The sequence below is a fragment of the Hibiscus syriacus genome, unplaced genomic scaffold, assembly GCF_006381635.1.
Source record: "Hibiscus syriacus cultivar Baekdansim isolate YM2019G1 unplaced genomic scaffold, ASM638163v2 tig00002237_pilon, whole genome shotgun sequence".
NCBI classification, from domain to species: domain Eukaryota; kingdom Viridiplantae; phylum Streptophyta; class Magnoliopsida; order Malvales; family Malvaceae; genus Hibiscus; species Hibiscus syriacus.
In genome coordinates, this window is record NW_024061918.1 from 17,604,679 (window position 1) to 17,676,767 (window position 72,089).

Genomic DNA, 72,089 nt, shown 5'->3' on the forward strand with positions numbered 1-72,089 from the left:
TCCTAGCTATGGGAGCGTATGTTTAATCATAGTCTATGCCCTCTTCTTGATTATACCCTTGAGCAACAAGTCTATCCTTGTTTCTCACTATATTACCACTTTCATCAAGCTTATTCCTAAATACCCATCTAGTACCTACAGTAGATTTATTACTAGGCCTTTCAACTAATGTCCGTACTTTACTCCTCTCAAATTGATTTAACTCTTCTTGCATAGCCATAATCCAATGTTCATATTTTAATGCTTCTTTAATATTCTTAGGCTCTATACATGAGATAAATGCCACAAAATTACAAATATTTCTAAGAGAGGATCGAGTTGTTACCCCTTTGGATGGATCACCTATAATCTCACCATCCTTGACATAGTTGTATTCCCTTGGGTAAGAAACTTTCCTTTCTTCAATGGTTGGATTCTCGAGAGGATCATGAGTTTCCTCATTTTTCGTTTCTTCCTTTGATGATGGTTCTTCAACGTCATGTCTAATGTTATTTGTATTTATAACACCTACATCATCATTCACACAAGAATCCTTCCTCTGAAGGAGGTTATCATCGAAAACAACATGTATAGACTCTTCTACAACTAAAGTTCTTTTATTAAATACTCGAAAAGCTTTAGAATTTAAGGAATAACCCAGAAAAATTCCTTCATCACTTTCAGCATCAAATTTGCCAAGATTATCTTTACCGTTGTTTAAAACAAAACACTTACATTCAAAAGGATGAAAATAACTAATGTTAGGCTTTTTATTTTTGAAAAGTTCATATGGAGTTTTCTTTAAAATAGGCCTAATGATTACTCGATTAATAACATAACAAGCGGTATTTGTGGCTTTCGCCCAAAAATATTTTAGCAAATTGTTTTCACAAAGCATGGTTCTAGCCATTTCTTCTAAAGTTCGATTTTTCCTCTCAACAACTCCATTTTGTTGAGGGGTTCTAGGTGCTAAAAAATTATGGCTAATACCATTAGAATCACAAAACTTAGTAAATCCAAGATTTTCAAATTCAGTTCCATGATCACTTTTAACACTAGTTATAGAGTAACCTTTTTCGTTTTGGATTACTTTTGAAAACGTGATGAATTTTTCTAATGCTTCATCTTTAGTACTTAAGAATATAACCCAAGTATATCTAGAATAGTCATCTACCAAGACAAAAACATATTCTTTTCCACCCAAGCTAGTAGTTCTAGATGGCCCAAAAAGATCTAAATGGATCAATTGCAATACTCTACTAGTTGATATATCATTAATGGATTTAAAAGAAATTCGCTTTTGTTTTCCTTTAGCACAAGCATCACAGATTTTATCATTATCAAATTTTAGTTTAGCCAGCCCTCGAACCAATTCTCCTTGAACTAACCGTTGTAAAACACTCATACTAGCATGTCCTAGTCTCCTATGCCATAACCAACTATCATGCTCATCCTTAGCAACTAGGCATAAATTACTCATTTCTATAGAGTCTAAATGCACCATGTATATGTTTCCTATTCTATGACCAACAAGCATAATCCTATTAGATGCAATATCAATGACTTTACAACCATTAGTTTCAAATATGACATTGAACCCTTTATCACATAATTGACTAATACTCAGGAGATTATGCTTTAATCCATTCACATATAACACATTTTTAATTTGTATGGAAGAGGTATTACCTATTATACTTATACCTTCAATGTGACCTTTTGAATTATCACCAAAAGTCACTTCTCCTCTATTTTTGGCGTTAAGCTCTATGAACCGGCTTTTGTCTCCGGTCATGTGTCTTGAGCATCCACTATCAAGGTACCATGAATTTGAATTTGTTTCCCATGCCTTGTAGCAGTGCTCCTTTCCCTACAAACATAGATTAATTTTTGATTTTTGGTACCCAAATTCTTTTGGGTCCATATTCATTAGTTTCCAAAATCCTAGTCCCCTTAGGTATCCATTTGTGTAGGATATCTTTATCTTTAGTAGTAAAGAGTTCTTTAGGAACCCACATACTTCTAATGATTTTTCCATTAGAGGTTCTTCGGGGACCTCTATGATTGTAGTTTTTAAAACTTTTTCTAACAACGTTGGATTTTGAATTTTCTCCTTTTTCAAAACATTTTGTTCCAACTTTATCAAAAGAAGCTTTAAGATCATCAATTTTCTTTTGATGATCATCATTGACCTTTGAAAGTAAATTTTGCAAATCTGAATTTTTCTTTTCAAACTCTTCTAGTTTGATTTTCAAATCTTTGATTTTACTTTCAAGATCATTGTTGGTTTTGGATATGAGCTTATTTTGATTTTTCAATTTTGAAATATCATTTTTATATTTTAAAAACAATTTCTCATAATCCGAAGCCAACCCATTATATTCCTCTAATAGCTCATCATAAGATAAATCATCAAAATCAGATGAGTTAGAGGTTACTTTAGAATCTTCCCCGAATGCCATCAAGCACAAGTTTGCTATTTCTTGTTCCTCTTCATCGGAACCTTCTTCATCACTCCATGTAGCCACATGAGCCTTGTGCTTATTCTTTGATTGACCCTTTCTCTTCAATTGTGGGCAATCATATTTGACATGCACCAGCTTTTTGCATTCATAGCAAATAATCGGGTCCTTCTCTTTTGGTTCATTTTTTAGGCCTTCATTTCGTTTGAATTTTCTTCCTCGGTAAGGTCTTGTCATTTTTCTGAACCGTTTGGCAAACAATGCCATTTCCTCATCATCTTCATCTTCATCCTCATCCGAATCACTCTCTTTGTGGATTTGAAAGAAACTCCAATGTTTTTCTTCTTCTCCTTCTCCTTTGGTGTCTCTTCAATCTTATCGAGGTCCACCTCATCTTCAAGCAACATTTCATGAGTGAGGAGAGAACCAATTAGCTCTTCAAGTGCTAAGGACTTTAGATTCTTAGCCTCGATGATTGCCGTCTTCTTGGATTGCCATGATTTTGGAAGTGAGTAAACTAACTTCCTCACAAGCTTCTTGTTAGGAATGATCTCTCCATATGATTTGAGACCATTGACAATAGTTGAGAATCTATCCGTCATAGCTTTGATATCTTCATTTGGTTTCATCCTGAAATTTTCATAGCTATGTGTTAGAAGACTAATTTTAGATTCTTTTACCTCGTCGGTGCCTTCATGAGTGACTTGTAGTTTATCCCATATTTCTTTGGCGGTTGTACAAGATGAAACTCTTTCATATTCATCTGGTCCAAGAGCACAAAATATGATATCGATAGCTTTGGAGTTGAGCTGGAACATTCTTGTCTCTCTTTCACTCCACAATCTTGGATGAGTGAGAGGTTTGATATATCCGTCTTCTACAACATTCCATGCTCCCATGTCACTAGCTTGAATGAAATACATCATCATATTCTTCCAATAGGCATAATTAGCTCCATTGAAGAAAGGAGGCTTGTTGACAGGCATCGAATCGAGACCGGAGTCGACGTTTGAAGTGGAGGCCATTGATGACTTTGATTATCGATGTAACTCTTCCCGGATCTACTCAAGAGGTGGTTAAACCTTCAAATGAGTCAAGCTCTGATACCAATTGTTGAGTTAATCGATCGACATAATCGGCCAAGAGGGTGTGAATTGGAAATTAAAATTTTGGTGGAAGCTTTTACAGAAAATTGAAAGTAATTGCACAGCGATTTAGAGTGGTTCGACTTTCTTAACAAAAGTCTACGTCCACTACCTTAGCTATCCACACTAAGGATTTTCCAACAAATTCACTAATTTTTTCTTTCTTTTGAGGCCAAAGAGATAACCTTACAACTCCCTCAAGAATATACCCCAATTCTTGAGAACACTCTTTCTCAAAGAGAGGATTACAAATTTGCAAACTTACAAGGAAATCCTCACAAGGTAAGATGTTTGCATAATTCTAGAACAAAGAAAGGAACACTCAAAAATGAATACAATTGAGTACAAGTAGTGTTCTTGAAAGCAAAATGAATATTGAATGAAAAATAGGCTTGAAAATGATCAAACATGAAGTTTGATGCTTTCTCTTTGATTCTCTCTTGATTCTAGTTGCTTGTTGTTTCTTGTTCTTGATCAATGGCTTCTAAGCTTGTTTAAATACACCTTCAAATGATTCTGAACGTTGGGGATGATTAGTGGAGTAAATAGAGTCGTTTAAGTGTGAAAACAATTAATGAAAGTGGATGGGAGCGTCAGTGCATCGATGCATACCCTAGGTGCATCGGTGCATGAGTGTAAAATTTAAATATTTTGACCGTTGGAACACTTAGTGCATCGGTGCACCAAGTGTGCATCGATGCATAAAATGCATTCGATGTTTTGAAAAGCCTGAGTGCATCGATGCATGGTCCTATGCATCGATGCATCAAATGGTCCTATGCATCGATGCATCAAATGCATTGAGTGCATCGATGCATCAAATGCATTGAGTGCATCGATGCATCAAATGCATTCGATGTTCAATTTAATTCATAGTGCATCGATGCATGGATTGGTGCATCGGTGCATCACTTTTGAAAATTAATTTTTGGCTTGATTTTGGTTCAAAATACTTTGTGAAAATTGCTTAAAAAATAGTTTAAGTATAAAACACAATTTTACACATTTAGTAAGGTTTGAAATTGATCTTGAAAGACTTGGAGTAATAATTTGATATTTGATTAATTAAATCAAATATTCTTAGAAAATCATTTGTAAAATCTTAACATTCATTTAAACTTAATTTGTTATATCGAAACATCAAAATGTTTTCAACACTTACCCTTGGCTTATGGAGCTTAAAAAGAAAAATAGGAGAAATGGAAATGAAAGGAAGAAGATGAAATGAGTTATAAAAGATTCCACTGTTGGTTCCTTCTCATCTTCTTACTATGCAAAAATCCCTTTTTATGGCTAATTGTGCCTAAGTCCAACCCAATTAAGCCCAACGACTTGAATTATAATTTCTGTGGGGCCACTTACCTCTCGGGCAAACCAAATACTACTAGCCGGGAATTTGGGGTGTTACATTAATTGAAAAAAATCAGAATTTATGGTTTAAAGTTAACTTCACTCAACATAAAATTTTATATTGGTTCTCTATTTCCTTATACATGTCATTAATTCTTATTCAAGTTACTAACATTATACCGAAATCATAGTAGATTTAAAATAATAAACAATAACCCATTTCCAACTCATATTTATTCATGCATAGGGTAGTAAAGTATTACCTCAATTTTTGTGCTACGTCGGTAAGACATTTAACACCACTTGATCATTCTTGAACTTGAATTTGATGTCCCATAATATCTCAAATACATGACAAAAGAATTACATTAGAAACATAGCTTAAACGCGAATTGGATCGAATCAAAAGATAAAACACTAAAAAGTAGCTTATCAAAAAAATCAAGATAGGTGGTCTAAAAAAAGTCAATGCCTGATCAACACTCGGTAAACGGTCAACAGTCAACGGCTCGACTCAACTCAGCTCGGCTCAACTCAACTCGTTTTGAATCGACTTTATAGTTCAGACTAGTCCAACAAGTTCAACAAAATTTTCCAGGCGATGGACAAAGGCCACACAAAGAGGGTGGCGCATGGGGTGCGTGTGATGGTATATGTTGGTCAAACGACCACCAATTTTTCTAGTATTCAATTTTACGAGATTTTGAGTCACTTACTAGGCTCGGTTCATGAGAGTGAATGACGGAGAGCTCGATATCGACTCATCGTAAACTAGTTTTTCCTTACCGACAACAACAGCTACAAAGAAGACACCGGTGGACTCAGAATGACAGAAGGATTCCAACGGTACGAGAGGTGTTGTAAGCGGAGCTATGATCGCTGACGAAACATTATTTAAAAATTCTTGGAGAAAGTTTTTAAAAAAGAAAAGAGAAAGAAGGCTTTGGACTTTTCAAAAATGGAAACTTATAGATTTTAGGGTTTATAAACCTAACATAATAGGAAATGAAAAAATTATGTCATAAGCCCTCCAATTTTTGTTGCTTTATGAATTTGATCTAAATTTAATCAAAAATTGACTTTGGTCCCTAAATTTAACAAAAATTTCAATCTAAACCTCAAAATTAATTTAAAAAATTATCCCCTAAATTGGGGTGTGACATGTTATCTTTAAAGTATAGTTTAATTTAAAATATTAAACAATTAAAAGTTGAAATTGAACCTAAATGATAGATTGACAAACCAAAATATTTTTTATAAGAACATATCAATAAGTTTATATACTCAATTAGACTCATATCCAACTCAATCTAAATTGACCAGAAGATCTAAAGGTTGACCTGAACAAAAAATTGACCGATATAATATTAATCCGATCTAAAAATCGACCAATTTGATATTAACCAACCGAAAAATTGACCGGTCCAATATTAACCCGACCCAAAACTCGACTTATCTGATATTGAACTAATCATAAAACAAGTGATCCGATAATCACCCACCATGGTACCTAACCCGACCCAATACCTAACTTGACCCAATATTCGACTCACCTCGTTTTAACATAAAATCAAACAAAATCCGATCTAACCCGAACAAAACTAAACCAATGTAATCTAAACTCAAAATATCCAACCCAAACAACCCGTTTACCAACCCTATTCTTACGTTCCTACCAAATATACTTATATTCCTACTTAATAAATCAAAATAATATAATAAAACAATCTTAATTCCTACGTTCTTACTAAATAAACTAAAATAATATAACATTCTTAATACTATATTAGATTACATTCCAAAAATAGAACCAGTTGATCAAGGGTACAAACGCCCCCATAAGGTCAACGATAGAGAGTATCATTGTCCCACCAATATTTAAGATTGGAATTGGGAGTTAAACACTTAATAATACCATAAGTTGACCCCTCTCTTTAATAAGATTTCTTTATTTGCATATGGCTGGCACCCAAGGTTAAAATATAGACAACTGAAATATAAAGAAGCATGCTCGTGTGAAATCTAATACAATAATAAAGATTAGTGAACACCAGTCTGTTTCAAAAGCAAACATTCTTAAGAATATAATATTCAGCAATTCAACAAGAAAATGACAGTTGAACATATACATAATGGCAACAATATTGCTTTGGTCCACTTTAACCATTCATATACAAATCTCAATTATGTGAGAGAAAGGAAGACAGAATAAACTCTTCTAAAAATGGACGAATGAAACATCCTTATCTGTAAGATGTTAGAATTTTCTCTTGGTTTGGTTTTCCCGTGTCCTTCACCATGTTACATAGGTCCAATATTGTGTCACATTTCCTTATACGGATGAAGTTGTTCGATAAATTATTTACGTCATCGAGCCCTACAACGTGTCTCAACCTGAGACGGACACATAGCTTGGGTAGATAACGGTTGTTCTATAAAGCAAAACACACCTTACTGCAACACCGTTTCTTCACCCTGCAACACTTTTAGCTTTCTTTTAGCATAAACCGTAAAAAACAATTGCTGTCACTACTGTTACAAGGAAACCACCAACATTTAACAAAATCTGTGGAGCTGATAGGGTGTATCGCTCTTGTGAAGTGTCTGCAATGTCTGTATGAGGATACCTCTGTGTTAATACAATATGCAAAATAAGTTCACAAGGCATACAAGTTATAGCATTTACTCTAAAGGTTTCGAATAACTAGCATCTAAGATGACAAGTTCAGGTTTAATTTTCATAAACGTAAGACTTATGAACCTGTAACTCCCAAAAAATACAGCTCATGCACTTCGTGTGCATCACTTATTTATCTGACTGAGGTAATGGTCTAATCTCAGCTTGTAGGTATGTTTAAGAACCATAGAAATGCGCACACACTATATGCTGTAATGATCAAATATCACATGTAAATACCACATTCGTAAATACAAGCTCAAGATTAAATACACAATAAGGGATGGGGAGAGAGAGAGAATTTACATGTATATTGCGACAAAAAATTCTGGTACCATTCCTACCAAAGATCCCAAGATTTAGGGACCATACTTAACGTGCGTTGCCACCGCACAATAGTTATATATTATATATGGGAATGGAGAGATCCTGATTAATGTTACTACTTTAAACTGATGGAACCAATTTCCTTCACCAGCTGCTCTCTGAATGGAAGCTTTCTTAGGATATTTTTCTAACCAACCCTGCATAAAAATAGAGAAAGTTGAAAATTATTGCAAATCACAACAATGGAAAAGTTACGAAAACCAACCCTGGCAGAATCAGACAGGGAGTAAAATTTGAGTGAATAAAGGGTGAAAAATAAGATCTTAGGATGAGGCACGCACTTCAATTCTGTGAAGGAAAAGAGAGCCAATAAAAAATGGAAGTGATACACCCACAACAGCCGCAGATATGATTAGTAGAAATCCAAAACAATAACCAAAAGTCATCCCTGCCACCCAGATAGATGGTGTAGAAGGTAGGAGTATCGTGGGGAACAATACCAAAGAAGCAAAGACTAGAACCGCCAGTACTGGAGTACTAAAGGTCGTCATCTCCCAATTTATAATAGGCATTAGCTCCTGCAGTCATCGTGTCAACAAGTTTGCAAAATTAGAGTGTGGAAAGATATTTAGAAGAGATAAATGAACAATCCCTACTAGTCCACGGAAGGAAACGATGGTTTTTTTTTATAGGAATAAAGATTTATTAAAATCAAAAGACGAAGAACAACTTATCAGCCTCATTAAAAACCTCTCTAATCTAACTGGAGGAAAAGAGTACTAATAAGAGAACAATACAAACAAACAAACAATATCGAAAGTCAGGTCAACAGAGACAACAAAAGCGACCAGATACAAATCCAAAAAAACATGTCCAACCGACCAAACAAAGCAACATCTGCAACCAACTTAAAACACATAACAATTCCAACCGAAAAGGCTTCGACGACTGCACCAGCGCAAACAAAGACAACAAAAGCCCGATTCCAGAAGCTCCAAGCGGACAAGCAAGTAAAAATCTCGAAATAGAAAACGCTATCTTAATACGGACAGGATGCAACCATCACTAGCTCCATTCAAAGCCTCCAACCATGAATACAAAACGTTCTCAACAAACCAACAACCACCAACCAAACGACCAGACCACCATCTTGGCTCAACAGATAAGACCAACTGGAAATAAAGCATCCTCGTACACGACAGAACAACTCGGGACAACACACCCACCATCAGATGAGCATTGAAAATGCTCAAGAATAAGCCCAGACACCCATCAATAAAAAATAACATAACGAACCAATATATGGTCCAAATAGCTTCTACTACCTTAAAAATCACCTGGAAAGAACCTCTGCTTGACAAAACCTCATTAATACTCAGAGCGAGAAAAGGAAATAAAATCGATATAATGCTGGCCTAACGCTTTCATCACAGCTTCAATCACCTTCAAAGTTCAACATAAGCAAAAGTTCACATTCTCCCAGTGAATTGGGTTCAACGATCCCATTACCCTCCAAAGCTGCGCACATTTATCCCACTTCGCCCACTTTCGCCCCACTAACCTCCTCCATGGATTAATTAATGCTTGACGCAATGGAACAAACGTTGGATCCCATTTGCATCGGACTCCTAACCCTCCATGTCTTCGGACGACTCCCCCACAACGCCCTATTACGCCCCCTATTAACCTATATGAAATAATTAAAACCAAACATCTGCCTCAATGGAAACAACGTTGTTCCCATTACACTTTACTTTGGAGTTCACAAAACCAACTACCCAATGCTTAAAAAATACAAATAAAGCTTGTGCATAAGATCCACACTAACCCAAAAGACTCACACAAGCACTCCACTTCCTGCCTCCAATGCAATATACACAAGAAAAACCACTCCTCTGACAAATATAGCCAAATTCAGATACCCCCATAACGCACTATGTGGGACTCTTCAAACAATATTCTACACAAGCAACACATCACTCAGTCCCAGCTCCCACTACCGCCTCACTACCAACCTCCAAAGCATAAAAATACCCTCTCCTCTGACCATGTAAAGTCACGAAGACGTACCCCATACTAATAAAGCAGAACTTAAGGACAAATCAAGAAAAACCTTGATAACATCACTCTAACCTTAGAAAACCAAACCCCACCAGAAACGCCTCAGAAGCCAAGAAAGCGAACACATGAACAAACCAAGAAAACTCCCATCTACGAACCCAACAAAAGCAGCCAAATTTAAAACTTAAACTCACACCAACCCCTGCTAAAAAATCATTTTAGACGACTAACACACTATAGAAAACTGAAGTTCACCCAAAATCAAAACCCCCCACTACAAGTCGAAACATGTCCACAAAAACCTATAAGCTAATCTTCACCATGACCTCCAAAAACACCATGACAGAGACCTTAACTATCAAATGCAAAAAACCTAAACACCTGCCCTACACCATCCTCACTACCCTCAACACAATTCTAGCGACACCAACTCCTCAAGAACCTTCCTCTCAGGCCCAACAAACGTAATACCAAGCATCTTTGCTACTGACAGAGTCTCCTTCGCTTCAGGAAAGGCAGCACCCCACTTTTTCTTTATGTCCGAATCTGAAATAGATCTACCTGATAATTCACTAGATTCTAAATCAGACTTCTTCAACTTGAAACTCTTCAACGCACGATCTCTTCGACTCCTCTCAGCTTTCGAAAGAACAGAGTCCTGAATATTCAACATAGAACCAAATTTCTGCATCTTCTTTTTATTCCTAATGGACAGTTCTGGCACACACGACACATCTTCTACAGCTCCTCCAACACATTCTTTTCCAGAGATCTTCGATTTACTTACGTCGCCTAATTCCAAAGAATTAACAGAACCCAGAACTAAACCTTCACTCCTCCCCCCTGAATCCACCAGATCATCTTTAACATACTTCAATAAAAAACCACTCTTAAGTCCCATCATACAATGAGGCTCAATCTCTGGAAAAACTACATTAGAAGCATTCACCAAAACTCTATCCTCCAACTTAGAAATCCCGTCTATAATAGGACTGGCCACATTTGACTCTACACGGTCTGCATCTCAGAAACGAATTGAACCTAATTGGAAACGATGGTTTTTAACCTTAGGCTTGCAAGAAGATCATGGAAAGTAAATACAAACTACCACAAAAATCAATAATTCTGTGTGAACACTACACGGTCCGCATCTCAGAAACGAATTGAACCTAATTGGCCATTCAATATGTTTCTTAACTAGCTTATCCCAATGAAGTTTCAAGGTTGTGGTTGCACAACTTAGACAGGTATTCCAGAAAGTGAACGTTAATGCTTATTCTAGTAAAGATTACTAGAACAAAAGAGTCAATTTTGGGAAAAAGAATAAAACATATAAATTCTTCACGATGTATAAAACCATGATCTTTTTCACATAAAGAATCAGTAGAGGGTATTTCAGAAGAAAAACGGCAATGGCAGTGGCTTTGGACTCAGGACTTCTTAAGAAATGAAAAGAGACTGTAATTTATCCCAATCATGCAGCCTCTGGGAGAAGTTTCAATATTGGTTTGGAATTGATTCACGTTATCTTCAATACTATGAAACCTTTCTTCATTCTTGAACACTAAGTTGTTATTTATAATTTCCTTTAATGTAATTCAATTATTAGTTAGTGTTTTTGGTTACAAAAATTAAGCAGAATGATTGTGGCCAATGGGAAATGGACTAGAATCCAAGCAGACAGACATGATTAGGTGAAAAACTAAATTATGTTTAGCCTATTTTTGAGTAATTATTCTTATCATTAAGATTTGATTATATATGTGTATATATTGGAAATGTCGTAACCATCACTCGGGTAGGCCTGAAATCGGGTTTCGACTTAAATAAAATGTGTTAAAGCCATTACCGATCATTTATTTAATTAATTAGGTTGACCGAACCCTTAATTTACCATCTTACCTTATATGCGTTTTACCAGAAATATATCAAGAGTCGATTAGAGTCAAGGAAGGATTAACACCCTTGTACTGCCCTTTCGGTACCAATTTAATTTCTCTGTTGTCTTAATTGCGAAAATTAAAACTTAAATTAAAACTTAAAGATTCGATTCAAATTACTTACCTTTGATCGTTAAAAATTATCCCTAAAAAGTCAAAAATGTTAGATTATAAAATAAAATAAATATTCGATAAATCAAAGAAGAAGAAAAAAGCTAAATTAAGAAATTAACAAAAAAAAACGTTAAAAGAGAAAAAAAATGAAGAAAGTGTTAAATTTTAAAAGAAATAAAATATAAAAATATTAAAAAGGAGGAAAAAAATGAAGTATATAAAAATGAAGAACATGTCAAAATTGAAATAGAATAAAAAAATAAATAGATAAAATTTAAAGGATCAAATTTGGGGTTAAATTTCAAAAAATGAGAAATATAATCAAGGATTAAATCGAAATAATTCAAAATTCAAGGGCCAATTTATAACAAGTGACTAAAATGAATTACACATCAAAGTATCAGGGACTGCAAAAATAATTTAACTATCTCGTAATTACACCAAGGTTCCCCTATAAATACCCTTTAAAACCCAAAAAAAAATCATTTGTAACCAAATTCACAAAAAAAACTCTCCCCTCTACAAAAACCTCTCAACCTAAGCCCCCAACCGGCCAAAGGCCAACCACCACTCTAGCCTCGCACAACTGCCCAGTCGCCCCTGCGGCCATCGAAAAAAATCAAATACACAGAAACGCTCTCCCCGGTTCGATAGTCACGAAATCAAAGCCTATTTGTCCTAAAAAAGACCCTATGAGCGTAGATCTAAGTTGGAAAACTCAAAGTTTACCTTTCCCGATGATAACCTTTCAACTACCGGCGATCGTCTCTTCCCCAAGCCACGACCGAAGCTTCTCCTTCGTTCTTTTTATATTTTCCTTGCAGTTTTGCGAGAGATTTTTGTCTGTGTTTGCCTTGTTTTTGTTGTGTTATTTCCGATGGGTTCTCCGATGTTTATATAGCCTCAAAGGAAAATCTTTTCCCTTGAATCTCGGTGGCTCGATCCCAGTTTAATAGGGGTTTTCTATTTTAGGTTGATGGAACGTATTTGTTCCGTATTTGCTCCAAACTTTGGTGTTTATAAAACGTGTTTGTTTCTTCATTTTGAGATTTTCTTGTTTCAGGTGATGAAGATATCGGCCGGTTGGTAATTTTCCCGGCGCGTGGACGCGTCGTTGAAATGGGGACCTGATGTGTTTTTGGTCGTTGGATCAAAAAGCCTGATCCAACGACGCTGGTTAATTACGACGTCGATGCTAACTGTAAAACCCTAATCTGTTGGGCTTGCTTGATCAGTTGGGCCTCCGAGTTTTCTTGCTGGGTCAGGCTGGTATTACTCGGTTGGGCCTCATTTTGGATCCGAATGGACCATTAGCTCTTTATTGGACTTGGACCTAAACCAAAATAAAAATAAATAAATAAAATAAATAAATAAATAAATAAATTAAATTAAATTAAAATAAAAAGAAATAAAAATATATGTATTAGAGCTATATAATATATAATATATTTCAAAAACAATATAATATATTTTCGAAGATTATATATATTATATACGTTTTCAAAAAACCATTTTTAAAAACTAGATATAGAAGTTTTCAAAAAATATGTTTTTTCAAAAACTATATTATATATGTTTTCAAAAAACCGTTTTAAAAATTATATATTATACGTTTTTAAAAGTATGTTTTCAAAAACTATATTATATATGTTTTTAAAAACCGTTTTAAAAACTATATATTATATGTTTTCAAAAACTATATTATATATGTTTTCAAAAACCGTTTTTTAAAACTATATATTATATTTTCAAAAATGTATTTTCAAAAACTATAATGTATCCTCAAAAACCATATATATTGTATATTTTTAAATTATTATATATATTATCACATATACTAAATAAGCCCTTTGAAGTCCCGGACGAAAATGGGTGCTACACGAAACTACAAACATTGATTTGTTAGGTTATTGTTACATTCAACTGCATCTTGTTCCTAACTCATTTATGTCATATGATTGAATGGCAGATCATTGCCCATCCAAATATATAACATGAAATTCAAACACAATAAGACAAGCTTGTTGTTGAGAAAAAAAAAAGAATTCCCTGCCTAAGGTCATCACAGAGGTGATGACATTTTCAAACTTAAAAATTAAAACATGGTCATCAACACATTTTGACTAAATAGTGTGCATATCCAATACGAACATCCAGCGAACAAAGGAGACAATTCCAGTCTATTTTAAGAACAAACCATCAATGATCTCCAAAAATATAATGATAGAACACATTATCAGATAATATGCAATAATCGCATAATAATATCAAAATCAACAACTTTACAACCATTAATCTCATATCAGTACTCAAAATTAAAGAGAATTGCATTAGCAAATTGAGCAAGGTTGCAAAACCCAGGTTGAAAATAAGAAAGAAACCCATTATTCAATTGAAAGTTCAATACACGCAATCACTAAAACCCACAAAATATCCCAAAATTCAATTAAAAAAGCAATCAATATCCCCTAAACTCGAAATTAAGAATCTAAATAGGTGAGAAGTGTTATGTTTGGCTTGTAAATTGTCAAATTTGGCAAGTTTGAAAATTCATCTTGGTTGGTAGCCAACTTATTGGAAATTTCATCTTGGTTGGTGACCAACTTATTAAAAAATTCATCTTTGGTAGGTGGCCAACTTTGCAAATGGGAATTTCAAATTTGGTCCCTAAAATATTAGGTTATTTATAAGTTTAATCCTTAAAACTCAACTATAAATAGGCCTAAGTATTTCATTAGAAATCATCCCAAAACAAGTTCTCTCTTCCTATTGTTTTCTTCATTCTCTCACTTTGGGAATTCTAAAGAATCCCATTTGTTGTAATATTTGTTGATAGTGAAGTTATCATCCGGTGTAGTGCCCGAGGAGTATATGATATTCTCGTTGAACCTCGTAAATTTGGAGTGTTCTCTCCTTTATTGTTTTTATTCGGTTTTTCCATTGTGTTTTAATATTCAATAGTTTGATGGATTTATCCGTTGTTCAACTTTTGGTGGTTTTGATCTTGACATTTTAGATCAATTTTGAAACTACGTTCGTGTGGGAAATAACTCGGTTTCTCCAACAATTGGTATCAAAGCTTCGGTTGAGGTTATCCTCATGGTCCTGTTGCTGAAAAGATACAGTTCATGCTATTGAATATTGTTCATTAGAATTAAAATGCTAAAATACGGATCAGTTGAAACATCAATCTCTTCATCTGGACCGGTGAGGAGGATGATGTCAAATGCAAATTTCTCGGTGGAGTTGTTCGATGGATCTGAACATTTTGGCATGTGGCAAAGCGAGGTGTTAGACGATTTATTCCAACAAGGTCTATACATCACCATTGAGGAAGAAAAACCCGAATAAATGGAGGAGAAAGAATTGGGAACAATCAATCGTTTGAAGTGCAGCACGATTCGATCTTATCTTTTCAGGGAGCAGAAGTATAGATGCAAGAACGAGACTTCTGCAAGTAAGATGTGGAAAGCATTGTAGGAAAAATTCCTAAAGAAAAGCTCTCAGAATCATTTCCACATGAATAAAAGATTGTTTAGATTTGATTATCAGCCATGCACCAGTATGAATGAACACATCACTACATTCAACGAACTAGTGACAGACTTAATGGGCATGGATGAAACCTTCAAAGATGAAGATTTGGCTTTGATGTTGTTGTCATATCTTCCAGATAAATTTGAGCACCCTGAGACAACGTTACTTCATGGTAAGGATAATGTTACCCTTAAAGATGTAACTGCTACTTTGTATAGTTATGAGCTCAGAAAGAAAACTAAGAAGGAGAGCAAGTACGAAGCAGCGGAGGCCATGGTGGCAAAAGGTCACTAGAAAATTCAAAAGCCAAAGTGGAGAGGGAGATCAAAGTCGAAGTTTAGACTAGGAAAAGATGAATGTGCCTTTTGTCATGAGAAAGACCATTGGAAGACAGATTGTCCAAAGCTGAAGAAGAAAGGAAAAGCTGCTCTAGATGCATGTGTTATAGAGCATGATGCAAATGACTCTGACATATCATTGGTTGCTTCATCAACAACATTCCATTCAGATGAGTGGATATTAGATTCGGGTTGTACCTATCATATGTCCCCTAATCGGGAGTGGTTCTCCGATTTAGTATAACTAAATTCATGAATTATTTATATGGGCTATGATAATGCCTGTAAAACTATTGGGGTATGTTCAATTCAATTGAAGAATCAAGATGGATCAATCAAAGTTCTGACTGATGTCTGATACGTGTCCAGTTTGAAGAAAAATCTCATCTCGTTGGGAGCCTTGGAATCCACAGGCTCAATAGTCACTATGAGATATGGAGTTTTAAAAGTCACATATGGTGCACTTGTGATGATGAAGGACATCAGGAAAAATAATTTGTATTATTACCAAGGTAGTACAATTATTGGAGCAGTTGCAGCAGCTTCCGGAGGTGATGATTTGGACACAACCCAGTTGTGGCATATGCGGTTGGGACATGCTGGAGAGAAATCCTTGCAAATTCTGGCAAAGAAAGGATTGTTGAAAGGTGCAAAGGCTTGCAATTTGAACTTTTACGAGCATTGTGTTATAGGAAAGCAGAATAGAGTGAAGTTTGGTACCACTATACATAATACAAAAGGTGTTGTGGATTATATTCACTCAGATGTATGGGGTCCTTCAAAGGCACCGTCTTTGGGAGAAAACTATTATTTTATAACTTTTGTAGATGGATTTTCCAGAAGAGTTTGGCTGTATCCGATGAAGTCAAAAGATGGAGTGCTTCAAATTTTCCTTAAATGGAAAAATATGATCGAGAACCAGACTAGTAGAGAGATCAAACGACTTAGGACGGACAATGGAGGGGAATATGAAAGTGACCCATTCTTTGACGTTTGTCATGAGTATGGTATTGTTCAACACTTCACTGTTAGAAATACACCACAATAGAATGGGGTGGCAAAGTGTATGAATCAAACACTATCAGAGAAAGTTTGATGTATATTGTCTAATGTTGGGTTAAGTAAAGCATTTTGGACTGAGGTTGTGACATATGCTGGTCATCTCATCAATTGTTTGCCATCATCAGTGATAAGAGGAAAAAACACCATTGGAGGTATGGTCTAGAAAACATGCTACTGATTATGATTCCTTACATGCATTTGGATCCACTACTTATTATCATGTGAATGAATCCAAGCTTGATCCAAGAGCAAAGAAGGCTCTCTTTATGGGAATCACCCATGGAGTGAAGGGATTCCGCCTTTGGTGTTTAGACACCAAGAAGATAATTTGTAGCAGAGATGTTACCTTTGATGAATCTGCCTTAGTAAAGAAGGTAACAAATGAAGCTGTCCAGACAAGTAGTACTCCGCAGTAGGTGTAGCATACTCCAAAACAGGTGGAGTTTAAGCAGATGATGATCCCAGAAGTTGATGCAGCTAATTCTTCAAATCCAATAAAAGAATCAGAAGATGAAGAGGTTCAAACCCAAGAACCATTGGAGACACCATAACCACTTGCAGTTACAAGGCCAAGGAGAGAAATTCGTAGACCTGCTCGATTTGTTGATATGGTGGCCTATGCTCTTCCAGTTCTTGATGATGATATCCCTATCACTTACCAAGAAGCAATAGAAAGCTTGGAAATTGATAAGTGGAAAAGTGCCTTGGATGAAGAAATGCAATCTCTCCATAAGAACAACACTTAGAAACTGACACAATTACCGAAAGGTAAAAGAGCAATTGCATGCAAGTGGGTATTTGCAAAGAAATATGGATCTCATAGCAAGAAAGAAGTTCGCTACAAGGCAAGGCTGGTAGCTAAAGGCTACGCTCAAAAGGAGGGAATCGACTACAATGAAGTATTTTCCCCTATTGTTAAACATTCCTCTATTAGAATATTGTTGGCCTTGGTAGCACAGTTAAATTTGAAGCTAGCTCAACTTGATGTAAAGACGGATTTCTTGCATGGTGATTTATAAGAGGAGATCTATATGACTCAGCCAGAAGGATACAAAGATAGTGGTTGTGAGAAATGGGTTTGTAAGCTGAACAAATCGCTATATGGATTGAAGCAATCTCTAAGGCAGTGGACAACTGATTTGATAGCTTTATGAGGAGACTAAAGTACACTAGAAGAAAATATGATCATTGTGTGTATTTGCAAAAGCTCAAAGATGGATCTTTCATTTATCTTCTCTTGTACGTTAACGATATGTTGATCAGTTCGAAGAGTCAAAATGAGATAGGCAAATTAAAGGCTCAGTTAAATCAAGAGTTTGAGATGAAAGATCTAGGTGAGGCCAATAAGATTCTTGGTATGGAGATATGTAGAGATAAACAGAGAGAAAAGCTTTGTTTAACACAGAAACAGTATCTGAGAAAGAAATTACAATGTTTTGGCATGAATAAAAATACCAAACATGTAAGTATCCCACTGGATTCTCATTTGAAACTTAGTTCTTAGTTATCTCCTAAAACTAACGAATAACGAGAGTATATGGCAAACGTTCCATATACTAATGCAGTTGGGAGCTTGATGTATGCAATGGTGTGTACGCGTCCTGACATTTCACAAGCAGTTGAAGTTGTGAGCAGGTACATGCATGATCATGGAAAATGAAATTGGCAAGCTGTGAAATGGATTCTAAGGTATCTCCAACAAACTGTGGATGTTGGTTTAATTTTTGAACAGGATGAAACACTTGGTCAATGTGTGGTTGAATATGTTGATTTCGATTATGCTTGTGATTTGGATAAGCATCGATCAACTACTGGTAATTGTTTACTCTTGCTAAAGCCCCAGTAAGTTGGAAGTCTACTTTGCAATCTATGGTGGCTTTGTCTACTACAGAGGCAGAATACATGGCAGTTTCATAGGCTATAAAGGAAGCAAGTTAGCTTAACGGGTTGATGGAAGACTTGAGAGTTGTTCAAAGTCACATTAGTCTCTATTGTGATAGTCAGAGCGCTATTCACTTAGCGAAAAATCAAGTCTATCATTCAAGGACTAAGCATATCGATGTGAGGTATCACTTTGTGCGTGAGATCTTTGAAGAAGGAAAGATTCTGCTTCAGAAAATTACATCAGCATAAAATCCTGCAGATATGATGACCAAGGTGGTAACAGTAATCAAGTTCAATCATTGTTTGAACTTGATTAACATGCTGAAAATTTGAGCGCCTTCGGGTATATGGCGCTTGTGAGCGCAATTAGAGGCACAACATCAAATTTGGGGAGTTGAAGAAGTTGAGTAGGCTTAGTAATTTCAAGCCAAGGTAGAGATTTATTATGTTTGGCTTGTAAATTGTAAAATTTGGCAACATCCTGAAAATTCATCTTGGTTGGTGGCCAACTTATTGGAAATTTCATCTTGGTTGGTGGCCAACTTATTGGAAAATTCATCTTTGGTAGGTGGCCAACTTTGCACATGGGAATTTCATCTTTGGTCCCTAAAATATTAGGTTATTTATAAGTTTAGTCCTTAAAACTCAACTATAAATAGGCCTAAGTATTTCATTAGAAATCACCCCAAAACAAGTTCTCTCTTCCTATTATTTTCTTTATTCTTGCACTTTGAGAATTCTAAAGAATTCCATTTGTTGTAATATTTATTGATAGTGAAGTTATCATCCGATGTGGTGCCCGAGGAGTAGACGATATTCTTGTAAAACCTCGTAAATTTGGTGTGTTCTCTCCTTTATTGTTTTTATTCGGTTTTCCATTGTGTTTTCACATTCAATAGTTTGATGGATTTATCCGTTGTGCAACCTTTGGTGGTTTTGATCTTAGCATTTTTGGTCAATTTTAAAACTACGTTCTTGTGGGAAATAACCTGGTTTCCCCAACAAGAAGACACTCAAAACCAATAATGAGAAAACATAATTAGTTAAACAAGGGAATGTAAATTGCAAATATAAAAAAATCCAAAAAAAGCAAGAAATTCAGGGGGAAAACCTTATCCATAAAAAAAGGACCGACCCATTTGAAGTAAACATCGGCCAATAACCCTATAAATGTAAATAGAATCTCCAATTTGATCCAAAACCAAATAAACCTTATCCGTAAAGAGAAAAAGGCAGGTTCATGTATCGAAAAATCCCTCTCATCTGCTTCACATTCTTCTAATAATCGTCGTCTCAAATTTTCCCCTTTTCCGTTAACACCATCGTCACCCTCAACCCTTAGGTGGCGTTTGGTTCGCTGGAATGTTTATGAGGGAATTGAAATCTGAATCTGAAACCTGTTTGGTTGACAGGAAATTGAATTGGAATCCAATTCCATATTATATTTGGTTCGCAGATATGTCAGATGAATTTGATTTTAATAATGTAAAATGACAGAATTGCCCTTCTTATTTTTTTTTGGTTAATTTTAGTTTGTTTTACAACTTACATGTAGCAATATATTATAAAAATTTTAAAAATATTAAATTTTCATTTTATTGATTGATTATTCATTTCAATAAATTATAAAAATCATACTAATAAATATCATAAGTTAAAATCATCCCAATTAGGGATGGCCATAGGTCGGGTTTTTGGTCCACCCGACCCGACCCGAGAACAAGGGAACCTCCACCCGAGACCCTACCCAACCTGACCAAAATAAAGTTTCACCCGACCCGACGCGAATATATGAATTAGAAACCTGACCCGATCCGACCCAAAATAATAAAAAATTATTTTTATTCAATAAAAACAGTGACTTAATTGAAAAAAATTATATATAGTGGGGTATTATTGTAATTATTCCTAAATATATAAGGTAAAATTATATATTTTTTCAGGTCGAATCGGGTATTTTCACCCTAAACCGGAACTCGACCCGAATATCACACTTAAAAAACTCGACCCAACCCGACCCGAACCCGAAATTTTTTAAAAAAATCTGACCTGATCTCGAATTTTTTTGAAAAAAATCGACCCGACCCGAACCCGACCTGAATATCACACTTACAAAAACTCACCCGACCCTGTAACACCCTCAGACCGATGCAGATAACCCGATCCAATTTGAAGTGTCACATTAGGGCCACCGGAGCGACCCACTGTAAAAATAGCAGAAAATTTAAAAACTTTTATTAAAACATGTAAACTTATAAAATCATTTATCAATATTAAAAAATAAAACAAATTTTCAGACTCGTATATATAAAACAAAATACAAATACATGCCCCCTAATCACATGTACCATACTCTACAAGCAACACCGGAAGAACTCCCTTACAGATGTCGATAGATATATTGGTACAATTCTTTTAACCTGCAATGGTGAGTAATAGAGTGATCTTTGGAAAGCTTAGTAATACAGAACTACCAAATGATGCTGAAGAACGAGCAGATACAGATAAACATATATTTCCTTATTGGTTTAGATATCTACAAATCTTTATGTTGAGCAGAGATCCTACTGATATTTTAGGGGTAACATATAATGAGCTTTCAGTTCAAATAAGTATTTCGAATGACTAAGTTCAGGAGATCATAATAGGTTATCTAGTGTGTTCCCGTAAAACCAATAAAAAGATACAGATTCTTTTAAAACATATATACATATACCCCATCCGTTACGTACAAAATGTATAGGTTCCCTAGAACCATACAACCCCATCACGTCTAGTAAGGCCCTGAGCACAAAGCCGAGGAACCTGCAAGTATTCTTCCTCCAACAATACCCCCAATAAAACATGTTCCGTCCGTAAACGGATATATCAAAAATCAAAACATAATTCATGTCAAGTATCATATTAAAATCCAGGTCAAGTATCATATTAGAATCCAAGTCACGTATCAGATCAGAATCCATGTAAGATATCATATCAGAATCCATGTCAAGTATCATATCAGAATTCAAATCGAAAATCATATAAAATTTTCATGTGAGTAGGGAACACACCAGAATTTACAGATATTATTCAAATATATTGGATAATCTTAACAGGTAGAGGAACACATATCTTCAGTATACCGATAGAATATCAGAATTCAGAATCACTATTGGAAGAGTTCAATAACTGACAGAATCATCAGTTATTCAGAATATAACTTGAGCTTATAAGGAAAAAAAATAAAGGTTCAGGACATTTACAGTCTATTTCGATTGATTTCATTATCAAACAACTTCAGATGAATATCTCCCAGAATTAATGCTTGTCGACTAATCAATTCATTGTCTTTACAGGGTATTTACACTTTAGTACCACAAATTCTGGTCCATATATTATCTTCAGAATCATCGCTGAATAAATCTTCCAATGTCTTTATTTCATTTTCACGCTTCCACTATATCATGAAATGATGACGTGCTTGATTTGTAGATCATGATCCATAAGAACATTACATCATGTATGTTCATTAACGTTTCCAGACTCATCCAAATCACTCATTTAATCCTTAGTCCTTGAGGTTACTTAATTCATTTAGCAGTCAAGTCCATTCCAGTTATTTCGAGGTTTTCCAGTGTAATTCAGACGTTTCTGAATTTTGGATACATATTGTACTTCCATTCAATTTAATTTGGTCTTTGTGGTTGATTTGTCGAACAAATATCCAATCCTTAGTGCTGAATGTGATTTAGAGTTGAGTTGAGCTGAATACTTCCAAAATTATCATCGAGCCAAACTTGAGTAGACGTACACTCTTTCACGTGATATCTATGTCATTCAGGTACTGACATGTCATTAAGGTTGGTCGGCTCACTTAAGTTGTGTTCCATAACTTTTAAGGGTATTACAATACCCATATTTACTTGGATTCCTTAATTAATCCAAAACATCTACTTAGTCTAGGCCACAAGGGTATTTTGGTTATTTTGGTGTTCAGTTCTATTCCATTCATTTCAGAGCTCGAGGATATCCAATCATTCCTGAACTTGGTGATATTATTGAGTCATTTCCATTCCAGGGATATTCTGGTCATTTTATAGATCTAGTGTATTACAATCATTTTCTTCCGTCCGATCTTATTATCGAATTCAAACTTATCATTTATTTCAATCCTTTCGAACAATTCTAACAAAAGAACACCCCCGATAAATTGTTCTTCAGGTATTTACTCATAACTCGGATATTTTCGGGTCAAGTGTCTTCTCAGATTTCACAAACGGAATATCATGATTTTTTCTGTACAAAGACAGGATCTTAACAATTAAATCCGTAATTTATCGAGTTAAGTACAAATCCTCAAAGTACTTTCTCGTTCCAGGTCAACTCGAACTATTTTTACCTTTCAATGGCATTTTCATAATTTCTTAACCAAATAGTTTCGATATTAACTCTTTACGAAAATAACTATAATTTAAAGATCCTATGGTTAATTTCCTTTCAGAACATTCTCTAATCTTGAAATGATTCCTTAACAGACTTCTAGAATCTTGCCCAAACCCTCTTGGGGTTAAAAAAACGGTTATCCAAATTTTCTAAGCAAAACTAGCATTTCTTATGCACATCAGTAGCTTCACCAGATCAATAAGTCTTTTCAGAGCTATTAATCAACTTCCAGAAACAATTTTTATCATTTTATAACATATGGGTATTTTTGTAATTGTAACAACCCAGAATTTTAAAAATAATATTTAATTGAAATTTGAGGCTTTAATTGTGAAAATTGGTAAATTTTAGGGACTAAATTGGAAGTTTTTAAAACTTGTAGCCTGTTTTAGAGTTAAAGAAAATTTAGAGACCAAGCCCTAAATTTACCCCTGGAGTATCGGCAGAAACACATTTTATGTGTTTCATTCATTCTGAAATCAGAATGAAATTCAGTTTTTTCTTCCAAAAAGCCTCTCATTCCAAATACGATTCCGACGCCGTCCGACCTCTGATCGTCATTTTGAAACCACCATCGTGTTCTTCATCGAGCGAAGAACAAACCCCTTAAATTAATTGAAGTGAAACGCTTCCAAACGCCGTGAATTTCAAGTCAAAGTCTCGACGTTTTTTTTAGCTCAATCGCCGAGAAAATCTTAAATTCATCACTGATCGTTACTTCGTTTACGACACCTCCCGCACCATCGTGTTCCTTGTGCCGTTCCGAGTCCGCCGGTGTTATCCTTGGTCTCTGTCGACGGCGGCGCGTGGGGAGGTGAAGCGGTCAAAGTTTTCGATTTGTTGAAATCGAGCTCTCCGCCGTTAAAAAATTTGACCCGAGCTTTGTAAGTTTCTCGAAATCGCTCAAAATAATATTTAGAAATTTTTCTGTAAATTTTTCGACGCTTATAGATGTCGCATGCGCCGCCACTGCGCGTGGGGAAGTAAAAAATAACCGGTTTGACCAGTTTTTAAAGGTTTTCACCGGTTTGACCGGTTCTAACCCGACCGTTGACACGACTCGTTGACCTACCCGACCCGACCGTTGACCCGACCCGTTGACCGACCCGACCCGACCGTTGACCGTTGACCGGGTGCTAGTTTAGTAATTAATTCGAAACGGGTGCTATTTTAGTAATTAATTCGAAATGTGTGCTACTTTAGTAATTAATTCGAAATGGGTGCTACTTTAGTAATTAATTCGAAATAGGTGTTATATTAGTAATTATTTAAAAAAAGGTGTTATTTATGTTAAATGGTTGACAGTTTGTTGACCTCCTTTGACCAGAACTTTGACCGGCTTTGACCAGCTATTAAACGACCGTTAATCTTTTCCGAGTATACCTATCCTGACAGTTTTTGACGTCCCGAATCCGTATTTGGGGTATGTTTCGCCAAATTCGAACCCGAAAGTCTCCAAATTGTCAGTCAAACCCGTTAACTTTGATTTTGACCAAGAATTCAAATGTTCGAAAGGTCATATTTTATGTATTTCGACGTCCTGAATCTGATTCCAAAGTCCCTTTTACCAAATTCTGACCCGAAATTCCCAAATCGGGCATGTGAATCCAAAAAGGCTTAGTATTTTAATATTTGGATTATTTAATTGAGTTTTGGTTAAGGAATTGATTTAATAAAATATTTTATAAAGGTACTGGTGTTTCAACTGAGAGAGGATCGGTTAGGTCCAGAATTGTTCGTTTGTCAGATCAGCCTGAACCACGTACTACTAGACTTACCCGTAGGTTTCCGTATATTATTTAAATAAAGATTAATATTATTTATATTAGGATTCTAATATGGATTTTTTTTCAATTCGTAGGATCTAGCGCTGCAGCAGAGCGTGATCGATAAAACCAGTAATAGGCTTCCCTATCTGATTTCTCAGACTGTTACAGGTGTGTTTCCTAACAGTATTACATTACTATTTTAAAATGATTCATCTGAATACCAAGTATTTGATATCTGATTTACTGTATATTCCGATATAATTTATGGATTGAGGTATTTCATATCTATTTCTAAAATCTGATTATCTGACGTCTGAATTACCATATATTACTGTTTTGAATTCCGAGTTCCGTATTTCTGCATATGGTTTCCAAGTATGAAACATTTTTATGCTTTAAGTGATTAATCATTGTTTTCACTTGAATACATTCATGTTTAATATTGTCATTGGGGGTATTGTCGAAGGAAGATTATCTGCAGACTCCTCGGCTTTGTGCTCAGGGTCTAAATGGAATGTGTCGTTGGGTGTATGGTTTTGAGGAACCTACACATTTATGATGTGAACGGATGGGGGTAGTGTTTATGTTTTAAAAACATGTTGCATAAACCGATTTTATTGAAAGTTTTTATCTGTATTTTTTATATATTTCATGGAGAACACTGGGATTTTTAGCTCATTCTGTAGTTTTTAACCTTTTTTCAGATAACATCAGACCGTAAGCTAGCAGATTTGGCATCAGGGGAGATCAACTACTTATTTTGTACGAACGTATATATCTATATGTTTTTCGGTTATGTTTGGTGACATGTATTTGCTATCGTTTTGGATATATCAGTATTATTAATATTTTGTTCTATATTATATCTAATGTATTTAAAAAAAACTCTGAATGGGATATGTGACCAGTTAGGTGTGGGTCTAACTTACAGACCGGGTCTGGAGGGTTACATTTGGTGGTATAAGAGCTTTCGGTTTTAAACACTCTGACTGTATATGGGTCCTAAACTTTGGATTTTTAAGAAATTTTGAAGAGAATAAAAAACATGTCACCTTATATTATGATTTAAAGTTTTCTCGAGATCCCTGATGCTAATCTGACATATGTTTCAAATTCTTTCTGTAGAGCCTTATAGATTTAACGATGAGTGCTGCTAGGGGTCGTAGGACAGGACGTGGCCGTGGTCGAGGAAGAGTCGCTCGACCTTCTGTTACAATCGACGATCCGATGTCTCCACGTGATCTTCCTGTTCCGCAAGTAGATCCGACCCTTTCTCATGATGACCAGTTTACTCCTATTTGAAATATTAAGACTTAATAAATTTTAACCACAAACCCATTAATATTTTTAAAATCAATTAATTTTAAACCCAAATAAAAAATAATCAAATTAATGAAAGAAAATATAAATCATAAAATTATTTGGAAAGAAAAAGACTCTTCTCAAATATAAACCCAATCAATTTTATGTTCGTTTACATTCGTTTGTGTTCGTTTACGTTCTTTTATTTTTGTTCATTTATCATTTTAATGAACGAACACGAGCAAAAAATTTTTGTTTGTTTGTTCGGTTAAAGTTAAACGAACGAACATTAACATATCATCGTTCGTGTTCGTTTAATTCGTTTGCACGCCTAATTATTCTCCTCTTAGATTTGTACTTCCCTTTCCAATCAATGCAAAAGATCAACTTTCCACATAAATTAAAGTAAATGGAGGAAAATTAAATAATTCTAATCGACTCCACTACTAACAACTAACTAAAATTCTAATACAATATGTTATACATGAAACTAAATACTCTCAACACATGGCAATTTTCTAGCTTAAATTCATGATTGATAATTCTTTTTCAAGATTCATCAGCTACCCATAGAATCCACGAAGCACATTGTGAGTCTTAGTTATGTCTTTTTGTAGTGTTGGACACATGTCGGTTGGGTGTACATTTCTTGTGTAAATTTTGCAAGACTTCATTTATTGTGCCCTTTCTAGTGATAATTGTTGAACAAGAGAGATAAAGTTAGAAATATTATATCGAAGAGCTGAAATACCTACCTCATTAATTTTTCTTGAGAATATATCTTAATACGAACCAAATTATTGAGAATTTGTTGCCATTTGTCTTGAAGAATCGATCATCTTTATCTCATAAATGGATGAGAAGTGGTTTAGAGATCCTACGAGCGGCTTGCGCACTACTATTTAAATCCTTCCCAATAATTATAGTCAGGGGCGGACCCAGAACAAAAATTTAGGGGTTACACAAAAAAATTCTTATAAATTTTTTTAGGGGTTGCACAATATTAAGGGTGACACTTGTATTAAATAAAAAAAATTAGAAAAAATTAACACTAAGTAGACAATTTTGTTGCACAAAATTTTATTTTCTGATCATTGTACACAATATTGATAAAAAACTAAGTACATTGAAGTACTTTTTAAAGTTGTTCCTCACAATTTGAGGGGTTGCCCGGGCTACCCCTGGGTCCGCCCCTGATTATAGTGTCACAATTGTCTGATGCCAAAAGTTTCTCCACGAATGGAAAAATAATTAAAGTGGAAAAATGTCCTTCCATGTATTGACTGATCTGGAAGACAAGTAGAAAATCACTCGACTTGATCCATGGTATAATATAAAGATATAATCGTATCAATAACTTTATTAACTAAAGAGACTCAACTTTACCTAACCAACTCACTCCAACATTGATTATTCAAAATAGATACTACTATCGCCCCACTAAATTTGTCCCTTATTGACATTTTAAAAGTTAAAAAATGTTTTAAAAAAACTAAATTTTATAATATATATATATATATATATATATATCTATATTTGTTTGAATGTTTTTAAAACACATATTTTTTATATTTTTATCCATAATAAATTTTTAAATAATAATGAGTCAAAGTTGAAAAAAAATTGACAAAAAATAGTTGATAAGGGACAATTTAAGTGGGACAGAGAGAGTATTATGTAACTTTATAGACACATCCCAAATGTTATGGTCGAATTGAGGTGATCACAACGTTCATCAAAGTGAACCTCGAACGTAAATCATATTTCACAAGCCTTTAAAATCCTTAACAAATAAACTCATGCCACATTTATAATTAGATTAAAACATTAAGATTTAATCACCTTTTATTTAAAAATACCAAGTCCAAATCTCTAAACGTCGAACCAATCATATGACTTAAGATATATAAAAATGGAATAAAAAATGGGTGATTAAAATTCTATTTGATCTAATAATAATAATTGTCGCAATGGTTTTTCGGATGGTTTGATATCACATTTTGAATTAAAGTGAATTTTACTTTTTTTTTTGAAGTCGCCATCAAACTTTTTGGATTAGGTAAGGTCAGATACCTAAATTTTACCTCATACCATATCTACATCTTACCAAAGATTCAATTGGAAAGGTTCGAGAGTAGATTAGGTGTGGAGAAAGATGAGCACTCCCACATCGCCCTTTCGGTAACAACATGGTTATGAGTTGTTTTAATATAAAAAATTAAAGTCAGAGCCAAGTTTTAAAGAACATATCCAAATTAGTTACATTTGAGATTATATCATTAAAAACTAGGGTTAAGATAAAAAAGATAAAAAATCAGTATAAAATGAAAAAAATAAGAAAAATGGTCATGGGTAAAAATATAAAAAATATATATATAAAATGGAATCAATACTAAAAATAAATAAATAAAAATAAAAAATAAAATTATATAATTAATATGAAAAAAAATATTAATAGAAAGACTTAAAATAGTAAATAAATAAAAAAATATTTAAAATAAAAATATATGTTATATCGAAATAAAAAATAAAAAAAAATAAAAGTGGTGTGCTTGTGTAACACTCTAGACCGATCCAACCCGAAGATCGAAAGATCAGAGCATTACACGAGACCACCGAAGTGGCTAACCCAAAACTTTTCCTTTAAAACACATCAAATCAAAACACAGTTTTGACATCCATAATAAAGAGGAAACGAGTATAAAGTAGTTTTACAAAATAGGGGAGCTCCCAATATACATTCCAAGTTTAATCAATGTGTAGTTCAAAATAAAGAGTTACAACTTAATAAAAGGTAAGTTCATTGTGTAGTGCATGCCATCTAAACAAAATGAAGAGGAACTCTAATAAATCGATCCAATCTGGAATCACACACTAACGATAGCTCCTCAACATGTCCTCCTAAGAACATATGAACGGAAATACATTTCGAACGCTGAGCTTACAAGCTCAATGCCACACAAATAACTTTAATATACTATGTACATTGGTTTCATGGGCATGCGTACAAGTATAAGCATGAACATGCAAGTACATTGACACACTAAAAAAGATAGGTATCATGGTGTAGTCGGAGGGTCACTTAGTATCTCGGGAGCCACACCCCTCTATCCTACTTAAGATACTCTATATAAGACTCGGGTCACTTAGCATTGGAATCTCCACTAGAAAAGTTTTCATTCTATAGTAATTAGGATGCCTTCGGGGTCATAAAGCATCGGAGCCTACGTTCAGCTAGCATTTTAATTGCATAAGAACTGACTTAACACATCCAAATATCTAATCACACAAGACGATCATCATACTTCTAAAGTAACTCGGGGGTCCTATCGTTTCTCAAGTGTCACACAAAGGCTAGTTTTATTCCATCTTAATCCACGTCATTTCTAGTTATAGCCATATTTATTCATTGTTCTCACTTGTAGTCTTATTAGTGAAGTACTGAGGATCCTAAATTTCTCCCTTAGGAACACTTGAATCGGAATGGATTCCTTGCCCAATTCTGGAAGCATTAGTACCAATAGTATTGATACTGATATTGAGCCTTTCAATATCACCCTTGAGTATCAGTACTCACCTATAGTACCGATACAAAAACTGGTTATTGGAATCTGAGAAGTCTTAACAGTATCGATAATCTTATTTGGAGTATCGATACTTAGGTGCTAGGGTATCGATACCATCCTAGGTATCGGTACCGAAATTGGCTTCAATGTAACACCCTATCTAGTTCAACCTGAAGATCCATGGATTACAATATTACACGAAACTACATAAATAGTGACTCAAAAATTTTATTTAAAAACTGGTTGTAAAACTGATAATAAATGATCCATAACAATAGAGATAAAACATGATAATAATAATACGGATTTACAAAATAATGGGGAACTCCCAAAACATTTCCAATAATACAAATACTGAGCACAAAACAAAGCTATGAATGAATATATATATATATATATATATATAATATATAAGAGTCCATAATATTACATGCCCTCTAAGAATGACTCAATAAGTACTCTGAAGGTCTCTGAGAATCTGATATGTTGCACTGGAATGTCTGGCGATGATAACTCCCCATGATCTTCCCCTAAGAACCTGCAAATAGAAACACATTTCGAACACTGAGCTTATGAGCTTAGTGCCTCACTAATAATTATATTGTACTATATGCATCATTTAATGAAAAGAATCTGATATGTTGCACTGGAATGTCTGGCGATGATAACTCCCCATGATCTTCCCCTAAGAACCTGCAAATAGAAACACATTTCGAACACTGAGCTTATGAGCTTAGTGCCTCACTAATAATTATATTGTACTATATGCATTCATTTAATGAAAAGGCTAGTGTCACAGGTATGAAACATGCTAAATACTGATTTACTAAGTTGTGGTTGGCCTCATGGTGCGACTGAAGGTTCTGCATCTTAGAGCTCACGCATCCCTCTAGCCTGTCAGAATACCCTTGGGTGCCCAGGTGAGATCAAGAGTTGTATCGGAGACGTACACCGACCCCTTGTGTGTATGGAGTGAGATTCGGAGCTGCATCAGAAATGTACACTCCGTCAACTTACTCTGTCGATTCTTGAGGTATCTGCACCCTATCAGCTACTGAAGTGCCATGGAATTGACTAGGATATCCACTAACTGTCATATTTATGCTACGAGAAACTTAGGTGTCTTGAATGTTTTCCCGAGCGTCAAACAAGGCTAGTTTTATGTAAACCTAGCTATTATTGTTTCTATTATTATGATATTGATTACTGTTATCGCTTGAAGTCTTATTTGCTATTATTCTATAATATTTGGGGTACCTCCAGTCTGATCTAATATCCCTTGGATTACTTATCCAAAACTGCCCGTTAGTACCGATAATAAACCCTCAATATCGATACCCACATATTGGTATCGATACACTCTAACTGACATAGGCTATTTGGGTAAGGTAGTATCAATACTCCTAGTTGAGTATCGATACACTGGTTCCAGGGTATCGATACTAACCTAATTATCGATACTAAATTTAGGTTCAGTGCTTTTGAAAAATATTCCTAGAATCGATTTGATACCAACCTAGTCAGTACCAAAACAAAGATCCCAGTATCAATACTACCCTTTAAAAATTGTCAAGTTTTAAGCTTAACTGATTAACAATATCGATACCCCTGCTATAAGATGCCTTGCTAAGGTCCCCAATTGATGTTTAAGTATTTTATCAATATTAGGGATCATAAAGAGGTTTTAAGACATGTTGAAACGCCAAATTATGAATCTACCATGAAAATACTCCAAGCTTATGCAACTACCAAAACTCATCTAAATAATCTACACATGGTATAGTTGAGTTAAAAATGAGTTACCTGATGATTCTAAGATGCTAGGAGTGTCCAAAGATCAACAAAGAGCAAGCTTTTTCTACCCTTTAGCTTGAGAGCTTTCTCAAACCTTTCTCACTAGATGAAAACCAAATGTAAGAATTACTAGCTAAGTTTAATGCTTTAGAAGATCTTAAGGACTCTTCTTAAGACTTGGAATTAAAGAAAACGGGTTAAAATCTCTGAATCCCTTAAACCCCCATAAAACTCATTTCTTGAAAAATATGGCCAAACTTTGCAAAGGTGGATTTAGAAAGAAGTTTGGGATGAGTTTAATCTGATTCTTACCTTGGCTTGTTGTGAAATGCTGAAAATAAACTAAAGTTTCCTTATTTAACAATAGTATAATTGTTTCCTTGGTCCTCTTGATTTTGGTTGCAAACTAAAAAGATCCCTTTTATCCATTATGGGGCTTAATCCAGGCCCAAATTCACTAAATCTTGGGTCAAAACTTCTTATAAACTAGGAAATTAATTCAAGGCCAATCTCGGGTTAGCCCAAAACTCCTAACTCGAAAACCAGGGTGTTACAACCCTCCTCTTATTTCATCCTCGAAATTACCTGGATAGAAGAGGTGGGGATACTGAAGTTGCATGTCCTTCTTGGTTTCCTAGGTTTCCTCCTCGAAGCCATGGTTCCTCCATAGCACCTTTACCAAAGGAATCCTCTTGTTCCTTAACTCATTCACTTTCTCGTCAAGATTCTAACTGGTTCTTCTGTATAGGTCATATATGGGTTAACCTCAATATGATCTAACGGTATGATGTGCGAAGGATCAAAGTGGTATCTCCCGAGCATGGATACATGGAACACAATGTGGATGCACTCCAACTCTGGTGGTAAGGCTAATCTAAAAGTGAAAGTGTGTGTGATGTATTATGCTATGGCATACAAATATGTGCAAGCATACACAATCAAACAAGTAATATATTAGTGAGTGAGTATCATCTCTACAGGGATTGGAGAGAATTTAGGTAAATTTTAGGCACTATTCTACATTATCTAAGTATAGTTAGTGTGGAATGAACAAGTGAGGAAGAAAAGTATGGCAAAATGATATGTACAATGGGTATGAGTATAAAAATGTTGTGGCAAAAGTTTCACAAAATTGTAAAAGTGTGCTAAAGTAAAAGATTAAGTAAATTGTAAAAGTATATCGAAGCGAAAGTAAATTGAATCTTGGAAAATAAGATAAGACTGACAACCTCACATAATTAATCTTCTCTAAGGGTAATTAGCTGGATTTGCTATGGTAATAAATATTCTGTGCGTAGAATGGTCTTTGCTCCTATGAGTATGTTGTCCGATAGGATTTGGTAAAAATGCTCCTAAGCTCTCTCAAGCAAGGAACCTGATAAAACTAATGCTACAACAATGCCTCTTAGCGTGAATTACAACACTAGCCTATCTAGTAAGTATTATCCCTTTTAGGCGTATGGAACCCTCTCATTTTATTTTAGGCATATTAGAACTTAGTTAGCAGCTAAGCCCCATTACTCGCGTAGATCTAACCTAGCTCTCTCGATACCAGGTATCTATACTTGGAAAATGATAATCTCTCAAAAGATCTTACAAGACTAAGTATATTACACTACACCAAATGACAATCTCTTAAAAGCTATTACAATGCTAAAGTGCATAGATTTAAAACAGTAAGCAAAACAACATCTAAACATGAAAACATCAATCCATCCATTAACACAAAATAAAATCATCCAACACCAAATAAGTTAGTACATGGTGTGGCTAAGTTCATCTAAAATCATTCAAGTTTAGTACAAGCCCAAAACAGGATAAAAATGAAAGCACAAAGAGAATACCCCTCCCAATGAGCTACTGCTGAGACACTTAGCTCTAACGTCATGCATCAACTTAGCAATCTAGCCTCTCTCAAGGTCCTAGTTGTTACCCCTTCAAGGCTTAATTATGAAGGTCACCACGAAAAATAATGAAAGGAAGAAGAAAATGGAAGGTTGGTGAGTTGTTGCCTCCTTGTTTAAATTACTCCATAAAAGCTCTCTAAAAACGAGGTATCATTATCTATTTATACTAAGTGAATCCCTAGGGTTTTGTCCCAAAATTCCCTTTGTACCTTGGTATCATTCCTTTAATCTGAATGAGAGGTTAGGATGTCATGTAGTCCCAAAAATAGCAGCAAGGGCATTAAGTCACGTGTGGTTAGATAACTTGGCAGAGATATTTTTTTATTATCTTTTCTGCTCCAAATTTTGATGTCCAATCTTTGTCGTGACATTTCTTTCTCCTGAATGCTACAACATTCGTCCAACATTTGTTGCGACATTACTTTCTCCTGAATACTACAAAAACCACATTTTCTCCTTAAACTTTTCACACCTATACAACACCAAAAGAGCAAGACCTTTCCCTCAACATCATCGGTTTTCAACAATTAAATGTTGCAACAAGACATTACCACCAAATGCAATTACATGGCCTAAATGCAATCTAAATTCTATGACATGAGCTTTTAAACAACCAATAAGCTAAGTAAAAAGGCACAAAATACAACCTTTTTATGTGGTTATCAGACCCCCAAACTTAAGCTATTTCTTGTTTTCATGTAATGGATAACGATCAGTAAAAGATAATGTTAAGACAAAAGTTGAGTCAAGGAAGTAATGTTTGGATAAATTTTAGCCCTTAGAAATAATTGGTTTCAACAAGCTAGACAAGTCAGGATATCAAATATGTTTCCCTATAACAAGACCCTTTGCATGTGTGTGTGCGTGATTGTATCCATTATATGCTTAACGAAGTTAGAAAATTTCGAGGCAAGTTCCCTATTCTGTTTTAACATTTATTTACCCATTAAGCACACATTTACTCCTATTTCCATTAAGTTAATATAATTTTTTAACACTACTACGAGGGAAGTCAACCTATCACAACTATAATCCCACATTCTAGATGAATTGGAGCAAACATTCTATCCCCGAGCTAGTCAGCAAAGTCATCTCATGACTACTTTCATTCACTTGTATGCTATAGCTACAATTTATTAAAATGCAGTATCCATACACTGCTATAGAAAGGAGGAGTGTCCCTTTACAGTTATGTCGAATCATTTATTCACAATTTAACACAATTCATAAATATAAGAAGTTTAATTAAGCATTTATCAATTAAGTTCATTATTCAATAAGTTATGTGGCAGAATACAAGAGTTCTATCATAAAAAATTTCTAAGTTCCTTAAGCATAGAAAGCATACATTCGTGTATCTAAGATTCACAAAGGATCAAACTCTAAAGTTATCCCTATCAATTATAACAGTCATGTACATTCGACTCACATCTATATAAAAATTAATCATTATCGAGCATAATCATTTTTTTCCAAAAAGCTAACTTAACCTAACTGATGCTATAATAAAATTATGCTAACACTATCAATGCAAATTCTTAACTACGACCAATACCTCCCCCCAAACTTGAAGAATGCATTATCCTCAATGCATGAAAACTAAATTAAAACTAAGCTAGATGAAATGTAATGCAAGGTACCTTGAATAACATATATTTTGATTGTGGTGGGGTTATTTTACTTAGATTCCTCAGGTGGATAATTCCAAACATGGTCGACTGTCCTCTTCAAGCAAGGCTTGGTCAGAGGTGTTACAATTCGCTATGGAATTTTTGTAGGAAAGGGAACATCATCAATGATGTCATCATTTGTGCCAATAGCAAATGAGTATTCTTCCTAAGTGGGTGCAACATCAATATGATATTTTTCATTGGAAAACATGCTTGAGAATCTGCTATACTAAAAAACTAATATTAAAAGAAATAAAGCAAAAAATAAACAAACAAACAATAGAAACAAAACAAAAATTGATATAGTAGAAATTAAAAAGGGTTGGGGGAATGCAAACTCCAAAACATCCTAAATTAATATGACCATTTTATCGCGTTCGATTGGAGCACCAATATAGACCAAAATTCCCCATACATATAACAGTTCCACCTTCAGTATATTTTGTTTGGCCATTTTGTGTCTTCCATCTATGTTCATCGTCCCTTGGCATCTATCACAAGATTTATACAAATCTTGGGTTTCGTTGAAGAGTGTAAGCCAAAGAACCCAAAATGTAAGATTTTCGTTGAAGAGATCTCTTTTAGCTCTTCTTTCCTAAGACATCTTTTAATTATTTGGACAAAAAATTATTTGAAGAGGTGGGGTCATCAGTGCCTTTTAAATCAGTAATCAGTAGATGGCTACACATCTGTTGGAATTTATTCGAGCTCCTCATCGTCTTCTTCATCAAGCTTCAAGTATCCATCACTGTGCAAAATATTACTGCAGTAAAATTTTGTAGCTTTCTCTTCCATCATAGATTCAACATCTTTGAAGTGATTGACACTCTCTAGAATTATCAACATATTTAGAGTGTTGAAGACATTGATAGTTACCCTTTGGTCATCTACTCCTGATGGTGGGGGGTTGTATCTTGCTGTGGCAAAATTTTGCATGTCATCATTGGGTCCATTCATCGAACCCTCAACCTTGCTCTCCATCGATGGTGAGTCATCTTGCAACTGATGTTTTTCATGCACAATCCCATGGTTGGGTTCTCCGAGTGTCTCCCCCACAAACTTAGCATATTTGTAAATCTAGGTGATACTCCTTAAGGTGAATGCACTACAATGCTCCTTGTCATGTGTTCTAGTGACTTCAATATCACTAGGCAAACAGTCTTGTGGGCGTACATGTAATGCTGTAGCAATTTGTTCCTATTGGTTTTCCAAAGCTCTCAAAGAGGAATTATGAATTTTGTAGTAATACTCATTGGCTCTTAATAGATGTGATGTTGTCTTACAATAGAGAATTTGTAGTCACTATAAATTTTTGGGATTAGCTTCAAAACAGTTCGTTTTCGATGAAGATGCTGAACCTATGTTTCAATTTTGCCACAATAATTTTTTTTCTAAAACATAGGGGTTCAGTCATGTTATATTGTCGATTCGATCTGTTGGCATTGTTGGCTCCTTGATTTCCCCATGAAAAATTAGGATGTTGATGCCATCCTAAGTTGTAAATGTTCGAGTAAGGTTATAGCCACTCCTATTGAAGTTCCCAACGTAGCTAGTAGACTCGTGGTTTTTAGGACACTCGCTGATATGGTGATTGCTATGGCAAAGTACACAAAAATAGCTTAAATCTTTGTCTTCTTTCACTTCACTAGGGCATTGGAGATTCTTTAGCAATTTATTAATGGTTGAGAGTTAGGCTGAAACTGAGTCTTTGGCATCCAACTCAAAGGTTCCTTGATATTTTCTCCCCGTTCCTAGCCTCGAAGAATGGAATTAATAGTCATTGTCTGTTATCCTATCATGGATATCAAATGCTTCTTTAGGTGACTTGTGCAACAAATTACCATTTGCTGAAGCATCTAACATCACTCTCGTTGGAGCATTTACGCCATGGTAGAACATGACAACTTGCATCCAATCATGGAATCCATGGTATGTTCACTTGCGAAGTAGTCCCTTATATCTATCACAACACTCATCATCAACTTGATGAAAGGAAGCAATGTCACTCCTAAGTTGGGCATTCATGTAAGGTGGATTATGCCTCAGTAAAATTTTTTTGTACAATTCTGAACATGATTTTATCGAATCAGATGGAACTCCACTAAGGCATACCCTAGCTAGATCTCTCAAGGAATATGGGAATAACTTCAATTTCAAAATATCTTCATGCACACCTTGTTGCCGAAATGAATCATAAACCTCTAAGAAAGCACAAATATGCTGCCTTGCATACTCATGAGGTGCACCACCAAACTTTCCAATCAAGTCCAACATGGTGAAGATCACCAGTTTTAGCTAAAAATGGGCTACTTGAATCTCTAGAGCTATAATTCCAAGGTTGAGATTATCTAAATTGGGAGCTAGGTGGTCTCTAATAGTATGTGGATCCTCTACTTGATTTTGAACTTCTTAAATGGATCTTTCAGCACTTTGACAACGTCTTCTTTGACGAAAAAGTTGTTCTTTTTAGGTACCAAAGAAAACAATGGTTCCTCATATCCTTTACGGTTCATGAGGCAACACAATGCTTGAAAAAAATTAACAAAAATAACAAGTAAATTTAAACAAAAAAGAGAAATAACATAATGCAAAAACTAAACTTAAAATCACCAAATGTCAATCCTCGCAATGGCGCTAAAAACTTGATCGCGTGTGTGATGCACTATGCTATGGCACACAAATATGTGCAAGTATACACAATCAAACAAGTAATATAGTAGCAAGTAAATATCATCTCCACATGGATTGGAGGGACTTCAAGTAAAGTTTATGCACTATTCTAAATTATCTAAGTATAATTAGTGTGGTATGAACAAGTGAGAAAGAAAAACTACGGCAAAATGATAAGTGCAATGGGTATGAGTATAAAAATGTTGTGGCAAAAGTTTAACAAAATTGTAAAAGTATGTCCAAGCAAAAGTAAATTGAACTTTGGAAAATAAGATAACACTGACAACATCACACAATCAAGCTTCTATAGAGGTAATCGACTGGATTTGCTACGGTAGTAAATATTTTGTGCCTAGAATGGTCTCTGCTCTTATGAGTATGATGCCTGATAGAATTTACTGAAAATGCTCCTAAACTCTCTCAAGCAATGAACTTGATAAAACTAATGCTACAACAATACCTCTCAGCATGAACTGCCACACTAGCCTATTAATTAAGTAATATCCCTTTTTGTAACATGAAACCTTCTCCTTGTCTCTAAGGCGGATTAGAACTTAGTTAGCAGCTAAGCCCCATTGCTCAATAGATCTAACCCAGCTCTCTCAACACTAGGTATCTATACTTAGAAAATGGTAATCCCTCAAAAGCTCTTACAAGACTAAGCAATTTATGCTACAACAAACGATAGTCTCTTAAAAGCTATTACAAATCTAAACCACATAAACTAAAAACAATAAGCATAACAACATTTAAATATAAAAATCCATCCATTAACACACAAAACAAAATCACCAAACACAAATCCAACACCAAATAAGCTAGTACATGGTGTGCCTATGTTCATCCAAAATATTCAAGTTTAGTACAAGCCTAAAACAAGATTAAAAAAATAAAAGCAGAAGGAGAAGAACACTCCCAATGAGCTGCTACCGTGACACTTAAATTTGTTGCCATGCAGTGCCTTAGCAAGCTAGCCTCTCTCAGGGTCCTAGACGCTACCCCTTCGAAGATCGATTATGGAGGTCACCACGAAAAAAGAGAAAAGGAAGAAGAAAATGGAAGATTGGTGAGCTACTGCCTCTTCGCTTAAATCACTCCCTAAAAGCTCTCTAAAAATGAAATATCATTATCTATTTAAACTAAAGGAATCCCTAGGGTTTTGTGTCAAAATTCCCTTTGTACCCTAGGTATCATTCTCTTTATGTGAATGAGAAGCTAGGCTACCATGTGGTCCCAAAAATAGCAACAATGGTAGTGAGCCACGTGTTGTTTGACAACTTGGTAGAGATGATTTTGCTATTTTATCTTTTTTGCTCCAGATTCTACTGTCCAATTCTCCTGAATGCTTCAGCAACCACACCTTCTACTTAATTTTTTCTTACCTACACAACACCAAAAGATCAAGTCCTTTCCTTCAGTTGCATTAATTTTCAATAATTAAATATTACAGCAAGACATTACCACCAAATGCAATCACATGGCTTAAATGCAATATAAATATTTTGACATGAAGACACAAAATACAACCTTTATACGGGGTTATCAGTAAGCTGCTGGCCTAACTCTCTCTAGTACCTCATAAGGTCTTATAAAGCGATGAGTCAATATTCCCTTACTCCCAAAGTGATGTACCTTCTTCCAAGGGGAAACCTTAAGGAACACCTTATCCTCAATTACGAACTCGATGTCCTTACGCTTTAAATCCGCGTAAGACCTATGTTTATCTGAAGCTTCTTTTAACCGACCCTTAATTAACCAAAGTTTATCCTCTATCTCTCTGATCAAGTATGGGTCTACTATTTTACCCTCATTGAGTTTTATACAACAAAGTGGAGTGATACACTTATGCCTATACAAGGCCTCAGATGGAGCCATATGCATGCTTGACTGGAAACTGTAGTTGTAGGAAAACTCCACTAATGGTTAGTGGTCCTCCCAACTACCTTCTAGATCGATGATAGTACACTTGAGCATGTCCTCAAGAATTTGGATAACTTGCTCTGATTGGCTATACGTCTGAGAGTCGAAAGCTGTATTGAAGTGTATTTTGGTGTCTGAAGACTCGTGCAGGGCTTTCCAAAAGTGAGAAATTAATCGAGAGTCTCTCTATGAAATGGTGAAAGTCAGTACATCGTATAACCATACTATTTCACAGATGTACAACTGAGCTAACCTCTCTAAAGTAAAATCCATCCTAATTGGAATGAAGCGAGTTGATTTGGTTAAGCGGTCCACTATTACTCAAACTGCATCATGTCTTTGTCGGGTCATTGGAAACTCGATCACAAAGTTGATGGTTACCTTGTCCCATTTCCACTGAGGAATTTGAATGGGCTGAATTAAACTTGAGGGAACCTGGTGTTCCACTTTAACCTGCTGACACACTACACAACTAGCGACAAACTCTGACACTTCCCTTTTTATGCCAGGCCAATAAAACAATCAACAAAGCTCCTGTAACATCTTACCTTCTTGTACTAAGAGTGGGCTGCAATGTGTCGTATGAAGGATCTTATCGCACAATTGAGCTTTTGTAGGTACACACAATCGACCTCTAAAGTACAACACATATCCATTATGAAGCTCGAAACCTGGAGCCTCACCCAGATGAACCTGCTCAACTCAAGTTCTCAATCGATCATCTAAACTCTGTAGTTTCTTAACTTCACCACCAACTTTGGCTTGACTCGTAACTCGGATAACAACCCACCATCACTGGATAAACTCAAGCGTGCTAGGAGAGCTCATAACTCTGCCATTGACTTTCGGCTCAAAGCTTTTGCTACAACATTAGTCTTTTTTTGTGGTAATCTATCACACAATCGTAATCCTTAAGTAACTCGACCCATCTGTGTTGTATGAGATTCAATTCCTTTTGAGTGAAAAGATACTTAAGGCTTTTGTGATCGGTGAAAATGTGACACTTCTCTCCAAAGTGGTAGTGTAGCCAAAGCTTCAAGGCTAACACCACTACTGCTAGCTCAAGGTCATTGGTAGGATAATTACGCTCACGACGCTTAAGCTAACGGGATGCGTTAGCTACAATCTTGCCCTCCTGCACTAGGACACATCCTAGATAATTCAACGAGGTATCACTGAAAACTGTGAAGTCCTTGCCCAACTATAGTTAGGTCAGTACTGGGGCTTGGGTCAAGATGACCTTCAAGTTTTTGTAGTTCTGTCGCTTCCCTTAAAAAAATCGATGATAGTACCCAGCTAAGCCAAGGAAACTACGCACCTCAGACACATTATTGGTTGGCTCCCACTCAACTATGGCCTGGATTTTCTACGGATTGACTCTGATGCCATCTGTTGACATAACATGACCCAAGAAAGAAACCTATGGTAGCCAAAATTCGCACTTCCCAAACTTGGCATACAATTATCTATCTCCGAGCGTTTGGACAATGATATAGAGATCCTGATCATGCTCGTCCTCTGATCAAGATACACTAGAATGTCATTTATAAACACCACCACAAACTGATCTAAGTATGAGTGGAAGACTCGGTTCATTAGGTCCATCATTCTCGCCGGAGCATTAGTGAGTCCAAACGCCATCACAAAGTACTCAGAATAATTATACCTTATCTTGAAAAATGTCTTTCCCACATCCGCATATTTGAATTTCAACTAATAATAGCCTGACCGCATATCAATCTTAGTGAAGACACACACTTCTCTCAAATGGTCGAAGAGGTTGTCTATCCTACATAATGGATATCGGTTCTTAATGGTTAACTTGTTCAACTGTCTTTAGTCGATTCACAACCTCATCGACCTATCTTTTTTCTTAACAAATAAGATTGGCGCTCCCCAAGGAGATATGCTCGTTCAGATGAAGCCCTTCTCTAGAAACTCTTGAATCTAAGCCTTTAACTCCTTTATTTCTATTGGTGCACTGGATAAGGAAAAATGGACACCGAAGTTGAACTTGGGATTACCTCTGGAAACACGTAAGAAAAATATTGCAATGCTCGAATATCCTAAAGTGTAGGAACTAAGATTTGGGTTTCGACCATGTGAGCCAAGAAGGCCTCACACCCACGGTCGATCATCCATTGGGCTTTCAAATTTGAAACTATCCTTATTTGGAGGGATCTCTCGCTGGTGATTACTAACTTGGTCTCACTGACTTTTCTAAGTTTAAGCTGTCTAACTTTGCATCTCAAACTGGTATCGTGGTCAATTAGCCAATCCATCTCCAATATCATGTCAAACTCTCTGAAGGGTAACTCCATTAAATTTACGGGGAAGGTCTGATCCTGAATCCACATTGGGTATCATTTTAAAATTTTATCCACAAGGACATCTAGACCTAGGGGGCTTGAGACTCGAATACCTATCTCTAGATTCTCTGCTAGGAATTATATTTCTTAAACTAAGTCAGAGCAGATGTAGGAATGGGTGGAACTGGGGTCTATCAAAGCTGTAACTTGAATGGAAAAGATAGTAAATGTACTTGATATCATATTTACCATAATAATATCCTCTCGAGCTCGCACCGTGTACTTTCTGGATGCCACTCTTGGCTCTACACCGACCATTGATCTAATTATCCTATGATTCTGCTGTCTAAACACATTACTACCACCCTAGCTGACTTTCGACCCCTCTGCAGAGATGGTGCTGATCATTGAGTTGATGCTGATGCCGCACCCTAAGCTCATGGGAAGTCTCTAACGAAGTGGTCTAGGGAGCCACAACTGTAACAACCCTTGAAGTCCTACTAGCACGCCTATGGGTACCTCATCCCGTACTAAGCATAAATGGGACGAGTGTAGTCTCGTTTCGACTCACTAGCGCTACTTCCAAAGGATAAGTTCAGTGGTCTCCTTTGGAATCAGATCTACCTCGTCTCTCAGAACTCTACCCAATAATCCTCGACTATGCTATTGGGGGTCTCAACAAACCCTGACTGTCTTTAGCCCTCTTGACCAAAGTTTGAGATGGCCTCACTAGCTTAGGGGCTCTCCTAATCTATCTCATAATCTCACCGATCTGCCTGACCTACCTGGTGGGTTAACCGAGTAAAGACCTTGGGAGGATCAACCACAAGGTGAGTCAAAATATCGCAAAAAATGCCCTCTCCAAATTTGTTGTATTTATGGTCCTTTGTTATAATTAACTCCACGACATATTTGCTCAACCTGAGAACTCTCGCTCATACTCCATCACTAAGCGATCATCCTAGGTCAAGTTTAGGAACTGCTCTATCAAATCATCGGTGTGAGTCTCCCCTATGTAATTTTACCTGAACACTGTAAGGAACTAATCCCAAATCAGTCACTCTAGATCTATAGCCACCTCAAACGTCTTCCACCAATCTATGGTGTCACCCTTGAGCAGGGCGGTGACACACACCAGATTACCCTCTGGGGTAAGATGCAAATGTCTGAGAGTGTAGAGCATCCATCTAATCCACTGATTTATTGCTATAGGATCATTATCCCCTAAACAGTAGAACTCGATCATCTTATATATATGGATTCGCTATACTGGGGATGCATGAGGTATGGAAACTAGTTAGGTTGGGGGTACTATTGGGGGAGGTCATAAAACTTAGGAATTAGGGAAGAACCTAGATATCTGTCTAATTATGAAGGTGTGGTCCTTGAGAAAGGTCACCTCCTCAACCCCCGCATCTACTGGAGGTTCATGCTGGAGGCTTCCAGGACGAACGCAACATCGGAATGTAACACCAAAACCTGTATAATATACCCATACAAATTATAGATGTCACATGATTTTCTAAAAATATTTCCCAATTCCAAAGGTGATTTAAAATTTATTTTCTTAAAATGGTAACTGATAATATAAAAATATCATCTCAAGTAAAATTATCATATGACATTTAAAACATATAAATGTATATTAAATAAATATACTCAAAATAATAATTTTATTTCATATTATCCATATTTAAAATAGCATAAAACGATTCAGTTTATCCATTACAAACCAGTTTAAAAATAGTTAAACTGAGCAAATAGGACATTGATAAGTACATGCCACTAACTAAGTCAAAATTACATCATAGGATGTCTTACTAATATTGTAGTGTATTCCTGGATGACTGGAGTGCTCTATACTCTTTACTCTACTCTTACCTTTTTACCTACGAGTGAAAATCATCACACGCTAAGTATATACATAGTGAGACAATTTAAAACAATAAATAGTGCAATACAACTCATGCATGAAATTTAATGTCATAAACAAATGCCATAAGGTCATGTTACCTGCATGTCCAGCAATTTGCCATAATCAACATGATATAACTGAATATAAAGTTTCTTACCAATACACTTACCATTTATCCCATAAGCTCGTAAGCTTATTTGCATGATTATCATTCATTAACCAATAAACCATAGCCCAACTTAAACCTTGAGGACCCTGGGTATTCGAGTAAAAACCTGCACCATAGTGCTAAACCTGCACTAAGCTTATGCCATAGTGCTTATCCGGATATGACACATCAGGTCATGCCCACCACCTACACTAGGTTTAAACTCTAGTGCTAATCCGGATATGACACATCAGGTCATGCCCACCACCTACACTAGGTTTAAACTCTAGTGTTAATCCGAACATGATACATAAGGTCGTATCCACCTTCCAGCACTTAGTACCCTTACACACTACAGTGCTTTTATAAACCTGCAGCTGCTATACTCTATGGCATTCTAACTATACCCTGTCCCTCAATGACTTACTTGGGCATATAATCTATTTTATTCAACCATGGTATCATACAACCATATATTTAACATTAGGAAGTTCATACCCGAAATAACATTCATGGTAAAATATCACATTATTCATGATCAATGCATTATAATTTCAAAATGTGACATATCAATGTCATATCAAAGTTATAAAAAATGACATAATATCACGCTGATATAAACAAGGTCGACTTATCGCAAGTCTTCCTGATTATGTATAAAACATCTATGTACATGATGTATAAAAGATCTATGTACAATGTCATGCATGTATTGCACTCAGCTTGACACTTTATATATCCCAAAATATGTGCCTCACTATGATCCACAATAAACCCTTTTATCCTTGACTTGCTTCAATCACAAATAAATCTCGATCTGTACAAATCACAATTTCATAACAATACATATGTTAGTATTGTACTAACATAAACACATCCCTAAATCAAAATCCATAATATACTTGAAACTCATTTTCTACCAAAATACTTAACACTTAATAATTCCTTTTAACATTGGCACCAACTTTTCCAATTTACACAAAATGGTCCTTCTCCATTTTATCACTTAGATTCTTAATACCAAAAATTCCAGCACTGAAATTACTACGATTCAAATGCTTTTACAAAGGCATAATTATATTTAAGCACCCCAACTATGCGAATGTTGCACTTAATTCCCCAATCTTTTCAAACATCCAAAATAGTCATATTTCACATCTCAACACTCATTTCAATTCCAAAACAGTAATTTCTAGCATAGTACATCAACTATTAGACAATTATAAAACCATTCATAACTTTTCCAAAATTACTAAATTGGTCTCACAACTTTTCAAAAATTATATAATGGTCCCTAAATTTTTCTAAGGCTTGTAGAATACTTCCTGCATCATTTCCAGCCCTTATATAATTTTCCATAATTTTTCTCACTCACACAACCCATGGCCGAATACTTTAAACATAGAAACTAAGTTTTCATGATTTTTCTTGATTTTGATTCGATTCGAGCATGAAATCAACTTCAATCGACCTTATACCATCTCTACAATCAAATCCCTAATCAACTTTCATCAAACACAAAGTTTTATAATTTCTTCATATGACCGAAATTTATAGAATCATTTCTAAGAAGTTTGAACTTGTTTTAATCATAAATCAAGCTTGAAAATGAATCTACAACCTCAAAAATATCAATATTCATCATCAATTTCATGAACCTTAACATGAGCATAAACCCTAACATTTGGGATCTTTGAAATTAAACAAGTTGAGTAGGCATAATTGGTACCAAAAGATAACTTTTCTCGAATAGATCACTTTCCTATTCTCGGTATAACTTGAATTCCTAATGAAATTGCTCAAAATGGAAAACCAATATTTTTCCTAACCTTGGTATAGCTCACGACACTTTGGAGAAGAAGATGAATAAGTTGGCATGAAACTTAGATATTTTTCATGCTAAATTTACTTTTAATGAATATTAAATTCATTAAATTAGGAAATTACCAATTTACCCTTAATGAAACTTTATAATCACCATTAAAGCAAGACACCTAACCTTATCATCTTTCAAAATATGACACCTCAACCATATCATCTCCCATAAGTCAAAGATGAACAAATAAGATCTTAGTTTACCGATTTTCCCTTGCCTTTTTCCAAAAATCTCAATCTTGCCACTTTAATCAATGGTCCAAATTAAACATGGAATTAAACCCTTAAATCTAAATATTTATATTATTTTCCAACATTTAAAAATGTGAAAATAATATTTTTCATGTCTATTATATCATCCTTCATTTTTCAGAATTTTCTATTCGATCCGATTTACAGAATTTTTCCTCGACTTCCTTGCTTTATAACTTTTATTACAAAACTCGTATTAACATTCTGATTCCCACAGAAAATTATTCTTGAGATAAACTATTTATTTACTTGGCCAATTTGTAACTTTTTAAAATTACCATTTTGGTCCCTAAACTTTTCCAAAGTTTATACTTTGGTCACTAAACTTTAAAAATTTATAATTTGGTCACTCACTAAATCCATTTATGGAATAAAATTCTTTTTGAGAAAATTTCCACTTAGGTCATTAAACTTTTCCAATTTTCTAATTTGACCAAATTGTCCTCGAATTTTAAAATTTTATGCTTTTTCCAAAGCACTTTAACTAGAGGAGTCATCTTGCTACGCAATTCTTTGATTTCTTAAGCCAAAAATTTGTATTTGTTCTTTTTCATAAGTCAAATCTGGTCGGATCTCAATTTACTTCAATGAAATGACATGTAAAGGATCCGATCGACACTTTCTAAGCATCTACACATGAAAAACATTGTGTACTTTGTCTAACTTCGGAGGTAATGCTAACTGATAAGCCATCGATCCAACGCTTTTCTTAAGATCTCACAAGGTCCAATGAATCTTGGACTTAGTTTTCCTTTACGCCCAAAACGCAAAATCTTTTTCCTATGCGATACTTTAAGAAAACTTTATCTCCTTCATGAAATTCAATATCTTTTCACTTTAAGTCTACATAAGACTTCTGCTGATCAGATGCCATCTTGAGATTATCTTGAATTATCTTCACTTTATCTTCAACCTCTTTCAACAAATCTGGGCCAACAAGATTTTGATCTTTTAACTCGAACCAATTTAATGGTATTCAACATTTTCTCCCATATAGAGCTTCATACAGAGCCATCTTGATGCTCGATTGATATATGTTATTGTACACAAATTCTGTTAAAGGAAAATACCTTCCCCATGATCCCTTGAACTCAATCACACATGCCCTCATCATATCTTATAATATCTAACTAGTACGCTCTGGTTGACCATCCATCTGTGGATGAAAGGTCGTACTGAAATTCAAATAGTACCAAAGCTTTATGCAAATAATTCCAAAATCTTGTAGTGAACCTTGGATCCCTATTGAATATGATTGATACTGGCACTCCATGTAGCCGAACTATCTCCTTGATATACAACTCTACATATTTATCCAAGGCATAGTCTATTCGCACCGGAATGAAATGTGCCAACTTAATTAACCTGTCAACTATCACCCAAATGTAATCCTTCTTATTTGATGTCAAAGGTAGCCCTGTAACAAAATCCATAGTAACTTTTCCCACTTCCACTCTAGAATAGAAATCGGTTGAAACAATCCTGAAGGCACTTGATGATCAAGTTTCACTTGTTGATACATCAGACATGTAGCAACAAACTCAGAAATGGCTCTTTTAATACCCAACCACCAAAATCGACTCTTTACATCCTGATATATCTTGCTCCCGCCTGGATGCATAGTCATTGGACTAAAATATGCCTTAAAACTAATATTTTTCTTCATCTCATCATCATGTGGAATACAAATTCTTCCTAGGTAATACAGACATCCATCAGACTTGACTTCAAACTCTTTAGTCTCACCTTTTTCTACAAGTGCAATCTTTTCCAAGCTTTTCTCGTCTTTCATTAGTATCTCTATTATCCGATCTAGAAGCATCGGCTTTATTTTTAATTCATCCAACAATGCGCCATTTTCTTTCAACAATAGTTGCACATCCATAGCTCACAAAATTGCAAAAGTTTTCCGACTAAGTGCATCTGCTACAACATTTTCTTTCCATGTATGATAATCAATGATCAAATTATAGTCCTTTAAAAGTTCTATCCATCTTCTTTGTCTCAAGTTTAGTTCTTTTTTATTCAACAGATACTTCAAACTCTTATGATCTGTGTAGATGTGGCATAACCCACCATACAAATAATGATGACAAATCTTTAGAGCAAAAACTACCGTTGCTAACTCAAGATCATGAGTGGGATAATTCCTCTCGTACGTCTTTAATTGTCGAGAAGCATAGGCTACCACATTACCTTCTTGCATAAGTACACAACCCAAACCATTATGAGATGCATCATTATACACCACATACTCTTTGCTAGATTTCGATTGTACCAACACTGGTGTTTCCATTAAAATCTTCTTTAAAGTTTCAAAACTCTCTTGACATTTCTCAATCCAAGCAAATAAAACATCCTTTCTCAAGAGTTTGTTAAAGGAAAAACAATCATCGAAAAGTTTTTCCCAAACCTTCGATAATAACCAGCAATTCCCAAAAACTTCGAACCTCTATAACATTCTTTGGAGGTTTCCACTCTACTATTGCTTGAACTTTCTTAGGATCAATTCTTATGCCTTTTGCCGAGACAACATGACCAAGAAAAGCAACTTCTGATAGCCAAAACTCACACTTTGACAGTTTGACATATAACTTTTTTATCTTTAAGTATTTTGAGCATAATACAGAGATAAGCATCATGTTCTATCTTTGTCTTCGTGTATACCAGAATATCATCAATAAATAAAACAACAAACTAATCCAAGTATAGTTGAAATACTTAGTTCATCAAATCCTCGATCTAGCAGCTCTTGTTATTGAACCTTTATTCTCTTAACTCGATTTTATCTATTTGATATTAAACCATATAAACATAATCAAAGCCCTGAGAACCATAATATCTTTAATTTCACCTCTCGATCTGGAGGTAACCCAAATAATTAATCTAAAAAATCTGAAAATTTTTTAGTTGTGGAAAAATCATACGATCTTACTTCAAATACTTCAGTATCTATTACCTTAGCAAGAAAAGCTATGCATCCTTTTTACATCATTTTAATCATAACCATTGTTGATATCAAATTAATGATAATTTTGCTTTTCATCAATCACTAAAATTTCCAATTTCTCTTCATCTTTCTAAATTAATCGCTTCTTGCGACCATCAACACCACCTTAATGTAACAATATTCAATCCTTGCTCAATATGATCTAAAACTCATTAAATAATAATTCCATCAGATTCATCAAGAACATAAGCTCCTAAATTTTATCGAACATTTACTATCTGTTCGACTAACAAATGCATCATTACCCATAGGTCTTCGGCCATAATAATACTTGTTATCCAGTCGAATTGAATATCTCTACTTTAGAAGTTCTTAATTCATTCTTAACATAATCTGTGTAACTTTTCCATATCCATAGAATTTATTCTCGAGCAGTTGAATCATTTTCCTTTTCAAATGAAAGTCTAATTGTCCACGCCGTTCAATAGGAAAACTTGACAATTTGTAGCAATAACTTCATAGCAGTTAATGCTAAAATCACACTATCAAACAAATTTACTCTTTTTCCTCTCACTACAAACTTGAAACTTTTCAAGTTCTTAAGAATCAATCTCAATCTAAACAATAATTCATTGCAGCATGAAATGAGTAGACAATCCATTTTCACAAATTTACCTTCGCAAGGTAACTTTATCAAGTCCATAAAACTTAATATCTATTCTTAATCAAACTCATAATCATTTGATTCACTAATAACTCAGCTTTCTGTAAACTTTTAGTGAACAACGTATTTACCGCTTACTTATTTCCTCTTACTTAAATCAACAATGCTTTAAACCATTTAATACTTAACTTAAATATTTCTCACTTATTTAATCTTATCTGAAGGATCCTCAGAGTCATACTAGATTCAGAAATCTCATTTGGATCCTCATCTGATTCGACTTCTCTTGTAAGCCGTTCAAACTTTTTAATGGACTCTTCCAACTTAGAAACTTCATTAAAAGCTGTGGCATTTCTTCCACAGAATGGAGTAAAATCCCTAACATCACTCACCCTTGTTAGGCGTGTTACAAAAGTCATGTCAGATTCTTTTGGGTCAATTTCGGTCTCGACCTTCTTTTCAACATTTTCAACTTTCTTACCTTTGTCTTTAGTTTCCGACATCTGAACATAGTCAAAATAATCTTGCATTAGTAAAGAGTAACTTTACTCCCAATAATCATCATCACAGTATATATACAACTATCAGTAAACTTTTGATATCCTAGTGGTATATATACATTCTTGACTTAAAATAAACTATTTCTATGTCCATAAACGGCTAAACTGAAAGCTCTGATACCAATAAATATATCACCTAAAACCTGTATAATATACCCATATAGATTATAGATGTCACATGATTTTCTAAAAATATTTCCCAATTCCAAAGGTGATTTAAAATTTATTTTCTTAAAATGGAAACTGATAATATAAAAACATCATCTCAAGTAAAACTATCATATGATATTTAAAACATATATATGTATATTAAATACATATACTCAAAATAATAATATTGTTTCATATTATCCATATTTAAAATAGCATAAAACGTTTCAATTTATCCATTACAAACCAGTTTCAAAATAATTAAACAGAGCAACTAGGACATTGATAAGTACATGCCACTAACTAAGTTAAAATTACATCATAGGATGTCTTACTGATATTGTAGTGTATTCCTGGATGATTGGAGTACTCTGTACTCTTTACTCTACTCTTGGATTTTTATCTACGCGTGAAAATCATCACACTCTAAGTATATACTTAGTGAGGCAATTTAAAAAATAAATAGTGCAATACAACTCATGCATGAAATTTAATGTCATAAACAAATGCCATAAGATCATGTTACATACATGCCCAGTAATTTACCATAATCAACATGATATAACCGAATATAAAGTTTCTTACCAATATACTTACCATTTATCCCATAAGCTCGTAAGCTTATTTGCATGATTATCATTCATTAACCAATAAACCATAGCCCAACTTAAACCTTGAGGACCCTGGGTATTCGAGTAAAAACCTGCACCGTAGTGCTAAACCTGCACTAAGCTTACACCATAGTGCTAATCCGAATATGACACATCAGGTCATGCCCACCACCCACACTAGGTTTACACTCTAGTGCTAATCTGGAAATGATACATAAGGACGTATCCACCTTCCCGCACTTAGTGCCCATACACACTATAGTGCTATTATAAACCTACAGTTGTTATAATCTATGGTATGCCAACTATACCCTGTCCCTCAATGACTTACTTGGGCATATAGTATATTTTATTGATCCATGGTATCATATAACCATATATTTAACATTAGGAAGTTCATACCCGAAATAGCATTCATGGTAAAATATCACATTATTCATGATCGATGCATTATAATTTCACAATGTGACATATCAATGTCATATCGAAGTTATAGAAAATGACATAATATCAAGCTGATATAAACAAAGTCGACATATCGCAAGTCTTCCTGATGATGTATAAAACATCTATATACATGATGTATAAAAGATCTATGTACAATGTCATGCATGTATTGCACTCACCTTGACACTTTATTTATTCCAAAATATATGACTCACTATGATCCACAATAAACCCTTTTGTCCTTGACTTGCTTCGATCACAAATAAATCACGATCTGTACAAATCACAATTTCACAACAAAACATATATTAGTATTGTACTAACATAAACACATCCCCAAATCAAAATCCAAAATATACTTGGAACACATTTTCTAGCAAAATACTTAACACTTAATAATTCTTTTTAACATTGGCACAAACTTTTCCAATTTACACAAAATGGTCCTTCACCATTTTATCATTTAGATTCTTGATACCAAAAATTCCAGCAATGAAATTATTACCATTCAAATGTTTTTACAAAGGCATATTACATTTAAGCACCCCAACTATGCGAATGTTGCACTTAATTCCCCAATCTTTTCATACTTCCAAAACAGTCATATTTCACATCTAAACACTCATTCAAAACAATAATTTCTAACATAGTACATCAACTATTAGACAATTATACAATCATTCATAACTTTCCAAAATTATTGAATTAGTCCCCCAACTTTTCAAAAATTACATATTGTTCCCCAAATTTTATAAGGCTTGTTGAATACTTCCTACATCATTTCCAACCCTTATATAATTTTTCCATATTTTTTCTCACTCAAGCAGCCCATGGTCGAATGCTTTAAACATAGAAACTAAGTTTTCATGATTTTTCTTGATTTTGATTTGATTCAAGCATGAAATCAACTTCCAATCAACCTTATAACATCTCTACAATCAAATCTCATCAAACACAAAGTTCTATAATTTCTTCATTTGACCGAAATTTATAGAATCATTTCTAGGAAGTTTGAACATGTTTTAATCATAAATCAAGCTTGAAAATGAATCTACAACATCAAAAACATCAATATTCATTATCAATTTCATGAACCTTAACATGAACATAAACCCTAAGATTTGGGATCTTTGAAATTAAGCAAGTTGAGTAAGCATAATTGGTACCAAAAGATAGCTTTTCTCGAATAGATAATTATCATATTTCTCGACATAACTTGAATTCCTAATGAAATTGCTCAAAAATGGAAAACCAATCTTTTTCCTAACCTTGGTATAGCTCACGACACTTTGGAGAAGAAGATGAATAAGTTGGCATGAAACTTAGATATTTTTCATGCTAAATTTACCTTTAATTTACCTTTAATGAATATTAAATTCACTAAATTAGGAAATTACAAATTTACCCTTAATGAAACTTCATAATCACCATTAAACCAAGAAACCTAACCTTATCATCTTCCAAAATATGACACCTCAACCATATCATCTCCCATAAGTCAAAGATGAACAAATAAGATCTTAGTTTACCGATTTGCCCATGTTTTTTTTCTAAAAATCACAATATTGCCACTTTAATTCAACGGTCCAAATTAAACATAGAATTAAACCCTTAAATCTAAATATTTATATTATTTTCCAACATTTAAAAATGTGAAAATAATATTTTCAGGTCTACTATATCATCCTTAATATTTTCCTGAATTTTCTATTCGATCTCATTTACCGAATTTTTCCTCGACTTCCTTGCTTTATAACTTTTATTACAAAACTCGTATTAACATTCTGATTCCCACAGAAACACTATTCTTGAGATAAACTATTTATTTACAGGGCCAATTTGTAAATTTTTAAAATTACTATTTTGGTCCCTAAACTTTTCAAAGTTTATACTTTGGTCACCTAACTTTAAAATTTTATAATTTGGTAACTATACTCTATGGCATGCCAACTATACCCTGTCGCTCAATGACTTACTTGGGCATATAGTCTATTTTATTCATCCATGGTATAATATAACCATATATTTAACATTAGGCAGTTCATACCCGAAATAACATTCATGGTAAAATATCACATTATTCATGATCAATGCATTATAATTTCACAATGTGACATATCAATGTCATATCGAAGTTATAAAAATGACATAATATCATATTGATATAAACAAGGTCGACTTATCGCAAGTCTTCCTGATGATGTATAAAACATCTATGTACATGATGTATAAAAGATCTATGTTCAATGTCATGCATGTATTGCACTCACCTTGACACTTTATATATTCCAAAATATGTGCCTCACTATGATCCACGATAAACCCTTTTATCCTTGACTTGCTTCGATCACAAATAAATCACGATCTGTACAAATCACAATTTCATAACAAAACATATGTTAGTATTGTACTAACATAAACACATCCCCAAATCAAAATCCGTAATATACTGGAAACTCGTTTTCTACCAAAATACTTAACACTTAATAATTCCTTTTAACATTGGCACCAACTTTTCGAATTTACGCAAAATGGTCCTTCACCATTTTATCACTTAGATTATTAATACCAAAAATTCCAGCATTAAAATTATCACCATTCAAATTCTATTATAAAGGCATAATTACATTTGAGCACCCCAACTATGCGAATATTGCCACTTAATTCCACAAATTTTTCAAATTTCCAAAAATAGTCATATTTCACATCTAAACACTCACTATAATTCCAAAACAATAATTTCTAGCATAGCACATCAACTATTAGATAATTACACAACCATTCACATCTTCTCCAAAATTACCGAATTAGTCTCCCAACTTTTCAAAAATTACATAATGGTCCTCAAATTTTTATAAGGCTTGTAGAATACTTACTACATCATTTCCAGCCCTTATATAATTTTCCATAATTTTTCTCACTTATACAACACATGGTCGAATGCTTTAAACATAGAAACTAAGTTTTCATGATTTTTCTTGATTTTGATTTGATTCAAGCATGAAATCAACTTCCAATCAACCTTATAACATCTCTACAATCAAAATCTCATCAAACACAAAGTTCTATAATTTCTTCATTTGACCGAAATTTATAGAATCATTTCTAGGAAGTTTGAACATGTTTTAATCATAAATCAAGCTTGAAAATGAATCTAAAACATCAATATTCATTATCAATTTCATGAACCTTAACATGAACAGAAACCCTAAGATTTGGGATCTTTGAAATTAAACAAGTTGAGTAAGCATAATTGGTACCAAAAGATTGCTTTTCTCGAATAGATAATTATCATATTTCTCGACATAACTTGAATTCCTAATGAAATTGCTCAAAAATGGAAAACCAATCTTTTTCCTAACCTTGGTATAGCTCACGACACTTTGGAGAAGAAGATGAATAAGTTGGCATGAAACTTAGATATTTTTCATGCTAAATTTACCTTTAATTTACCTTTAATGAATATTAAATTCACTAAATTAGGAAATTACAAATTTACCCTTAATGAAACTTCATAATCACCATTAAACCAAGAAACCTAACCTTATCATCTTCCAAAATATGACACCTCAACCATATCATCTCCCATAAGTCAAAGATGAACAAATAAGATCTTAGTTTACCGATTTGCCCATGTTTTTTTTCTAAAAATCACAATATTGCCACTTTAATTCAACGGTCCAAATTAAACATAGAATTAAACCCTTAAATCTAAATATTTATATTATTTTCCAACATTTAAAAATGTGAAAATAATATTTTCAGGTCTACTATATCATCCTTAATATTTTCCTGAATTTTCTATTCGATCTCATTTACCGAATTTTTCCTCGACTTCCTTGCTTTATAACTTTTATTACAAAACTCGTATTAGCATTCTGATTCCCACAGAAACACTATTATTGAGATAAACTATTTATTTATAGGGCCAATTTGTAAATTTTTAAAATTACTATTTTGGTCCCTAAACTTTTTAAAGTTTATACATTGGTCACCAAACTTTAAAATTTTATAATTTGGTAACTATACTTTATGGCATGCCAACTACACCTTGTCGCTCAATGACATACTTGGGCATATTGTCTATTTTATTCATCCATGGTATCATATAACCATATATTTAACATTAGGCAGTTCATACCCGAAATAACATTCATGGTAAAATATCACATTATTCATGATCAATGCATTATAATTTCACAATGTGACATATCATTGCCATATCGAAGTTATAAAAAATGACATAATATCATGTTGATATAAACAATGTCGACTTATCGCAAGTCTTCCTGATGATGTATAAAACATCTATGTACATGATGTATAAAAGATCTATGTTCAATGTCATGCATGTATTGCACTCACCTTGACACTTTATATATTCCAAAATATGTGCCTCACTATGATCCACGATAAACCCTTTTATCCTTGACTTGCTTCGATAACAAATAAATCACGATCTGTAAAAATCACAATTTCATAACAAAACATATGTTAGTATTGTACTAACATAAACACATCCCCAAATCAAAATTCGTAATATACTGGAAACTCGTTTTCTACCAAAATACTTAACACTTAATAATTCCTTTTAACATTGGCACCAACTTTTCGAATTTACGCAAAATGGTCCTTCACCATTTTATCACTTAGATTATTAATACCAAAAATTCCAGCATTAAAATTATCACCATTCAAATGCTATTATAAAGGCATAATTACATTTAAGCACCCCAACTATGCGAATATTGCCACTTAATTCCACAAATTTTTCAAATTTCCAAAAATAGTCATATTTCACATCTAAACACTCACTATAATTCCAAAACAATAATTTCTAGCATAGAACATCAACTATTAGATAATTACACAACCATTCACATCTTCTCCAAAATTACCAAATTAGTCTCCCAACTTTTCAAAAATTACATAATGGTCCTCAAATTTTTATAAGGCTTGTAGAATACTTACTACATCATTTCCAGCCCTTATATAATTTTCCATAATTTTTCTCACTTATACAACACATGGTCGAATGCTTTAAACATAGAAACTAAGTTTTCATGATTTTTCTTGATTTTGATTTGATTCAAGCATGAAATCAACTTCCAATCAACCTTATAACATCTCTACAATCAAATCTCATCAAACACAAAGTTCTATAATTTCTTCATTTGACCGAAATTTATAGAATCATTTCTAGGAAGTTTGAACATGTTTTAATCATAAATCAAGCTTGAAAATGAATCTAAAACATCAATATTCATTATCAATTTCATGAACCTTAACATGAACAGAAACCCTAAGATTTGGGATCTTTGAAATTAAGCAAGTTGAGTAAGCATAATTGGTACCAAAAGATTGCTTTTCTCGAATAGATAATTATCATATTTCTCGACATAACTTGAATTCCTAATGAAATTGCTCAAAAATGGAAAACCAATCTTTTTCCTAACCTTGGTATAGCTCACGACACTTTGGAGAAGAAGATGAATAAGTTGGCATGAAACTTAGATATTTTTCATGCTAAATTTACCTTTAATGAATATTAAATTCACTAAATTAGGAAATTACCAATTTACCCTTAATGAAACTTCATAATCACCATTAAACCAAGACACCTAACCTTATCATCTTCCAAAATATGACACCTCATCCATATCTTCTCCCATAAGTCAAAGATGAACAAATAAGATCTTAGTTTACCGATTTGCCCATGTTTTTTTCCAAAAATCACAATATTGCCACTTTAATTCAACAGTCCAAATTAAACATAGAATTAAACCCTTAAATCTAAATATTTATATTATTTTCCAACATTTAAAAATGTGAAAATAATATTTTCAGGTCTACTATATCATCGTTAATATTTTTCTGAATTTTCTATTCGATCCTATTTACCGAATTTTTCCTCGACTTCCTTGCTTTATAACTTTTATTACAAAACTCGTATTAGCATTCTGATTCCCACAGAAACACTATTATTGAGATAAACTATTTATTTATAGGGCCAATTTGTAAATTTTTAAAATTACTATTTTGGTCCCTAAACTTTTTAAAGTTTATACATTGGTCACCAAACTTTAAAATTTTATAATTTGGTAACTATACTTTATGGCATGCCAACTACACCTTGTCGCTCAATGACATACTTGGGCATATTGTCTATTTTATTCATCCATGGTATCATATAACCATATATTTAACATTAGGCAGTTCATACCCGAAATAACATTCATGGTAAAATATCACATTATTCATGATCAATGCATTATAATTTCACAATGTGACATATCATTGCCATATCGAAGTTATAAAAAATGACATAATATCATGTTGATATAAACAAGGTCGACTTATCGCAAGTCTTCCTGATGATGTATAAAACATCTATGTACATGATGTATAAAAGATCTATGTTCAATGTCATGCATGTATTGCACTCACCTTGACACTTTATATATTCCAAAATATGTGCCTCACTATGATCCACGATAAACCCTTTTATCCTTGACTTGCTTCGATAACAAATAAATCACGATCTGTACAAATCACAATTTCATAACAAAACATATGTTAGTATTGTACTAACATAAACACATCCCCAAATCAAAATCCGTAATATACTGGAAACTCGTTTTCTACCAAAATACTTAACACTTAATAATTCCTTTTAACATTGGCACCAACTTTTCGAATTTACGCAAAATGGTCCTTCACCATTTTATCACTTAGATTATTAATACCAAAAATTCCAGCATTAAAATTATCACCATTCAAATGCTATTATAAAGGCATAATTACATTTAAGCACCCCAACTATGCGAATATTGCCACTTAATTCCACAAATTTTTCAAATTTCCAAAAATAGTCATATTTCACATCTAAACACTCACTATAATTCCAAAACAATAATTTCTAGCATAGCACATCAACTATTAGATAATTACACAACCATTCACATCTTCTCCAAAATTACCGAATTAGTCTCCCAACTTTTCAAAAATTACATAATGGTCCTCAAATTTTTATAAGGCTTGTAGAATACTTACTACATCATTTCCAGCCCTTATATAATTTTCCATAATTTTTCTCACTTATACAACATGGTCGAATGCTTTAAACATAGAAACTAAGTTTTCATGATTTTTCTTGATTTTGATTTGATTCAAGCATGAAATCAACTTCCAATCAACCTTATAACATCTCTACAATCAAATCTCATCAAACACAAAGTTCTATAATTTCTTCATTTGACCAAAATTTATAGAATCATTTCTAGGAAGTTTGAACATGTTTTAATCATAAATCAAGCTTGAAAATGAATCTAAAACATCAATATTCATTATCAATTTCATGAACCTTAACATGAACAGAAACCCTAAGATTTGGGATCTTTGAAATTAAGCAAGTTGAGTAAGCATAATTGGTACCAAAAGATTGCTTTTCTCGAATAGATAATTATCATATTTCTCGACATAACTTGAATTCCTAATGAAATTGCTCAAAAATGGAAAACCAATCTTTTTCCTAACCTTGGTATAGCTCACGACACTTTGGAGAAGAAGATGAATAAGTTGGCATGAAACTTAGATATTTTTCATGCTAAATTTACCTTTAATGAATATTAAATTCACTAAATTAGGAAATTACCAATTTACCCTTAATGAAACTTCATAATCACCATTAAACCAAGACACCTAACCTTATCATCTTCCAAAATATGACACCTCATCCATATCTTCTCCCATAAGTCAAAGATGAACAAATAAGATCTTAGTTTACCGATTTGCCCATGTTTTTTTCCAAAAATCACAATATTGCCACTTTAATTCAACAGTCCAAATTAAACATAGAATTAAACCCTTAAATCTAAATATTTATATTATTTTCCAACATTTAAAAATGTGAAAATAATATTTTCAGGTCTACTATATCATCGTTAATATTTTTCTGAATTTTCTATTCGATCCTATTTACCGAATTTTTCCTCGACTTCCTTGCTTTATAACTTTTATTACAAAACTCGTGTTAGCATTCTGATTCCCACAGAAACACTATTATTGAGACAAACTATTTATTTATAGGGCCAATTTGTAAATTTTTAAAATTACTATTTTGGTCCCTAAACTTTTTAAAGTTTATACATTGGTCACCAAACTTTAAAAATTTATAATTTGGTAACTATACTTTATGGCATGCCAACTACACCTTGTCGCTCAATGACATACTTGGGCATATTGTCTATTTTATTCATCCATGGTATCATATAACCATATATTTAACATTAGGCAGTTCATACCCGAAATAACATTCAAGGTAAAATATCACATTATTCATGATCAATGCATTATAATTTCACAATGTGACATATCATTGCCATATCGAAGTTATAAAAAATGACATAATATCATGTTGATATAAACAAGGTCGACTTATCGCAAGTCTTCCTGATGATGTATAAAATATCTATGTACATGATGTATAAAAGATCTATGTTCAATGTCATGCATGTATTGCACTCACCTTGACACTTTATATATTCCAAAATATGTGCCTCACTATGATCCACGATAAACCCTTTTATCCTTGACTTGCTTCGATAACAAATAAATCACGATCTGTACAAATCACAATTTCATAACAAAACATATGTTAGTATTGTACTAACATAAACACATCCCCAAATCAAAATCCGTAATATACTGGAAACTCGTTTTCTACCAAAATACTTAACACTTAATAATTCCTTTTAACATTGGCACCAACTTTTCGAATTTACGCAAAATGGTCCTTCACCATTTTATCACTTAGATTATTAATACCAAAAATTTTAGCATTAAAATTATCACCATTCAAATGCTATTATAAAGGCATAATTACATTTAAGCACCCCAACTATGCGAATATTGCCACTTAATTCCACAAATTTTTAAAATTTCCAAAAATAGTCATATTTCACATCTAAACACTCAATATAATTCCAAAACAATAATTTCTAGCATAGCACATCAACTATTAGATAATTACACAACAATTCACATCTCCTCCAAAATTACCGAATTAGTCTCCCAACTTTTCAAAAATTACATAATGGTCCTCAAATTTTTATAAGGCTTGTAGAATACTTACTACATCATTTCCAGCCCTTATATAATTTTCCATAATTTTTCTCACTTATACAACACATGGTCGAATGCTTTAAACATAGAAACTAAGTTTTCATGATTTTTCTTGATTTTGATTTGATTCAAGCATGAAATCAACTTCCTATCAACCTTATAACATCTCTACAATCAAATCTCATCAAACACAAAGTTCTATAATTTCTTCATTTGACCGAAATTTATAGAATCATTTCTAGGAAGTTTGAACATGTTTTAATCATAAATCAAGCTTGAAAATGAATCTAAAACATCAATATTCATTATCAATTTCATGAACCTTAACATGAACAGAAACCCTAAGATTTGGGATCTTTGAAATTAAGCAAGTTGAGTAAGCATAATTGGTACCAAAAGATTGCTTTTCTCGAATAGATAATTATCATATTTCTCGACATAACTTGAATTCCTAATGAAATTGCTCAAAAATGGAAAACCAATCTTTTTCCTAACCTTGGTATAGCTCACGACACTTTGGAGAAGAAGATGAATAAGTTGGCATGAAACTTAGATATTTTTCATGCTAAATTTACCTTTAATGAATATTAAATTCACTAAATTAGGAAATTACCAATTTACCCTTAATGAAACTTCATAATCACCATTAAACCAAGACACCTAACCTTATCATCTTCCAAAATATGACACCTCATCCATATCTTCTCCCATAAGTCAAAGATGAACAAATAAGATCTTAGTTTACCGATTTGCCCATGTTTTTTTCCAAAAATCACAATATTGCCACTTTAATTCAACAGTCCAAATTAAACATAGAATTAAACCCTTAAATCTAAATATTTATATTATTTTCCAACATTTAAAAAATGTGAAAATAATATTTTCAGGTCTACTATATCATCGTTAATATTTTTCTGAATTTTCTATTCGATCCTATTTACCGAATTTTTCCTCGACTTCCTTGCTTTATAACTTTTATTACAAAACTCGTATTAGCATTCTGATTCCCACAGAAACACTATTATTGAGATAAACTATTTATTTATAGGGCCAATTTGTAAATTTTTAAAATTACTATTTTGGTCCCTAAACTTTTTAAAGTTTATACATTGGTCACCAAACTTTAAAAATTTATAATTTGGTAACTATACTTTATGGCATGCCAACTACACCTTGTCGCTCAATGACATACTTGGGCATATTGTCTATTTTATTCATCCATGGTATCATATAACCATATATTTAACATTAGGCAGTTCATACCCGAAATAACATTCAAGGTAAAATATATCACATTATTCATGATCAATGCATTATAATTTCACAATGTGACATATCATTGCCATATCGAAGTTATAAAAAATGACATAATATCATGTTGATATAAACAAGGTCGACTTATCGCAAGTCTTCCTGATGATGTATAAAACATCTATGTACATGATGTATAAAAGATCTATGTTCAATGTCATGCATGTATTGCACTCACCTTGACACTTTATATATTCCAAAATATGTGCCTCACTATGATCCACAATAAACCCTTTTATCCTTGACTTGCTTCGATCACAAATAAATCACGATCTGTACAAATCACAATTTCATAACAAAACATATATTAGTATTGTACTAACATAAACACATCCCCAAATCAAAATCCGTAATATACTTGATACTCGTTTTCTACCAAAATACTTAACACTTAATAATTCCTTTTAACATTGGCAGCAACTTTTCAAATTTACGCAAAATGGTCCTTCACCATTTTATCACTTAGATTATTAATACCAAAAATTCCAGCATTAAAATTATCACCATTCAAATGCTATTATAAAGGCATAATTACATTTAAGCACCCCAACTATGCGAATATTGCCACTTAATTCCACAAATTTTTCAAATTTCCAAAAATAGTCATATTTCACATCTAAACACTCACTATAATTCCAAAACAATTCTAGCATAGCACATCAACTATTAGATAATTACACAACCATTCACATCTTCTCCAAAATTACCGAATTAGTCTCCCAACTTTTTAAAAATTACTTAATGGTCCTCAAATTTTTATAAGGCTTGTAGAATACTTCCTACATCATTTCCAACCCTTATATAATTTTCCATAATTTTTCTCACTCATTCAACACATGGTCGAATGCTTTAAACATAGAAACTAAGTTTTCATGATTTTTCTTGATTTTGATTCGATTCAAGCATGAAATCAACTTCCAATCAACCTTATAACATCTCTACAATCAAATCTCATCAAACACAAAGTTCTATAATTTCTTCATTTGACCGAAATTTATAGAATCATTTCTAGGAAGTTTGAACATGTTTTAATCATAAATCAATCTTGAAAATGAATCTAAAACATCAATATTCATTATCAATTTCATGAACCTTAACATGAACATAAACCCTAAGATTTGGGATCTTTGAAATTAAGCAAGTTGATTAAGCATAATTGGTACCAAAAGATAGCTTTTCTCGAATAGATAATTATCATATTTCTCGACATAACTTGAATTCCTAATGAAATTGCTCAAAAATGGAAAACCAATCTTTTTCCTAACCTTGGTATAGCTCACGACACTTTGGAGAAGAAGATGAATAAGTTGGCATGAAACTTAGATATTTTTCATGCTAAATTTACCTTTAATGAATATTAAATTCACTAAATTAGGAAATTACCAATTTACCCTTAATGAAACTTCATAATCACCATTAAACCAAGACACCTAACCTTATCATCTTCCAAAATATGACACCTCATCCATATCTTCTCCCATAAGTCAAAGATGAACAAATAAGATCTTAGTTTACCGATTTGCCCATGTTTTTTTCCAAAAATCACAATATTGCCACTTTAATTCAACAGTCCAAATTAAACATAGAATTAAACCCTTAAATCTAAATATTTATATTATTTTCCAACATTTAAAAATGAGAAAATAATATTTTCAGGTCTATTATATCATCGTTAATATTTTTCTAAATTTTCTATTCGATCCTATTTACCGAATTTCTCCTCGACTTCCTTGCTTTATAACTTTTATTACAAAACTCGTATTAACATTCTGATTCCCATAGTAACACTATTCTTGAGATAAACTATTTATTTACAGGGCCAATTTGTAAATTTTTAAAATTACTATTTTAGTCCCTAAACTTCTTAAAGTTTATACTTTGGTCACCAAACTTTAAAAATTTATAATTTGGTAACTATACTCCGTGGCATGCCAACTATACACTGTCGCTCAATGATTACTTCGGCATATAGTCTATTTTATTCATCCATGGTATCATATAACCATATATTTAACATTAGGCAGTTCATACCCGAAATAACATTCATGGTAAAATATCACATTATTTATGATCAATGCATTATAATTTCACAATGTGACATATCATTGTCATATCGAAGTTATAAAAAATGACATAATATCATGTTGATATAAACAAGGTCGACTTACTGCAAGTCTTCCAGATGATGTATAAAACATCTATGTACATGATGTATAAAAGATCTATGTACAATGTCATGCATGTATTGCACTCACCTTGACACTTTATATATTCCAAAATATGTGCCTCACTATGATCCACAATAAACCCTTTTATCCTTGACATGCTTCGATCACAAATAAATCATGATCTGTACAAATCACAATTTCATAACAAAACATATGTTAGTATTGTACTAACATAAACACATCCCCAAAATCCATAATATACATGAAACTTGTTTTCTACCAAAATACTTAACACTTAATAATTCCTTTTAACATTGGCACTGACTTTTCGAATTTACGCAAAATGGTCATTCACCATTTTCTCACTTAGATTCTTGATACCAAAAATTCCAACTTTAATATTATCACCATTCAAATGTTTTTACAAAGGCATAATTACATTTAAGCACCCCAACTATGTGAATGTTGCACTTAATTCCCCAATCTTTTCAAACTTCCAAAAATAGCCATATTTCACATCTAAACACTCATTATAATTCCAAAACAGTAATTTCTAACTTAGTACATCAACTATTAGACAATTATACAACCATTCACATCTTTTCCAAAATTATCAAATTAGTCCCCTAACTTTTCAAAAATTATATAACGGTCCTCAAATTTTTATAAGGCTTGTAGAATACTTCCTACATCATTTCCAGCCCTTATATAATTTTTTCATAATTTTTCTCGCTCAGACAACCCATAGTCGAATGCTTTAAACATAGAAACTTAGTTTTCATGATATTTCTTGATTTTGTTTCGATTCAAGCATGAAAACAACTTCCAATCAACCTTATAACATCTCTACAATCAAATCTCATCAAACACAAAGTTCTATAATTTCTTCATTTGACCGAAATTTATAGAATCATTTCTAGGATGTTTGAACATGTTTTAATCATAAATCAAGCTTGAAAATGAATCTAAAACATCAAAAACATCAATATTTATTATCAATTTCATGAACCTTAACATGAACATAAACCCTAAGATTTGGGATCTTTGAAATTAAACAAGTTGAGTAAGCATAATTGGTACCAAAAGATTGCTTTTCTCGAATAGATAATTATCATATTTCACGACATAACTTCAATTCCTAATGAAATTGCTCAAAAATGGAAAACCAATCTTTTTCCTAACCTTGGTATAGCTCAGGACACTTTGGAGAAGAAGATGAATAAGTTCGCACGAAACTTAGATATTTTTCATGCTAAATTTACCTTTAATTTACCTTTAATGAATATTAAATTCACTAATTTAGGAAATTACCAATTTACCCTTAATGAAACTTCATAATCACCATTAAACCAAGACACTTAACCTTATCATCTTCCAAAATATGACACCGCAACCATATCATCTCCCATAAGTCAAAGATGAACAAATAAGATCTTAGTTTACCGATTTGTCCTTGCTTTTGTCCAAAAATCACAATATTGCCACTTTAATTCAACAGTCCAAATTAAACATGGAATTAAACCCTTAAATCTAAATATTTATATTATTTTCCAACATTTAAAAATGTGAAAATAATATTTTCAGGTCTACTATATCATCCTTAATATTTTCCTGAATTTTCTATTCGATCCTATTTACCGAATTTTTCCTCGACTTCCTTGCTTTATAACTTTTATTACAAAACTCATATTAACATTCTGATTCCCACAGAAACACTATTCTTGAGATAAACTATTTATTTACAGGGCCAATTTGTAAATTTTTAAAATTACTATTTTGGTTCGTAAACTTTACAAGGTTTATACTTTGGTCACCTAACTTTAAAAATTTATAATTTGGTAACTATACTCTATGGCATGCCAACTATACCCTGTCGCTCAATGACTTACTTGGGCATATAGTCTATTTTATTCATCCATGGTATCATATAACCATATATTTAACATTAGGCAGTTCATACCCGAAATAACATTCATGGTAAAATATCACATTATTCATGATCAATGCATTATAATTTCACAATGTGACATATCAATGTCATATCGAAGTTATAAAAAATGACATAATCTCATGTTGATATAAACAAGGTCGACTTATCGCAAGTCTTCCAGATGATGTATAAAACATCTATGTACATGATGTATAAAAGATATATGTTCAATGTCATGCATGTATTGCACTCACCTTGACACTTTATATATTCCAAAATATGTGCCTCACTATGATCCACAATAAACCCTTTTATCCTTGACTTGCTTCGATCACAAATAAATCACTATCTGTACAAATCACAATTTCATAACAAAACATATGTTAGTATTGTACTGACATAAACACATCCCCAAATCAAAATCCGTAATATACTTGAAACTTGTTTTCTACCAAAATACTTAACACTTAATAATTCTTTTTGACATTGGCACCAACTTTTCGAATTTACGCAAAATAGTCCTTCACCATTTTATCACTTAGATTATTATTACCAAAAATTCCAACATTAAAATTATCACCATTCAAATGCTATTATAAAGGCATAATTACATTTAAGCACCCCAACTATGCGAATGTTGCACTTAATTCCACAATCTTTTCAAATTTCCAAAAATAGTTATATTTCACATCTAAACACTCACTATAATTCCAAAACAATGATTTCTAGCATAGCACATCAACTATTAGATAATTACACAACCATTCACATCTTCTCCAAAATTACTGAATTAGTCTCCTAACTTTTCAAAAATTACATAATGGTCCTCAAATTTTTATAAGGCTTGTAGAATACTTCCTACATCATTTCCAGCCCTTATATAATTTTCCATAATATTTCTCACTCATACAACACATGGACGAATACTTTAAACATAGAAACTAAGTTTTCATGATTTTTCTTGATTTTGATTCGATTCAAGCATGAAATCAACTTCCAATCAACCTTATAACATCTCTACAATCAAATCTCATCAAACACAAACTTCTATAATTTCTTCATTTGACCGAAATTTATAGAATCATTTCTAGGAAGTTTGAACATGTTTTAATCATAAATCAAGCTTGAAAATGAATCTACAACATCAAAAACATCAATATTCATTATCAATTTCATGAACCTAAATATGAACATAAACCCTAAGATTTGGGATCTTTGAAATTAAGCAAGTTGAGTAAGCATAATTGGTATCAAAAGATAGCTTTTCTCGAATAGATCATTATCATATTTCACGACATAACTTGAATTCCTAATGAAATTGTTCAAAAATGGAAAACCAATATTTTTCCTAACCTTGGTATAGCTCACGACACTTTGGAGAAGAATATGAATAAGTTGGCATAGAACTTAGATATTTTTCATGCTAAATTTACCTTTAATGAATATTAAATTCACTAAATTAGGAAATTACCAATTTACCCTTAATAAAACTTCATAATCACCATTAAATTCACTAAATTAAGATTTGCCCTTGCTTTTTTTTCCAAAATCACAATATTGACACTTTAATTCAACGGTCCAAATTAAACATGGAATTAAACCCTTAAATCTAAATATTTATATTATTTTCTAACATTTAAAAATGTGAAAATAATATTTTTCAGGTCTACTATATCATCCTTAATATTTTCCTGAATTTTCTATTCGATCCTATTTACCAAATTTTTCCTCGACTTCCTTGCTTTATAACTTTTATTACAAAACTCGTATTAACATTCTGATTCCCACAGAAACACTATTCTTGAGATAAACTATTTATTTACAGGGCCAATTTGTAACTTTTTAAAATTATTATTTTGGTCCCTAAACTTTTTAAAGTTTGTACTTTGTTCACCAAACTTTAAAAATTTATAATTTGGTAACTATACTCTATGGCATGCCAACTATACCCTGTCGCTCAATGACTTACTTGGACATATAGTCTATTTTATTCATCCATTGTATCATATAACCATATATTTAACATTAGGCATTTCATACTCGAAATAACATTCATGGTAAAATATCACATTATTCATGATTAATGCATTATAATTTCACAATGTGACATATCAATGTCATATCGAAGTTATAAAAATGACATAATATCATGTTGATATAAACAAGGTCGACTTATCGCAAGTCTCCCTGATGATGTATAAAACATCTATGTACATGATGTATATAAGATTTATGTACAATGCCATGCATGTATTGCACTCACCTTGACACTTTATATATTCCCAAATATGTGCCTCATTATGATCCACAATAAACCCTTTTATCCTTGACTTGCTTCGATCACAAATAAATCATGATCTGTACAAATCACAATTTCATAACAAAACATATGTTAGTATTGTACTAACATGAACACATCCCTAAATCAAAATCCATAATATACTTGAAACTCGTTTTCTACCAAAATACTTAACACTTAATAATTCCTTTTAACATTGGCACCAACTTTTCAAATTTACGTAAAATGGTCCATCACCATTTTATCACTTAGATTATTAATACCAAAAATTCCAGCATTAAAATTATCACCATTCAAATGCTTTTATAAAGGCATAATTACATTTAAGCACCCCACTATTAGATAATTATACAACCATTCACATCTTCTCCAAAATTATCGAATTAGTCCCCCATCTTTTCAAAAATTACATAATGGTCCTCAAAATTTTATAAGGCTTGTAGAATACTTCCTACATCATTTCCAGCCCTTATATAATATTTCCATAATTTTTCTCACTCAAACAACCCATGGTCGAATGTTTTAAACATAGAAACTAAGTTTTCATTATTTTTCTTGATTTTGATTCGATTCAAGCATGAAATCAACTTCCAATCAACCTTATAACATCTCTACAATCAAATCTCATCAAACACAAAGTTCTATAATTTCTTCATTTGACCGAAATTTATTGAATCATTTCTAGGAAGTTTGAACATGTTTTAATAATAAATCAAGCTTGAAAATGAATCTAAAACATCAATATTCATTATCAATTTCATGAACCTTAACATGAACATAAACCCTAAGATTTGGGATCTTTGAAATTAAGCAAGTTGAGTAAGCATAATTGGTACCAAAAGATAGCTTTTCTCGAATAGATAATTATCATATTTCTCGACATAACTTCAATTCCTAATGAAATTGCTCAAAAATGGAAAAACAATATTTTTCCTAACCTTGGTATAGCTCACGACACTTTGAAAAAGAAGATGAATAAATTGGCATGAAACTTAGATATTTTTCATCCTAAATTTACCTTTAATTTACCTTTAATGAATATTAAATTCATTAAATTAGGAAATTACCAATTTACCCTTAATGAAACTTCATAATCACTAGTAAACCAAGACACCTAACCTTATCATCTTCCAAAATATGACACCTCAACCATATCATCTCCCATAAGTCAAAGATGAACAAATAAGATCTTTGTTTACTGATTTGCCCTTACTTTTTTTCCAAAAATCACAATCTTGCCACTTTAATTCATCGATCCAAATTAAACATGAAATTAAACCTTTAAATCTAAATATTTATATTTTTTTCCAACATTTAAAAATGTGAAAAATAATATTTTCAGTTCTATTATATCATCCTTCATATTTTCCTGAATTTTCTATTCGATCCGATTTACCGAATTTTTCCTCGACTTCCTTGCTTTATAACTTTTATTACAAAATTTGTATTAACATTCTGATTCACAGATAAACATTATTCTTGAGATAAACTATTTATTTATAGGGCAAATTTGGAACTTTTAAAATTACTATTTTGGTCCCTAAACTTTTCCAAAGTTTATACTTTGGTCACCAAACTTTAAAAATTTATAATTTGGTAACTCACTAAATCCATTTATTGAATAAAATTCTTTTTGGAAAAATTTCCACTTAAGTCCTTAAACTTTTCCAATTTTCTACTTTGACCAACAAACTTTCAAAATTTTCATTTTAATTATTATCTAAATTTTGGGGTATTACATGTATCTGATGCTAAAAAGGCATGACTCTCGTCTCTTCTATCTCGACTATGCGTCAGTCGTCTGTCATGGGTTCTATATGAAATTAGAAAGAAAAGGGTGTTATTACCGTCATTCCATCTTTTATAGTACCTTTGACTCCCTAAAGGCATGTACATATAAGACACTGACTGACTCTAACTCGCATTTCCTAATAACAACTAAACCTGGATCTTCTGATACCACTAAATGTAAAACCATATCCAGTTCAACCCAAAGATCCATAGATTACAATGTTACATGGGACTACATAAATAATTACATACAAATTTTCTTTAAAAACTTATTGTAAAACAACTAATAATAAACCATCCATAACAATAGAGATGAAACATGATAATAATAATTTGGGTTTACAAAATAATGGGAAGCTCCCAAAACATTTCCAATAATACAAATACTGAGTACAAAACAAAGTTACGACTGAATACATATAAGGGTGCATAATAGTATATGCCCTCTAAAAATGAATCAAGATGTACTCTGAAGGTGTCTAAGAATCCAATCTGTTGCACTTGAATGTTTAGCGATGATAACTCCCCACGATCTGCCCTTAAGAACCTGCATACATAAACACATTTAAAACGTTGAGTTTAAGAGCTCAGTACCTCACTAATAACTGTATTATACTATATACATTTATTTAATGAAAAAGGGCTAGTGACATAAGTGTAAAACATGCTAAATATTGATCTACTAAGTCATGGCTGGCATTATGGTGCGACTGAGGTTTCTGTATCTCAGAGTTCACACACCCCTCTTGCATGTAGAAATACCCTCAAGTGCCCAGGTGAGATCAAGAGCTGCATCGGAGACGTACACAATCCTTTGTGTATATGGGGTAAGATATGAAGTTGCATAAAAAATATACACCCCACCAACTTAATCCGTTGAGTCTTGAGGCATCTCCACCGAGTCGGCTGCTAAAATGCGATGGCACTGACTAGGATATCCAATGACTGTCATATTTCTGCTACGAGGAACTCAGGTGTCCTGAATGTTTTCCCGAGAGTCAAACAAGGCTAGTTTTATATATACCTATATATTACTTTTTCTACTATTTTGATATTAATTACTGTTATCGCTTGAAGTCTTATTTTCTATTATTATATGGTATTTGGGTTACCTAGGGTATGATCTAATATCCATTGGATTACTTATCCAAAACTGCCCATCAGTATCGATACTGAACCCTTGGTATCGATGCCCTCTACCTGACATATGCTATTTGGGTAAGGTAATATCTATAATCCTGACTAAGTATCGATACTCTAGCTCTAGGATATCAATACTAACCTGAGTATTAATGCCAAATTTAGGTTCAATTTTTCTAAAAAATATTCCCTGTATCGATACTCCTTTTAGGGGTATCGATATTATATGTGAGTTTCGGTACCAAAATTATACACTGAATTGTCGGTTTTGATACCAACCTAATCACTATCAAAATCAAGACTCCAATATTGATACTCTATGGATAAGTATCGATACTACCCTTTACAAATTTCCTAGTTTTAAGCTTGGCTGATGAATTGTATCGATATTATTCTTACAGTATCGATACCCCTACTACAAAATGCCCTGATTTGGCACGAAAAATCCTATATTTCTACCCCAAAAGCCCTAGTGAGGTCCACAATTGATGTTTAAGTGTTCTATATGATATTAGTTATCATAAAGAGGTCTTAAAACATTCTAAAA

At 33.3% G+C, this 72,089-nt stretch overlaps 1 pseudogene; it reads right to left on the reverse strand.

Moving 5' to 3' along the window:
* Nucleotides 1-7,353: 7,353 nt before the first annotated feature.
* LOC120141141 lies at nt 7,354-31,035 on the reverse strand (annotated as a pseudogene).
* Between the last annotated feature and the right edge of the window lie 41,054 nt (nt 31,036-72,089).